Here is a 54795-nt window from a genome sequence, read left to right as displayed (position 1 = left end):
GATATTCAGCAGCTTCCATTTTCTATAAACTCTGTCTAGTGTACCCTCTCCACCTTCAATCTGGTAGCTTTTTTTGGTTTTCTTTCTTTTAACATTTTTCAAACTCTGCACTGGATCAATGAACTGATCATTTGGATAAGAAAATGCCACTATATCTGTAAATTATTCATTTTATTATTAATTGTTTTAGCAACTGCAAATTTAAACTGATTCAGGTTTGATGAGATGGTTAGTAAGTAGTGCAGCCACTCTGCAGATCCAGCATTATGGGTTCAAATGTTATTAATTCATGTCAATCAATTAATTCAAATCAATTACTTCATGTGGAGTTTGCACATTCCTTACATGTCTGCATGGGTTTTCCTCCATATATGCCAGTGGTAACCGTTGATTGGGTTAGCTGGCTTCATGTGTGTGTTTCCTGCATTAGAGTAACATTCTGTCCAGGACTACTTCCTGCCTTCCCTCGTCACCCTGAATTGGATTACGTAGGTTTGAGAATGTCACTTTATGCCAAACTGATTGTCAATAACAATCTTTAGCAAGGAAGTGTCAGTATTTTAAGAACTGACATTTGACCTCTTTAGCTCCAAAACTTAGCTGTTGAAAACCACACTCAGACTTCATCCTTTGGAAAGCAGTTATGTGGTATAATGGGTCCGCAGCTCAGAAAAAGGTGGCTGTTTTTAATGAATAAATAATTAATTGGACGGCTCATTCTTCGTGGGTGTGCGTGCTTGTGCAGCTTTGGGGAATTGGTGGAGAGGTTTGGGCGAGATGCACCTTCATGTGAGGGTGCGGTCTTTCTCAATTGCTTCATTGGCTTCCTACAGTGTGCGATTATGAGTTGCCCAGACAGAGGCCTATAGGACCTGATAGAACATAGGATGGAGGTTAAGGAAAGGAAGAAGAGAGGCAGGAGCTTCAGAGACGGTGGTTAGAGAGAGAAGCAAGTGAATGGGAATGGAGCCCCAGGGAGTAGTGCATGGCCAGTGCTCAGGTGGGTGCTTGGGGATCACTCCTGTTGATTGACTTGGGAATGATTATCATGCTGAGGAGTTTCCTGTTGCCGGGTGGAGCCAGCAATCGGTAGCGGTGGGAGGGCAGTGCGCTTTTGCCAGGTGGAGCCTAGAAGGGCATTGATGAGCACAGAGTGTAGCAGGCTCCGGTGGCTCCTTGTGGATCAGGCAGCGGGGACATGGGCCAGGAGTGAAGGGTGTCTGCACCTGTTGGTTGTTGTCTCTCTGTGCTGCAAGGTCCAAGTAGGATAAGCCAGAGAGGTGTTGACTTTTAAAAGGAAGTACTGGGGACTGAATTTTAAAGGAGTCTCCTGCGTTGTTTTAACCTCATTTTTAATGGATTATTTCTTTGACTGATGTTAACCTCCACTTTCACTTCTTTTATGGATTATTTATTTACAGTATTAAGAACTTTGCACTGCACTTTTTCAACACTTTTGTTTTGATTAGTTTTAATAAAAGGTCTATGGCACTGTTTTACCTACCCCTTGTTATCAACAGTGTTGGGTTCAAGAGGTTCCTGAACGCAACAGGGAGCATGGCGCCGACCCGCACCATCACAAGTTAGTCAGATAAGTACACAAGATGTTTATGATAGTCATTGTACAACTAGTGTCTAATGCATTATTTTTCTGAGATGCAAATTCCAGAAAAGAATTTACATTTTGACTCCAAAAACGGATTGTCTTAGTTATTGCCCTTACATTTTACTTCTTTTATTTTGGACAAGATGAAATGCTTCTACATGAGTTAGCAGGGTGGATGCTGATGCCAGCTCAGTCCATACAGTATTCAATATTGAATGTTTCTCATAGTATTTAGGACTGGAGTCATTATCTCTATTAGTCTTTAAATGACTGTGATAACATTAGCATGTCCTTTCAACCTCACCTGCTAAAATGCAAGCATATAAGGTATGTGCTAACAATTTCATGTTTTAAACATCTTATTTAATCAGAGAAAAACTACAATCATTTGCTTTGTGTAAAGATGTTATTCTTGCATTCCGATAACAAGCCTACCAGCTTGACAGCCCAACCCCTAAGTTAAAACCTGCAAATCAGGTCTATGAAATTTAGATCGTGAAGGGCTCAGAATAAAAAAAAAAAAAAAAAACAGTTCAGGATTCTTAATCTTAAAAAACAAGTCAGTGAAAATAATGGCTAAAGGCTGTTAGTTTTACTATTCAGGTTATAAAATGATTTCTTCAAAATGTCCCATATATTTGTCTCTTTCTTTTTTTCCAGGTGCTGCGTTGACAGCATGCACCAGAAGGCGTGAGCTTATTCAGTACGAGCAGGAGCCCGTGGGTGGCCGGTTGCTTATGCTACAGCAAGCTTGACCTGGCGGCGATCAACGTATATGTACTGTGCAGGGCATGTATGGGGTCCACTGAGAAAAGAAGAGTGTTCATGGCTCACCTTGCAGAGGAACGTCGTCGTCGCTTCTTACAAGAAAAGGCGATGGAAAAAGAAAAGGAGGATGCAACATTGACAAACTTCTGTCCCAAGACAGCCGTTTCCCCTAGGAAAGAAAACTCAGTCAGTGTCAGGTGCCCCTTCAATGTAATAGGAACCACAGCACAGAGAGAAGTGTGTACATTGCAACCGGTACACATGTCGTAAATGTAGGAAGGACGGTCCTTACATGTGTGAGAACTGCTAACATTTGAATTTGATGATTGCATATAGCGTGGAACAGTCCTCATTGTACTATTCTTTCCTCTGCATGTCCTGGAGTACAAAAGAAACACCACCATGCACCAAAACATGGAGACTGGGCAAGATCAGGAAAAAAACAAACAAATGCTGTCACTGACTACAACTGCATGAAGGTATGCAAATGAATATGAATAACGTTGCATCAGTGCCACAATGTTTTCTGAAATGTACTATACAGGTCATAAAATGAATTATTCCAAATGTATATACCCATCTGCGGTGGGTTGGCACCCTGCCCAGGATTGGTTCCTGCCTTGTGCCCTGTGTTGGCTGGGATTGGCTCCAGCAGACCCCCGTGACCCTGTGTTCGGATTCAGCGGGTTGGAAAATGGATGGATGGTTGGGTATATACCCATGTCTCTCTTTTTTTGTCAATGCGGCTTTGACATCATGGTCCAGAAGGTGCATACTAAGTCAGCGTGAGCAGGAACACTCAATTAAACTGAATAAAAAAAAAAAATTCAAGTGACAACAAGATACCAAGAAGGCAGATTCACCAGCGTTTGTGTGTCAGCTTTTATCCCTCCAGATCAGAGAATTTCCAGTTCCGTTGTCTCAAAACACCACTCATATCTACAGTTATTCCCAGTCACATACACCACTCACACCCACATCCACAGTTTTCCCAGTCTCAGTCTCAGTCGCATCTTGTTCACCCACGTCTTTATTTGAAAACTAACAGCATGAGATCAGAACCGTGAACGTGACTGAGAGAATAAAACTGAAAGAAAAAAAAAATGCTTTTACAAGCACCATAAATTTACACCGGCTGTTACAGATTCAAATCAAACGTATGTTTTTATTATATGATAACAATAAAAATAGCAGCTCACTACTCAAAATGGTAATTGGAGCACCCGGGAATCAAACCCACAACCTCTTGATTTTGAGTCAGCAGTTCTTACCGTTCCACAACCCAAGCAGTCATGTCAATGTTGTACCCTAAGCCAACTTCTTTTTCTTTGGTTATATTCTTGAATAAAAGCACACTTGTTTTGGTATACTTGTACCTTTTGTGAAAGTGTTTATTTGATATTTGGACTGCAGTCTTCACACATTATACACTTCTTAATCTTAATAAGTGGGTTAATGAAAATGAAGCACAAAAATGTTGCTTCAGCAATAATCTGCTTCTAATTAAGAAATTATGTTTAAATATAAATCTGTAGCCAGAGGTGAAGCCAGGAATTAATTTGAGGGAAGGTGAAAAGAAAGTACATGAATCATGTATAGTGAAACCTCGGTTCACGAACATCTCGGAACACGTACAAATCGGTTTATGACCAAAAAGTTCGCCAAACTTTTGCATCTGTTCACGAACACACACTCGGTATACGAACAAGCCAGTTTCCCTTTCGGTTTGTGCGCGCCAATGACTTCCGCACTTCTTCAGTCTCTCCTTGTGCACTCCCTGTGCAGTGAGCGAGCGAGAGAGCGAGCCAGAGAGAGAGACAGAGAGAGAGAGACACATACACACACAGGCGCGTGAGAGAAACACAAACACAGGCACGCGAGAGAGAGAGGGGTCTGGACGCATAAGGCAGAGAAGGCAGTTAAAGAATGCACGGGGCTTGTTTTTGTTTTCACTTCTGTTTACAGCGATCAGTTTATAGTGTGCATTGTTGCAATGTTACTTTTCTTGGTGGTTTATTAAATTCTGGATTTTTCAAATGTTCATTTTTTTCCCTGTGCTTAAAACTTGTTAAAAAAGTGTTTTTAGCAAGCGATTCATAGCGCTATAACGCAAACTCTTGCAGTGTTAGTTTTCTCTGTTGTTCAAGGTTTTCTCAGTGTTATTCAATGTTTTTACATTTAGTTTACTATTACGCTGTGCATTCTATGGTATAATTAACTATATTTGTGCTGAAAAACTTAAAAAAATATATATTTACATACAGTTTGTACGGTCTGGAACAGATTAATTGTATTTAAATACAATCCTATGGGGGAAATTACTTCGGTTCATGACCAAATCGGGTTACGACCAGAGTTTTGGAACGAATTATGGTCGTGAACCGAGGTTCCACTGTATGCTTTATTTCCCTCTGCTGTTTAATCAATCAGTTGCAAATGTCATAAAATATAATTTTGGATGAAGTGGGTTTAAAGCTGAAACAGGCTGAGCCTGTGCCCATGCCTGCAGGCATATAGGTCTGAACTTGAGGATCCCCAAGGCAAAGAGATGGGCTAGGCGTGGCTTGGGTTTGCTGCGGAATAAACTGACCATTCAGAGTTTGCCAGCATTGCTGTGTTACATTTGTCCAACTGAAGAAAAGCTAAAACTATTGGGGCTGTAGAAGAATTCTTCAATCTTTAAGTAAAGGCTGAAACAAAGTTCTCAACCACCATAGCAGTGCAAAATTCCATAATAGTTGTGTTAAATAAACATATATACTTGAAGGATGTTCAAATAGTTTCCACAATTTTATATTTTCGTTGGAAACGGCGAAGTTGAGAAGAGTAGTAATTGGGCATGAAAAAGTTGGCACGACGTTGGGAAAATTGGATCACAAATGAAGATGACTATGAAGAAAAGTGATGTAATTTGTTTTTGAGATTCTTTATAAATAGAGTTAAAAAAAAGTGCAGAAACTTTTTGAACATCCCTTGTTTATATATATATATATATATATATATATATATATATCTATACTAATAAAAGGCAAAGCCCTCACTGACTCACTCACTGACTGACTGACTCACTCATCACTAATTCTCCAACTTCCTGTGTAGGTGGAAGGCTGAAATTTGGCAGGCTCATTCCTTACAGGAGGAGGCGGAGTCACGTATCACGTCATCACGCCTCCTACGTAATCACGTGAACTGAAAACAAGGAAGAGATTTACAGCACGAGTCAAACGCGGGAACGACGGTAAATGATGTTAATTGTTGAGTGTCTTTTAATACTGTGTAAGCATACATATTAACACATGTGCAATTAAACGTGTGCATTTACGGGGTGATTTCTCAGGCTTAAAAGCTCGCCTTTTATTAAAAAGGTAAATGCAAACTGTTTTCATTCTGAAGGGCACAAACCACATTAGATTTCATGCTCAAGAGTAAGCTCAGCACACAGCTTGGTCATATTACAACCGGAGGGGCGAACTGACAACGTGGTATACAAAGAGATCCTTAACAAATAATTAATAATTCATTTTCCCTCAGTTTAAAAAGGTTTACTTTTCTTCTTAATAAAAATTTTAAAGCAGTACTTCACCGCTGCGAAGCGTGGGTATTTTGATATATATCAAAATATATCGCGTCATCACGCCTCCCACGTAAGCATGTGAACTGACCCGCTGCCGTTTGCAATGCCATATTCGCGAGATACAAGTTTAATGAGAAGACACGAGGTATAAACGACAGTTTGGATCACTTTGTAACAGAGTTAAAATTGCTGTAGCGAGAAACTTTTAACTGCCGTGTCTTAGCTAACATTAAATAAACCCGTGGACATCGCAACATCACACAAGAGAGCGGCTCACGTGAAGTGACTGAACGCAGCAGGAGTGATCACTTCGATGAATCAAACCTGTTCAAAAAACACATTACACAATTGATAAGGCACGAAAACAATATGAAACCGATTGTGGATTTGCGTACAGCCACTGAAACTTTGTGACGGCACGAGACTTCAGGTCACGTGTCTGCAAAAGAACCTCATTGAGGCAACTATTTTTACTGGCGGTGGCTCAGGGGAGAGAGTTTTTATTCCTCACATCCCCGTTATACCCTCTGATCTCCCATTTCAATTCAAATGCCTACAATTTCCACTAAGGCTCTGCTTCGCAATGACAATTAATAAGTCTCAGGGACACACCCTACAAAAGGTTGGCATTGATTTGAGGCAGGACTGCTTTTCACATGGCCAACTGTACGTTGCATGCTCAAGAGTAAGGTCAGCACACAGCTTTGTCATTACAACCGGAGGGGCGAACTGACAATGTGGTATACAGAGAGATCCTTAACAAATAATTAATGATTCATTTTCCCTCCGTTTAAAAAAGGTTTACTTTTCTTCTTAATAAATTGTATTGTATATGTAGATGTGTATATATATGTAGATATGTGTATATATGTAGGTATGTAAATATATATGTATATATATGTGTCTCTGTGTATATATATGTGTATGTATGTATGTATGTATGTGTGTATATATATGTATGTGTATATGTATATATGTATATGTGTATATATATATGTTGATAAGTGTATATATATATGTATATATATGTGGATATGTATATGTAGATATGTGTATATGTAGATATGTATATATATGTATATATGTATATATATATATGTTTATGTGTGTGTGTGTGTATATTTATATATATATATATATATATATAAAAAAAAGACAGCAATACTCATAACAATGACAACACAATTACATTGACAATCATGTTACCTTATTTTTAAAATGTTTCCTTTTCTTTTTCATAACCTCTTTAACACACTACTTCTCCGCTGCGAAGCGCGGGTATTTTGCTAGTATTATATATATATATATATATATATATATATATATATATATATATATATATTGTCACGAACAAGCACATGGGGAGCAGCTTAAGGACCCGACTCGCACCACGATAAGTTATGCCAGGGGACAACGGCAGCGAACTTCTCTCTTTTTATTTCCTCAGAAAGAACGAGGCACTGCCACCATAATACTGCCCGGATGACTCAAAGAGCCGCAGCACTTCCGGGTTCCTTTCTTCCCTCTGATCCCCAATTGATGATGTCAGCCTCCCATCCACCACCACGTTTTACCCAGGATCCCACTGTTTAATTTCCGATCCGATCCTATAAACTGTCCATCTACCTATCCTTCTGTGTCTTTTGAGTTTTTTTGGAAAACGATTGACCTGATTTTGTTGCAGTATATGGGGCGAAAAACCCCAAACCTTTATGCTTGTATACCTGGCTGTGGCAGATAGAGGGTTTTTCCGGAGGGTGGGAATGGACCGTTTGTCTGCCTGGGGGGTTGCAAACCAGGATCCCGAGTTGTTTCGTTGTGTGGTGGGTGCGGCATATGTGTCTGTGTGTGTGTGTCTGTGTGTGTGTTATAGATAAACCTGCTTACCTTTTCACCATTTTTTGCATTTGAACTGATTAAATTTGAAGAAACATTTCACTGCTCGTAATATTATATATATATATATATATATATATATATATATATATATATATATATATATATCCATCCATTTTCCAACCCGCTGAATCCGAATACAGGGTCACGGGGGTCTGCTGGAGCCAATCCCAGCCAACACAGGGCACAAGGCAGGGAACCGATCCCGGGCAGGGTGCCAACCCACCGCAGGACACACACAAACACACCAAGCACACACTAGGGCCAATTTAGAATCGCCAATCCACCTAACCTGCATGTCTTTGGACTGTGGGAGGAAACCGGAGCGCCCGGAGGAAACCCACGCAGACACGGGGAGAACATGCAAACTCCACGCAGGGAGGACCCGGGAATCGAACCCAGGTCCCCAGGAGTCCCAACTGCGAGGCAGCAGCGCTACCCACTGCGCCACCGTGCCGCCCTATATATATATATAAAACAGTCAAATATTTTAGACTATATATATTGTGAAAGCCAAACAGGCAGGACACAGGTTTAACGCCCAGCACACGGTTTATTTAAATTATGTGAATTTCCCCTTGGGATTAATAAAGTATCTATCTATCTATCTATTTACAGGGTAAAAAGCACAAATCACCAGCACCAAGACACAATACGACACAACAGTCCCTTCCTTGCTGCCAGTCCATCCTCCTCCACTCTGGTTCTGGCTTTATCCTCTTCCTCGTGACTCTGGCCTTTGAATGGTGAGGACTGACTCCCTTTATAGGGCACCCGGAAGGACTCCAGGTGTCCAACGAACTTCTTCCAATGGCAGAAGTGTGGCCAAATAAGGCCCTGGAAATGTCCATACGCCCCACTGGAAACCAAGAGGGCTGCCCTGGGGAGAAACTGTCCTGAAAATACTCTTTCCCCCAGTCTTTCCATGGTCAGAGCGTCTTGGCCAGGCAGGACTCCGGCCATCCGCCACAATATACAGTATATGAGAGACAGAGTGCCTTACAACAATGATAATAAATCATAAAATCAGAGGAGCAATTGCACCATTGGATATCGATGATAAGGTGTTGTGGCAGCCCCCAACAAGACTGGTCTTTTCTGTAGTTCTACTGTCTAGCCCATTCCATTTGAGAACAGAAATGTGAACACAGTTGGATAAAAAGCCTTTCCTTCTTTATGCACTGGGTCCAGGTGCTGTGTGTGGCACAGCTTTCAAGAGGCAGGGGTTGAAACTATTAAAAATGAATGCATTATTGGAGAATTCATTTATTATGAGTTCAAGATTCATATAATGGTGCAGTTGTTTGGAATGGAAATGTTAAAGTCTATTAAAAATCCCTGAAGCAGACAATGGACCATACATGGCATGTAACCCTGTGCCTCACAAAGACAGTCTTTTAAAATGTATGATTCAATTTCATTTGTAGTGTTCCTGAGATTGTTTCATAAGGATGCAAATAAGAGAACATTAGACTAGAATGTGCTGCCCTACACCCAAAATTATAAAGGAGGAAGATTCAGGTAGTAACTCTGATGAAAATCCAGTATACACAACTCCAGCTACCCCCATGTAGCACTTGACTACAGGAGTAGAAGGGTCCTACTTATGCAGTACTGAAGTGAAATGTGCTGTGGTTTGGTGTGTTAAGAGACTCTACTAAGAAAAGGAATACACCAATAACATAGCCTAACATACTCAAACCTACTTAAACCGATTCAGGGTTGAGGGGTCCAGAGTCTTTTCTAACAGCACATGCGAAACAGTTGATAAAAAAGATAATGCAAATAAAATAACACTTGGAGATTTCTAGTTGAAAGCTGAACATAGGTAAATGTTTGTCTAGGAAAAGGAAAATGAAAAAACAGACCTAAGATTAGGATTAAAATACACAATAAAGAAATCAAAACATGTTGGAAATAAATTTCAGTGACCAAAGGCAGATTTAATACTGGAAACAACCGTGAGCTTATGGAATTCCAAGCAGATAAATGAGGATGGCTGCATTTTGCTGCAAAACCTTAACTTTATCTCTGTTTTTGGAAGCATTGTTTTCATTTCATTCCAAAAAAATTGTATTAAACAGATAATGATTTTAGTTTTTTAAAGGATCCATATATGACCTTTGGAAGACTGAAAAACGAAACACAAAACAAGCAGTGGAGGAATGTATGATATGGTGAATTCCAGACAAGCTGCTACTTTAATAAATTTGATAAAGAAACGCTGATGGGAGAGAGTGCAGAGTTAATGGGGTGTAGGGCTGGGGCAGGATTCATTACACAAACTATAGAAAAGTGACAATCAGGAAGCAACAGAATTGAACACACTGAAATGTATTAAAACCATGACACCCTGAAGCATGTTGGCACAGGAAAGAAAAGCGAGAATGTGAACTCCTCACTAAGGAAATTAATCATGAAACCATCAGCTAACAGATAGCTAGAAAAACCCTGGAATTTAAGCAAGTACCAAGAATTGTGCAAACTAACAGGAACCTTCATGATAGAAATCGGAAATGTCTAAGTCATGGCGGTACAGAAGGTATGCAGAAAGCACAAACATATGAAGAAAAAAGAGACTTTAAGCAGGAGCAAAGAGATCAGCAGTGCATCGCATCACATCACACAACCGGTGTTTCAAGCACAGAGTTATTAAATGGGGCCATAGATAAGCAGGCCATTGTACCAACCTTATCACCATTTGTTCTATTTGCCTTTATGTCAGTTCCTTATCTATCTCATTTGTCTCTCGTAGGATGTGCCGCATTGTGAGAAAATGCAAAGTATAGCAACCATTCTGCAGTTTGTCAAGAAGCAAGTTCTTGTGGCTTTGACAAAGTCCCCTCACATTGCAAACTAAGAAGACCAAAGTCCTCTGAGTGTTTACACTGTTAGGGCTACATTTCCATAATTAGCCAATAAAAGAACAGAATTTTAAGTGTTCCTGGGAACCATGACTGTGCTCCACACAAGGTCCACTACGGGGGCAGGAGTGTACACTAAAAGGATACAGATCTTCACAGCTTCTCATGCGTATGAAACTTCATTTTAAAGCAGTTGGGTTAGAAGTTACAACTTTGTGGTTACAAACCCCATGTCTGTCATACCTGTCATAGTCATTATCATTATTACTGCCTGTTGAGTCAAGAACATTCACTGTTTGTGTGACTTTTTTAGCAAGTCAAGTCAAGTTGGGGAGCATGCACTGGTACAGTGCATTGCCGCACCCACAACACAATGAAATAACTCGGAATCCCGGTTTGCAGCCCCCCAGGCAGACACCCAGTCCAGTCCCACCCTCCGGAAAAACCCTCTATCTGCCGCAGCCAGGTGTCACGTGGGCGACCCCTTGGTCTGGTCCAGCCACTCGGGTCCCCAACAATGAGGATCTTACGAGCCGGATCACCCTCGGGGAAACACGCCACATGGCCGTAGTGCCATAACTGACGCTCCCTCACAATACAGGTATTGTGCCTCATTCGGGACTCCATGAGCAACTGCCCATTCGACACAAAGTCAAACAAATGGTACCCAAGGATTTTCCGGGGAGACACAGTACCAAAGGAGTCCAGTCTTCATCTCAGGTCACTGGATAGCGTCCATGTCTCGCAACCATATAGCAAGACAGGAAGCACCAGGACTCTAAAGACTTGGACCTTCGTCCTTTTGCATAGATATTGGGAGTGCCACACACCCCTTTCCAGCGACTTCATGACCACCCATGCTCTCCCAATCCGTCTACTGACTTCATAGAAGAGTCACCAGAGACATGAATGTCACTGCCAAGGTAAGTAAACCTCTCAACAAGGTCAACACTTTCTCCGCAGACAGACACACTGCTGATGGCTGTGCTCAAGAGGTCATTAAAGGCCTGGACCTTGTTTTTTATCCAGGACACACACAAGCCCAGACACTCAAAATCCGTGAACCTTTCTTCACCAACAGATGTCCCACAGCTGCTGGACCCCACGACCTTGCCCAACACCCTGTCCATACAAGCATTGAACAGAGTAGGAGCAAGAACACACCCCTGACGAACCCCAGAATCAGCTGGGAAAAACAGAGGTTCTGCCTCCACTCTGCACAGCACTCACAGTACCAGTGTACAGGACGGCCATGATATCCAGCAACCTCAAGGGGATCCCACAAATCCTCAGGATGTCCCACAGGGCAACTTGATCAACTGAGTCGGACGCTTTGTGAAAATTGACAAAGGCTGCAAAGAACTGCCAATACTGGCGTTTATGCTCCATGAGAACCCTCAGTGCCAGGATACGGTCGATGGTAGACTTCTTAGGCGTAAAACCAGACTGTTCCAGTTGCTGGTAGGTGAGCAAGTGATCACGGATCCTATTGATCCTATCCTTTTATAGCTAGCCACCTTAAATTAAGTTCTGCTCTTAAAGTGTTGTATAGGTGGTCCAGAGTTGTAAGGGATAAAAATGCCTGATATCAGTCACATCAGCCTTTGAGAAGAGAAAAAGTTTTCCTGGATGAGAGGAAGAGATAGTTAGAGCAATCGACGACCACAAGTGGACTGGGGAAAAACTGTTAAGGATGCCCCTACAGGTCTGAAGGGGATAATGAAAATTTAGGAATTTTGTTTTTTTTTTAATTAGTTGTTCTCCTGTTTCTTTTGTCCAAAGTAATAAAATAGTGTCTCCTGCTGCCTACATGGAGTTCAGCTCTCATTTATCCTAGGGAATGCTTCCTGTCATGAACTCCACTGAAATGTGTCCAGTGCTGCGTTCACCTTTCTGTTCTTTATTTGCCACCCCTCATTCCTTCAGCCTTTTCAGTATTGCTCTTAAGGCATTTTCTGTCATTTTTGTTTTCATCTTTGCTGACAGTTTTGTAGAATTTCGGTGTTATTTTCTAAAAGTATATATATTTTTCCACTCCATAACTCCTTCACTGTTGCACTTTCCAGTCCACTGCTTCATTTGTCACCATCCACCCCAGGCCACTATAATACCCATATCAGTATAGTTTGTGGTTTGGGTTGATAGTCAGACTTTTAGTAATAGTAGATTAGGCTATTTTTTTAAAACAAGGACTTAAAGGTGTAAAACTTAACACCTTTGTTAGTTTAAAGATAAATCCATGTATCAGCAGTCTGGATTCTTCAAGCAAGGCAGCCTTTTCACCAATGAACGGCAAATATATGATGCAATAAAAAAAAGAAAACGATCCACAGACATAAAACCACCATAGTGTCAGCTGATCGTCTTTAGCATTCACAGTTTCATCTTAGGTTCCCACACCACACAGTAAAAAACTTGAAAAGACCTTTTTTTGTCATGACAAAAAGGCTGCGGTGCTGCCAGGCATTCTAAGTAGCTGACACCAGTGACCAGTTAAGGTGGAATTTGACATGAAACAGGAAGAGCCCCTTGCCAGCTGAAAGCTACCCAGTCAAACTCCACCATTATGGGAATTTGAACAGCATGCCCAACTTAAGGGTTCAGCCTGGGTTATGACTCACAGCAGCCCCGGAGGTTAATAACTCAACCACATTTTTGTTTTAATATTTTCCTCCGATGAAACATGTGGAAACTATTTCAAGGAATCTACCACACTAAGTTGTACACCTTGAACAACATACAGGTATGTGAATTCCTGGCAAAGTAGAAAGGTGAGTGGCATGTCGATACAGCAACAAAATGCTTTTTTTTTTTTTTTTTTTTTTATTTAACCATTCAACACGTGTTGCTCCTCTGACATCTGGGGCACTGCTTCGCAATATTATAGCATAAAGGAGTTACTCTAGATGACTTTTCTTATTATGTATGCACAAATGTCTAATATGATTGGTGACAACAGCATATACAGGGGTGTGGGAGGACAAGATTGCTTTTCTTGCTGTTGTGTGAGGTGTGCTCAAGTCTAACAGTGGCATCATGGCAAGACTTTGCCCAATTTTTTTTTTGCAGATGTATCCTTTTGTATGACGTATGGGTCAGCGAGTGTGTTTACATGTGCTTTAATAACCCTGTTATTCACAGAAGTCTGGTTTCTAAAATGCCATGTAAACTGTTATCCCAGTTAGAGAAACTGGATTATTTTTCTTTGAGAAACCAGGTTAACACGCACAGATTTTGTTTTTTTGACCATGTAAACCCTTAAATGGGTTACAGTTAAGAATTTTTTGGTCTGTACATGTCTGTTGCACTCTGTTCACGGATTTGCTTTGCACGCACTTACAGCAGGCACAGGTAAGAAGTAGCCACAAGATAAATTTCCTTAGGCAGATTCTCTGGCAGCCACATTATTCTCTCTCCAGGTTGAAATAATCTGTCTCAATATTGCTGATATCCCTTTTGTTGGTGCAATGAATGTACAGTGGTCTGCTTAGTAGCACAATCTCGGGAGCACTGCTGCGAGTAACATGTTAAAAGTAGCATGCATAAAGTAGTCCAATGACCTTTTAAAGTAATGAATAACTTAATGCAATACTTATCGTATTGAAGTAAAAATACCTGCATTATTATTATTATCACAGCAGCACCAGGTGTAAGGCAAGAAGCACACGTACCAGTATGCGGGTTTTTTGCAAGGCTCAATCACAGAGCCAAACAGAAAAGATTGTGCAATGTGAAAAATGGTAACAGAAACATATAAATAAAGTGTCCTCTTAGTTTTAATCCAGCTATTTCCTATAGATACTGTATGTTGAAACAGTGTTTTATGGTGATACAGTGGCCAATATTTATACCGTGAACTATCAGTGGCTCAGGTCAAGGATGTAAAAAGACGACTTCAGAACACATAAAGGACTAAACATATTTGTAAAACACAAGAAAATGATCACTGGCTTCTTGCTTGTTTTGTAGCCATAGTGATGTTTAACTCTTTTTTTTGCACAGTTTCATGATGTTGGAGCACTTAGGAAAGAAGGAACTCCAGAAGCATACTAGTGCATGTAAATGGAGGTTTTTAAGAAGCGAAGTTTCTGCCTTAACTGAGTTACTCGCCTTATTCTGCTTTTGTGTGTGCATGTAAACATACCCACTGAGGCGTGGGCAGAACCATCGTGACTGGAAACTGAGCAGGCATTGTGACTATGGAGCAGGGTGTCAGTCCAGTTCACAAGTTTATCCATACAAATCATTTCTTTGACGAATTATGCAATTTGACTATTTTAATAATTGCACAAAATGAGATAAAAACAGAGCTCATCTGAAACATTATGAGAAAATTTAAGAAGCTGTTATGAAAATGTAAAGCAAATTCACTCCCTGATTGTGATCCAATTTACAACTTTTATATTGAAGTAGCTTGGGCTATTTATGGGGATAATACATTTCTAGAATCACCAAAGGAATGAGATGGGCTGGAATAACACCTTTTGCTTGTAAACTTGAATATCTGCTAACTGCTAGGAGACTACAGTGTAGACTTTTTAAATACCAAAACTTAGCACCATGTTCCAGCATATTTGCAAAGTGCTTATAAATGTTAGTGTTGTTACGATTAGTCCTGAGAAAGGCAAATAAGCAGCTGAATGATTGTTACAGTGGTCCTCCCAAATGGGGTCAATCAGCCTCTTCATTGGCCGAGCTCATCTTCCTACAAGGTAGGACAAGGAGAGTAACACAGCAACAAGGCCAGTATTAGCTTGAGTAATTGCAACCGAATTATCCCTGTGGGGGCACTCTGTGTATGGCTTAATGCAGCCAGCATAGGCCATAGCATGAGCAACGTAGTTCTGTTCCTTGACACCATGGAAGAGATGAGCCATTGGGCCTTTAGCGAATATAGCCACGTCTTCTCCACCGTGAGTCTCTGAATCCAGCTGGACAGCGGCCTGCTGCATATAATCCTTATCCACTAGAAAAGAAAAGGAAGCAGATGTCACAAGCAACATACTGGCCATGCATGATGTGTGACAAATCTTTATTTTATGTATAGTCAAATAAGAGCTTTAAATGCAATAAAACGCAAGTCAGTTGAAGTGGCAGGGGGTACAGAACATTAGCTGTACTATGTAGTGTACAGATCCAGGAGAATGTGGCGTTCCAACAGTTTTAGAGTTTGTGATGACTGGCTGTCACTTGTACATTTAATGCTAAAGATTTCTCATTAAACAGTGCCTGTTGCAATTTGTCAGGAATGAAAGGTACACAGAACATATTCCAGACAGAATACTTGTATGTAGGTTTAGATTGACAGGAAATATGCCAATAAAATGTGGTACAAAAAAATTCAAGGGTATTATTTTAACCATCTAATATCAAGTTTGTATTTATAAGGAGTAAAAAGATGCCCTTAAAGCGTGACTTTTATTGACATTATTCTTATTATTCTTGCTCAGTGAGGCAGAAGTGGGATTTAAACTTAGATTTAAAAGAATGATTTGAAGTGCTCTGAGAAAGTAAGCGAACCATTAGATTTGTGTTCTATCATTTAACATACACTCAGTGGTCACTTTATTAGGAGCATAGGCTCATTAATGCAAGCACACAGATAACATGCAGCAATACAGGGTTAGCTGCTCTTTGATCAAACGCTGGAATGGAAAAGATGTATGATGTGCTATAAGTTGACTTTCACCATGGCTGATGATTACTATGAGATGAGATGTTTCCAGCACATAAGAAACAAATGCGCTCCTGGTGGGTGGTGTGATACACAAAATACATTCAGTGATCTGTTGGTGAAAACAACTTGTTAATGAAGGAAGTCAGAAGGGAATGGAAGGACACTGCTCGGATAACAGCTCTTCATTACAGTGGTGTGTAGATCATGAAGATGGTGATGTGCAGGAACTGTATCGGCGGAAGATCATGCTCTATAAAAGATGAGGCCCAAGATCGCTAAAACTATATGATTTAAGATTTGAAAAATGTCACCCAGTCTAACAGATCTCCATTTCAGCCACCGGCATAAACAACACAACTTAATGGATTCATCCTTCCTTGTAACTGTAGTATAGGCTGGTAGTTGTAGTGTAATTGCATGGGGAAAGTTGTTTGGCACACATTAGGTCTTTTAATACCAGCTGAGTATCATTTCTAATGCCAAAAGGTACCTAATTATTGATGCTGATCATAAGCCTCCCTATATGGTCAGAGTCCATTCTTTTTCAAATGCAGTTATCTGGCAGGATAGTGTGTCCTGTAACAAAGTTTACCTGTTCCCAGGCAATGACTCCAGTTTACTCGAGCTGCCTGTGCTGTCTACAGATCCAAATCTGAGTTTCAAATTCAAAGTTACATGTACAGTAGAGATCTGCAGGAAATGCGGGATGCTGTGAAATCAAAACTGGCCAAAATCCTACGGAATGCTTTCAGCACCATTTTGAATCCATTCCTTGAAGAATTCCGACTGCACTGGAGGTAAAAAGGGAGTCTTATTCAGTGCTACATACATGTACCTAATAAAGCAAGTACTGAGTGTATATGAACATTTCACCATTATCTATAAGTTTAAATGCACTAATATATACTTTAAAAATTATAATTTTGCAAGGATACAATCAATTACAAAGCACATCCACTCCTGGTTTGAATATATGGTGTTGCCTACTTGAGCAATAATAAGTTCATGTCAGGTTTTATTTTCATTAGCCACTTACATTACCTGCATATTCCTACACATTAAACACCTTCAGTTTTGTGATTTTTTTGGTTTCCTTGTATGCGCACTTCAGTAGAATTTCGACCAGGGTTATGCCTCATCCAATCCAAAACCCTCCATTTTGTCTTTTAAAGCCATTCTGTTTTGTACTTGCGTAAATGTTTTACAGCCTTACCTGTTGCAGGATCCATATCCCATTCAACTTCATTTTTTTTTTTTTAGAGATGGCCTCACATTTTGCTCAAGTGAATTTTAGATTATTTGTTTATTTTCAATATAACCTAATCCATTTATAGGGTTGAAGGAGGATGAAGCCTTTGCCAGCAGCATTGGGCACAGGATATGAAGCAGAAAATTACACTACAATGGCCATGATGCTCACATCAACATAACTGAAGGCTTGTAAGAATCTATGGACAAGTAACTCCCATCTTTAACTTCAGTTGAATCTACCCAACTGCTGTGGAACCTGTGGTCTTTTTTCAGAGCAAAGGCTTGTTCCTTGCTCATTTCTCCTGTAGTACCCAAAGTTGTCATTCTAGAAGTTAGCTCGTGTACTTTGAGTTTGATAATGTTAAAAGATCTCTTTAGATCCTCTGATATTAACCTAGCCTTTTTGGAGACTTTTATGTATCATTTTTGGTTATATATCATCTGGGCGTACACCAAACACATCTGTTAATGGGTCAGGAGTGATTGTGACACCAAGGCTGTCTGATAGGCAAGCAAAGATTTTTGTCCAACATGTTGTTAATTTGGTGCATGCCCAGAACATCTGGGCCAGTGAGGCTAGAGCTAGATTGCAACATTCACAGGATGAATCTTGCCCTGGAAATACATTTTGGACAATTTTAAATGAGATAAATGCACTCGATAAAAGATTTTAAGTTGAATGATTGAATGCTGTGCACATAAGGAGCTTGACTGTATTCTGTGCATGGCTTCCTTCCACTCCTTTTCTGAAATATTAAGTGACAGATCCTTTCCCCAATGTATTCTGGGGTCTTTGAAAGGAAGAGACGTTAAAATATTTATATAAATTGTAGAGATGTTATCTGAGTCTTCAAGACTGATCAATTATTCTTCTGGAGTAGAAAAAGGTGGATGGTGAGTAAAATTGGGCAGGTTCTGTTTAGCAAAGATTCTAGCTTGAAAGTAGTGATGGAATTGTGTTGATGAGAAGTTATAGGATGCAAAGACATTATCTATGTACAAGTCTCTAAGTGTCTTAAACCCAGACATTTTCAAGACATTGAATAGTGAATATGTTTGTAGTGATGCAACAGATAAAGCTTTTCTGTCTTAAAGTGCTTCCCACATTGGTTCCATATTCTGAGAGAATGAAGGGTAATTGGATTTTTAGTGTAATGACGATAGTTTGTATTAACTAGGACACAGAGTAGGGAATATAAAGATGTACTGCAAGATTTTATTTCTATTACAGACAAGGCTTGTGCATATGCATCAGTCTGAGTCAATGTCCAGGTCTTTATAGCTTGTGTATTTGGTGCCCAGTAATAAAACTGAGAGTTGGGTAGTGCCATTCACCTTCTGCTTTAGGTCATTGTAGAGTCAGCCTTTGGATACATGGATGTTTCAAATTCCAAATAAGTGACGTTATGATTGAGTCTAATTTCTTAAAAATGATTTGTTAATGTATATGGGGATGTTTTGAAATAGGAATAGCATCTTGGGAAGGATGGTCGTCTTAATAATGTTGATTCTCCCTGCTAACGTAAGGTGAAGTTAGACTATCTAGTCATGTCTTGTTTAATTTTTTCCATGCAGACAGCAACATTTTGTTGAAAAAAGGCTTTATATTTACTTGTAATATTTACCCCTAGATATTTAAACTGATCTGCTAAGATAAATGGGAAGGTGTCCAGTCCAATATTGCGTGCTAGAGAATCCATTGGAAAAAGCACACTTTTATTCAAATTGATTTTAAGTTCAGATATCTTTTGAAAATCTGCTAATGTTTATTGCTTTATAACTGCTTTATGTGAATTTCCCCTTGGGATTAATAAAGTATCTATCTATCTAATGCTTTCAGGACTGCTGGCACAGTATTTTGTGGGTCAGATATACAGTATATAGTACCATATCATCTGCATATAGTGATATTTTCTGTTCAAGTCCTTCTCTGACAATCCCCTTTATCTCTGATGCATTTCGAAAGTATATTGCAAAGAGCAAAGGTTATAAGGGGCATCCTTGTCAAATACCTCTTACTAGTTTGGAGTTTTCTGAAATAATGTTGTTAATACGAACTGAGGCTTCTGGACTAATATTCAGTAAAGTAGTTTGATCCATGCACATATGTTTGGGCTGAACCCAAATTTGTGCAATGTGCAAATTTGTCACATTCAACCAAGTCAAATGCTTTTTCTGCATCTAAAGATAATCGGATCTCTTGGTTAGATATAATGGATGAATATATTACATTAAACAAATGTAGAAGGTTAGAAATTTAGTGTCTGCCTTTAATAAACCCTGTTAGGTCTTATGATAATGCAGAAGGAAGCACTTTCTCAGTCCTTCTGGCTAGAACTGTGGAGAGTATCTTAACATTGTTATTCAGACGAGAGATTGGTCTGTATGATGCACATTGTTATGGGTCCTTGTTTTTCTTAGGAAAGATGGTAATTAATGCTGGGAGAAAAGTTTGAGGTCAAATTTTTTTTTCTTTAGCTTTTATAAATGTTGCTAATAATATTGGAATTTTAATTTGAATAGCTAACTTATTTAAGAATATTTTTTTTATAAAATTCCACTGAGTAGCCATCAGGGCCGGCTGCTTTCCCACTTTGAAATGAGTTTATAGCATCTAGTAATTCTGAAAAAGTGTCAGAGGTTTATCCAGTTCCGGAGCACTAAGAGTATTTAGTTGTAGTATCTCTAATGAATCAAGAAACTCATTAGATTGTGTCTTATCTTCTTTAAACTGAGCAGAATATAAGGACTTACAGTTTATTACTCTCTAAATGTGTCAGTTATATATTTATGGTCAATAATTTTATCGCCGCCTGTGTTGTTAATTGCTGTTATTGCATTTTGGACTTCCTGCTTGTGGATTTGTTGAGCTAAGATCTTATTGGCCTTTTTCCCATGTTCATAATAATGATGCTGCGATTTAAAGACAAGCTGTTCCATTTCATTAGTAGTCAAGAAGTTAAATTGTGATTGCAAAACCTGTCTTTTCCTACAGAGTTCTTCATTTGGAGACTTGGCGTATTCTAGATCTATTCTGGTAATTTTTCTCATTAACTCAGATGACTTCTTTGTTTCGAGTTTGAAATATAAAATAATCTGTCCTCTTAAAAATGCCGTCAGAGTTTCCCAGAGTATACCTGCCGAGACCTCCGAGGATGCATTTGTCTCAAGAAAGTAATCAATTTGCTTTGTGAGGGATTGCCGGACGTATATCCCGGCCAACACCCCCAAGCCGCCAGATGGAGCCATCCCTGCAACCTGGAAGGGCCCCGAATTCCCGCAGGGCATCATGGAACTTGGAGTCTTTCGTCACAGCCTTGCTGGATACCATGGGGGCCACCGGAGGACGTTGCAGGGAGGCCCAGGGATTTATACTTTCCATATAGCCTGGAAGTAATTCACAATCACGGAAACGGAAGAAATGATATACTTCCGGGCTGAAGAAAACAGGAGTTTTGATCTGACCCGGAAGTGCTAGGAATCACATGGACTGGAGGGATCAGAAGCATTTCTGGGTCAAAGACTTTAAAAGGACTCTGGGAAATCCCAGCAGTGAGCCGAGTTGGGAGGAAGGATGACTGAGCTGCTGGGAGGTGTGGAGGATTATTGTGGATTAATTATTGATTGTTTATTGGAAGAAGAGTGGTGGTGGAGGTGCTTTGTGCACATTTATTATTATTAATAAAGTCATTTTGGACTTTTATCTGGTGTCTGACATGATGTTTGAGGGTTCAAGGGGACAACAGCGCCCCCTATCTGTCACAGCTTGGATATGAATTCTGTCCAGTTCCCATCAGCTAATGAAAGGGTGTTAAGACACCAGCTATGAGATGAGTGTGTAGGACTCAGTAATTTAAGCTCCATGATCAGAGGGGCATGATCAAAGATAACGATAGCATCATACTTAAAAGATTTGATAGTGGGCAAAAAATTATCTGAGTTTTTCCTGTTCCTATTCTTTTCTTGCATTCCTGCAGTTAAACTAAGTGTCTCTGCCACTATGATCTGGGGATCCCTCAAATGGTACATTGGAATTGATACCAGAGAGAACCAAAATCAAACTTTGGGAATAATCCAAGTCGAAAGTAATGGAGAATAGTAGTGCCCAATTTATTATATTCCTATGAAAGGGCTTTGCCTGGGTAGCCAGTTAGATCTCAACCAATAGTTTTGACTACTGTCCATTACACTGGGCCCCTCAGGTTTATTTTAGCTGCCATTTTTATTTTTCTCTCCTCCACTGTTGATTGGCTTTAACTTAACATTTTCATTTAACATTACAATTAGGAACCTTAAGTATACTTATACTATAAGCAAAGAAATAATGTCAATAGACATGCATGTGTAGGTACTGTAGATATGTGTGTATTACTGAATGTTATTCTGTAATTGTTCTTTTAAATACTATATATTACACTTGTAAATATTTACAGTGCTCTTTGGTTGTTAATATAGGTCGGTCAGTCAGTCAGTCAGTCATTGTCCAACCCGCTATATCCTAACACAGGGTCACGGGGGTCTGCTGGAGCCAATCCCAGCCAACACAGGGTGCAAGGCAGGAACAAACCCCGGGGAGGGCACCAGCTCACAATATAATATGTGCTATATAAAAAAAAAAACAAATTGAACATTTCCTTTCTAGATTTAAGGATATAGATGCACAATGGGATACTTACTATAATTGACTGTAGTGATATTTTCTCTTGTCCCATTAACGATTGAAAACCCTGGACCATTGCCATATAAGATGCCTGTATAAGGCAACCCGTCCATAGCAAGTTTTGGAGTCAGATCTGCAGGGAGAGATAGGAAAACAAGCTGAGCATTAGCTACAGCCTACTTTATAAATTTACAGAGTGGACACTGGGGTATACAGCCATGGTGAGGTTTAATTTCATCTGAGATTTGATAATCAGATAGATCTTTCATTGTTCTTTTGATTTCTGTGATTTAGTTAATAGTTTTGCAGCCATTCCCAGCCTGTGTATCAAACACTGAGGAGGAGGAGCTGGTGGTAGCACTGAGTGGCAGGATACACATTTACTATACTTCCTTTTATTTTCAGTGATAATCTAGTTATATCACACAGCTTTCTTTGAATTCCTGTCTGGTCTTAAATATACATATATGAATAGACTATACAGTAAATATGTTTATTCAAACATTTTTATTTATTTTATACTCCAGATGCTTCCTATCTTACGTAAGTCATAAGTTACACAAATTAGTTTTCTGCACCAATAAACCACAAAAGTAAAAAGAAAAAGAACATAATCACATTTCATGAAATATGTTAATTATGAAAAAAAAAAAAACAATCTGGAAGGTTGTGGCATTTGGGCATGGTGGTAAGTGCTGCTGCATTTCAAATTTAGTGACCACGATTGAAATACCACGTGTGAGCAAAGACTGTATGGACATTACATGTTCTCCCTGTATTTGTGCGAGTTTCCTTCCCAGAGCCCAAAGACACACGGGTTGGGTTACTTGGCCTACTGATAATGGGAGCTGTGATGGACTGAAGCAGCCACCTCAATGCTGCTAAACAGGTATGAGAATGTACTCTATGTAATTTTCATGGCAGCAAAATATCACCACAGAGGTAGGTATAAGTTGTCCTTTTGAGCTATGTTACTTTAATTAGTTATTTTCTATCATCTCCAAAGCTCTTTGTAAAGAAAAAAAGCTGTGCACAAATGTCTGGAAACCATAACAGTATAGTAGGAGAAATGAAGTTATAAACACAGAATAATGAATGACACTCAAACTAAGTGCTGACCAAAAAAACCTTATTCATGTCAGTTTGATATGTTTCATTTTTGGAGAAGTGTTTTCATGTACTTTACCTTATTATATGTATAAAGTAGAAACTCAGAATACATTCATTCTGTTTTAAATCTGCTTACTACATTACAATGTCACAGTTAGCAACAGTTCCTCTCTGCTGCTCTAAGCACAAAGCCAGAACCAAACTTGGGTGATGTGCCAGACGATCGCAGTGCACCCTCCTCATATCGAGACAATGAGAGTCACTAGTCAACTAAAGCTGCACATCTCTTGTGATGTTGGCAGGAAGCTGCAGAACCCAGAGATGAAGCCCTAGTGACACAAAGAGAATGTGCAAATCTCTCCCAGATGATACTTAGGCTGGGATTCAAATTCAGGATGCATGGTCAGTGAGGCAGAAGTGCTAACCACTGAGATATTTAAACAAGTAAAGATGTTAATATTCATCTACTGTTTCCATACTTAAATATAGACCATGTTTTGAAAACATTTCACTGTATTGTCTTTGTTTTAGAAAGCAAGTTTCAGGGCACATGCCCATTGTCTTACAATAAGTATTTGAAGAGTGCAGCTCGAACTGCAATAAAACCCATTCACTTTCATAACATCTTAATTCTCAGTCATATTCTGGGAGCTTCAGGACAGGACAGGCCAGGAGTATTATCTAGATTTTGTGTTCCAGCTCTGTGCCACAGCTCCAGGACATCATTCCATGAAGGTTAGGGTGCCTCACTGCTGAGCTCCTTGCCCAGTCATGCAGAATACTTGCAGCAACCATAGGGAGAAGCATCACTGTGATGATGCGGGTTAGCTCCATGCTCCTATTGTCCTTCCGGAAGCCCTGAACCCGACACCGTTGGTAATGTCACTAATGAGCTTGGCAGTGAGGCACAACAAATGGAGCAAGGGGATGGTGCAAAAGTCCTTTTATTAAAAATCAAAACCAACAACAATCAAAAACAAAATGTTCAAATAAATAGTGCAGTGTATCCAATCTTTAAATAAATAATTCAGCAAAAACAGAGGTGAAAAGTGGAGGTTAAAATCCATTAGAAAAAAAACAATCCCTTTAAAAACAACGAGGTTAAAACAATGACTGGAAGCTGTCCTTTGTACCACAAAGCCCAGTGCATTTTTTAACTGGTGACTCCCCTGCTTATCCCTTCCAGGCTATGCACCAGGGGAGCCACCCTACATGCAGCTGACCTTCTCTCCACTCGACTGGTCTGGAGGCTTCCCGATCCCTGCCTTCCGTTCTGCTCTCTCCAGACTGAGACTTGGCTTCCCCCAACGGCCAAGACGCTCATGTTTGGGAATCCAAGACTCCCGTGGCAAGCCATCCTTCTTCTGGTCACTCCCACTCCTCACAATGCTCAGCGGGAGCGACCACTACCAACTGCCCTAGGTGTCGGCCGAACACCCCACTAGGGCTCACTGTCCAGCTGCCTGCGAGCACTCGCTCCCTCTCACTCACACATCGGCTTTCTCCTCACTACTTCCTGCCGCCTTCTTCTTCTCCAACCTCCGTCTCTCTCTTTTCTTTTTTCCTCCCCTACTAGCCGCCTCGTGTTTCTATATATCACCAGGACATGGATCAACTCTGGCAATCAGCAGCTCCCGGGAACAATTACGGATGCGGATGACTCCTCACCTGTGCACTTCAGTGAGAACCGCCTGCATCACGAACTCCCCGGGAACCGCTCCGCCACACTTACCGTGCCCACTCTTTATGCCGTGAGTGCGGCGATTATTTATTTAAAAAGTGGCCTTTGACATGAGCTGCGGACCCGCTACACCACAATCACTGCTGTCTCTTGTGATATCAGTTTATTTTGTTCATAGTTTAGAAGGACATGGGAAGCTTTGTCAAAAAGCTCTATGCTCTAGATGCATTATCCATTCATTCTTTTGATCCTTGCACTCCCCTCCCTTGTTAATGACACACCAGCTCCATTCCTTTAATAAAGGCACAACCTGATTCCTCTCCAATCCACTACTCTGTAGAGATGCGGACTGTTGTCCAGTGTGTAGTGGGAGAGTCAAATGAGGCACAAAGGGCTCCCTGAAAACAACAGAAACACCACCTTTGAGTTGGACTTTCTAACTACTTAGCTTTTGATATTTTTCCATTTTTATATAAAAGTCACAAGCAGAAGAGTTGCCCCTGTGGCACAGCCTGATACCCAACTTAAAAAAATACGATTGTTAACTGAGATTCCGAATGCACCTTGCAGGAAGATATTTGAGCAAGGCCCTTAACCTGCAATTGCGGAGCGCTTTGAATAGCTATATAAATGCAAAGAGTTATTATTATTATTTGGACTCAAAACAGTCTCAGCATCCTACCCTCTGCAAGCACCTCCATTAAGGAACGAGAGAAGGAAAGCCAAAAGAAAGGCAGTCAACTCTTGAATCTGAGAATCAGTTTATTGGCTACATCCTTGGGTTGTCCAAGAAGGCTGACAAGTGGGGAAGTCTGTGATTGGAATTTCTTTAAACATTTTAGGCCCAACATTCATTTTTGACAGTTCAGAATTGTTTTGCTGACATTTAAACTGCAAAAGATGAGGTTAAAATATTTGTGGACATTCAGACCCACCCATTCTCCTCTCTCCTTAATAAACATTTCTTCACACAGCTTATTCTTGTGTGACATTACTGGATTCAGATAAAAATAACAGAAAAATATTTGCCGTTTTCTAGTGGATTACGAAACCTAATAACATATGTAATGCGGCAATAAAGTTCACTGTCACATGCTCATAAATAGTTGTACAAGGACAATTAGGAGGGTAGCCAAACTGCAAAGGACACTTCCATCGACATGTAGTTCATTTAGAGAGAGCAGAGTACAGTCAAGTGGACTTTCCCAATCAGTACTTTGAGAACAAAGGTTTTCATTTCATGCACTGCTCATCTTAAGCAAGATAAGCATTTATTGTAGCCTAAAGTGCTGAGTTTGCAGGGATGTAACACAGTCCATATCTGGCACAACTGACTGATCAATAACAGTATGAGGGCATAAGGATTTAGAAATGTGTATGCCCAACAGGGATTTGAAACATCCACCGGTTTTCATCATCTGTTTTTCCCACTAATTTCTGAATGGAATTAAAGCCTACTCTGATAAAATCATGTACAAGGCACGAACCAGCTCCAGGCTGCTGTGGAGCCGCCAGTTGTGCCTACTTGGGATGTGGAAGTAAACCACACTCTTAAAAATACTGGTTCTAAAATGGCACTTTACTGTGCTGTGTGGTTCCTCGCAGAGCCATTACTTGACAGCCATTTCAATCTGGGAAGGGTTATGTGCATATGAAATGGGTTCTTTGGGTTTTTAAAATGTTCTTAATACGTGGACCAGAAGTCTTTAATGGATAGTAGAATACCTAGCAGGATACTAACAAATAAAAAAAAACTCAACCACTTTGTTTTAAGAATGCAGAAACAGAGAGAAACTCCCATATGGACACAGTGTTTGGACCAGGTTTTGAACCTAAGCTTCTAGAGTTGTAGGGTTGAAGTGGTAAACAACACTACACCAGGCCACCTGGAATTTGAATCACCGAGTGCCAAGATATGAAGAAAGCAAAATCCACAGTTGTTGAAAATTATAGATGACGTATGGTGACAAAAGAAAGGTTCAGCTCACTGACCCCACTATGACACAAGCAGCCTCATTTTTAATAACTGCATTGGAATGGCTACAACCTTACCTGACTGTAACTTAGAGGTTTGTTTTTAAGTGTGTGGCACCCGGCTGGGTAGCCGGGACGCCCGGGGAGATAGGAGGAGGGCTCATGCCTCCTCCAGACCACAAGGGGGCGACCACCCTGGTTGTATTGGGGGCCACGGGTACAAGGCTTGGAAGCTCAACCCTGTAGGGGCCCATAGTCACCGCCAGGGGGCGTCCCCATGCCTAGAGGACCCTGGACCCCAGCACTTCCGCCACACCAGGAAGTGCTGGGGGGGAAGAAGAGAGGGAACACCCGGAGTGCTTCCGGGGAGACAGCCGGCACTTCCACCACACTGGGGCGTGTCGGTGGAAGATTGCCGATGCACACCTGGAGCACATCCGGGTATGGATAAAAGGGGCCACCTCCCTTCATTCGGGGCTGGAGTTGGGTGGAAGCAGGACGAGGTCAGAGAGAGCGAGAGAGAGAGAAGGAAGCGGTTCGAAGAAGAGGCAGTGTGGTTGGCCTGAACTTTGGGGAAGATTGGGGTTTGTGGAGCACTTCTGGACATTGTCAATAATAGTAATAGTGTAAATAAATGTATGGTGGTGCAAAAGAACATGTCTGCCTGTCTGTGTCTGGGGCTCGTTCCACAAGTGTTTGCAGTTGCCATTAATTTAATAATGTCCTCACCCTTGGTGGTTTCTAGCCTTATTAGGGCCCTAAGCAGCATTCCTATACAGATAACCAAAATTAGTATACAGGTTACGGCCCTAATATGGCTAGAAACCACCCAGACAATGGACATTATTAAAGAGGACTGCTGGCTTATGTTAGGTGACCACCACCTCTGACAGCTTTTAGTGGTCCTTTTCCTACTTCGTTTGTGAGTGGTGCCAAGTCTTTCAGAAATATCACACATACAAATTACACAGTGGCTCAGGGTGAGCTGATGTGTTAGGTCATGACCAGTCCATGGTGGAGTAAAGCATATCTAGTTATCTATCTACTGAATACAATAGGCTCACAAAATAACAATACTGTACAAAGAAACAGTACTGAATTCTTAATCAGTCCAACTGATAATGCTATCTTGACTGCACAATTCAAATATAGGTGAGTATGCTGTTCAGAAATCCATTGGACCTAAGCTGTATCAGACCACAAGTGTACATATAACTCAAGGTGATGGTTGGTCATTCCTATCCAGACATCAAAGTAAAAATCACAGCAAGGTGTCCAGCAGCCTACAAACTGCAAGCACAATGTCCAGTTTTACGTGCTGCAATCTGACAGGGCACCAGTTACAGGGCTTTAGGACACTGGTCACCCATTCTAATTTACAGTCAACAAACCAGTTTAGTGATGAGAATGGCTGTAGAATGCAAGGTTGTACAAAGGAATGGAAGAAAGAAAAAGGATTGTAAGTGTTACAGTCCATGGGTTGTCATAAAATGGTGTAATCACTGGTATGTGACAGGAAAAACAGTTGTGCATTTGTAAACTGATTTAGTCAAGACTAGTGTGGATATATGAAGGATGTGACATTTCTGCCAAAATGATCCCTTCATACCAGTGAAGCTCTTGTCCATGGCACTCAACAAGAAGCACGACTGTATTCAGGCTGGCAGTTTCTTTTGCTTGGGTGTGTCACCCATCCTGATCTCACTATGGACATCCAACTGTGCCCCTGGGTTAGAAACTCCAATTGCAGGCTTTGATTAATCATCACTCTATGTGGAGCATAACAACCTTACCCTTTGTCCTTCCTGTGGCAGGTCAGTTCAAAAGTGAAACAAGCAGATAGTGAGTGCATTTACATGTGCTTTAATAACCCGGTTATTCACAGAAACCTGCCATGTAAACCATTCTTCTGGTTAGAGAAATCAGGTTAATAGAGGTAGATGTCTCTGTGAGTAACCCGATTAATTGGCCATGCAGACCTTTAACTACCACTCCTCGAACCGCCACCTTATCATGGTGGAGGGGTTTGCGTGTCCCAATGATCCTAGGAGCTCTGTTGTCCGGGGCTTTATGCCCCTGGTAGGGCCACCCAAGGCAAACTGGTCCTAGGTGAGGGATGAGACAAAGTGCGGTTCAACACAACCTCCTATGATGAGCAAAAAATTTGGACGGCGTTTTCCCTCGCCCGGACACAGGTCACCGGGGCCCCCCTCTGGAGCCAGGCCTGGAGGTGGGGCTCGATGGCGAGCGCCTGGTGGCCGGGCTTGCACCCATGGGGCTCGGCCGGGCACAGCCCGAAGAGGCGACGTGGGTCCCCCTTCCCATGGGCTCACCACCTATGAGAGGGGCCAAGGAGGTCGGGTGCAGTGTGAGTTTGGTGGTGGCCGAAGGGGGGGACCTTGGCGGTCCGATCCTCGGCTACAGAAGCTGGCTCTTGGGACGTGGAATGTCACCTCTCTGAAGGGGAAGGAGCCTGAGCTAGTGCGCGAGGTCGAGAGGTTCCGGCTAGATATAGTCGGGCTCGCCTCGACTCACAGCTTGGACTCTGGAACCAATCTCCTTGAGAGGGGCTGGACTCTGTACCACTCTGGAGTTGCCCCTGGTGAGAGGCGCTGAGTGGGTGTGGGCATACTTATTGCCCCCCGACTTGGAGCGTGCACATTGGGGTTTACCCCGGTGGACGAGAGGGTAGCCTCCCTCCGCCTTCGGGTGGGGGGATGGGTCCTAACTGTTGTTTGTGCGCATGCGCCGAACAGCAGTTTGGAGTACCCACCCTTTTTGGAGTCCCTGGAGGGGGTGCTAGAGGGCATACCTTCTGGGGACTCCCTCATACTGCTGGGAGACTTCAATGCTCATGTGGGCAGTGACAGTGAGACCTGGAAGGGTGTGATTGGGAGGAATGGCCCCCCCCGATCTGAACCCGAGCGGTGTTTTGTTATTGGACTTCTGTGCTCGTCACGGATTGTCCATAACAAACACCATGTTCAAGCATAGGGGTGTTCATATGTGCACTTGGCACCAGGACACCCTAGGCCTCAGTTCGATGATTGACTTTGTGGTCGTGTCGTCGGACTTGCGGCCACATGTCTTGGACACTCGGGTGAAGAGAGGGGCGGAGCTGTCAACTGATCACCACCTGGTGGTGAGTTGGCTCCGATGGTGGGGGAGGATGCCGGTCAGGCCTGGTAGGCCCAAACGTGTTGTGAGGGTCTGCTGGGAACGTCTGGCAGAGCCCCCTGTCAGAAGTAGCTTCAACTCCCACCTCCGGCAGAATTTCAACCATGTCCCGAGGGACGTGGGGGACATTGAGTACGAATGGGCCATGTTCCGTGCCTCTATTGTTGAGGCGGCTGACCGGAGCTGTGGCCGTAAGGTGGTCGGTGCCTGTCGTGGCGGCAATCCCCGAACCCGTTGGTGGACACAGGCAGTGAGGGATGCTGTCAAGCTGAAGAAGGAGTCCTACCGGTCCCTTTTGTCCTGTGGGACTCTGGAAGCAGCTGATAGGTACCGGCAGGCCAAGCGGAATGCGGCTTCGGTGGTTGCTGAGGCAAAAACTCGGGCATGGGAGGAGTTTGGGGAGGCCATGGAGAACGACTTTCGGACGGCTTCGAGGAGATTCTGGTCTACCGTCCGGCGTCTCAGGAGGGGGAAGCAGTGCAGTGTCAACACTGTATATGGTGGGGATGGTGTGCTGCTGACCTCGACTTAGGATGTTGTGGGTTGGTGGGGGGTGTACTTCGAAGACCTCCTCAATCCCACTAACATGCCTTCCAATGAGGAAGCAGAGCCTGGGGACTCGGAGGTGGGCTCCCCCATCTCTGGGACTGAGGTCACCGAGGTGGTCAGAAAACTCCTCGGTGGCAGGGCCCCAGGGGTGGATGAGATACGCCCGGAGTTCTTCAAGGCTCTGGATGTTGTAGGACTGTCTTGGTTGACACGTCTCTGCAACATCGCATGGACATCAGGGACAGTGCCTCTGGATTGGCAGACTGGGGTGGTGGTCCCCCTCTTTAAGAAGGGGGACCGGAGGGTGTGTTCCAACTACAGAGGGATCACACTCCTCAGCCTCCCTGGAAAAGTTTATTCAGGGGTCCTGGAGAGGAGGGTCCGTCGGATAGTCGAACCTCGGATTCAGGAGGAACAGTGTGGTTTTCGTCCTGGTAGCGGAACAGTGGACCAGCTCTACACCCTTAGCAGAGTCCTGGAGGGTGCATGGGAGTTCGCCCAACCAGTCTACATGTGTTTTGTGGACTTGGAAAAGGCGTTCGACCGTGTCCCTCGGGGAATCCTGTGGGGAGTGCTCCGGGAGTATGGGGTACCGGACCCCCTGATAAGGGCTGTTCGGTCCCTGTACAACCGGTGTCAGAGCTTGGTCCGCATTGCCGGCATTAAGTCAAACCCGTTTCCAGTGAGAGTTGGACTCTGCCAGGGCTGCCCTTTGTCACCGATTCTGTTCATAACTTTTATGGACAGAATTTCTAGGCGCAGCCAGGGTGTTGAGGGGTTCCGGTTTGGTGGACTCAGGATTGGGTCACTGCTTTTTGCAGATGATGTTGTCCTGTTTGCTTCATCAGGCCGTGATCTTCAGCTCTCTCTGGATCGGTTCGCAGCTGAGTGTGAAGCGGCTGGGATGAGAATCAGCACCTCCAAATCCGAGACCATGGTCCTCAGCCGGAAAAGGGTGGAGTGCCCTCTCAGGGTTGGTAGCGAGATCCTGCCCCAAGTGGAGGAGTTCAAGTATCTCTTGTTCACGAGTGAGGGAAGAATGGAGCGTGAGATCGACAGGCAGATCGGTGCGGCGTCCGCAGTGATGCGGGCTCTGCATCGGTCTGTCGTGGTGAAAAAGGAGCTGAGCCATAAGCAAAGCTCTCAATTTACCAGTCGATCTATGTTCCTACCCTCACCTATGGTCATGAGCTATGGGTAGTGACTGAAAGAACGAGATCGCGAATACAAGCGGCTGAAATGAGTTTCCTCCACAGGGTGTCTGGGCTCTCACTTAAAGATAGGGTGAGAAGCTCAGTCATCCGGAAGGGGCTCAGAGTAGAGCCGCTGCTCCTCCGCATCGAGAGGAATCAGATGAGGTGGCTCGGGCATCTGATCAGGATGCCTCCTGGACGCCTCCCTGGTGAGGTGTTCCGGGCACGTCCAACCGGGAGGAGGCCCCGAGGAAGACCCAGGACACGCTGGAGGGACTATGTCTCCCGGCTGGCCTGGGAACGCCTCGGGATTCTCCCGGAAGAGCTAGAAGAAGTGGCCGGGGAGAGGGAAATCTGGGCATCTCTGCTCAAGCTGCTGCCCCCGCGACGCGACCTCGGATAAGCGGAAGAGAATAGATGGATGGATGGACCTTTAACTAGGATGTAGTCAAGGGTCTTGTAGTCTGCACTTGCCCATTGCAGTCTGTTAGCCTGCCTGTGTGTTAGATTCGCACACACATCCAGTAGCCATGGGTAGAAAATGCTGGAAGCGTCCACAAGATACATTTCCTGAAGGCAAATACTTGGTTGATCATATTTTTACTTCTTCTGGCTGAATTAATCTTTCTCAGTATTTCTGAAATCGCTAAATTTATGCTGATGAGCTAATGCAGCTCTAAGCTCAGCAGCACAATCTCAGGAGCTGTTTTGGGGTAACACTTTAAAAGTAACATGAGTTACATACTCCAATTTCTTTTTAAAGTAACGAGTAACTTAAAGAAATTATTATTTTATCGAAGTAAAATACAGAACCTCTGTTATTATTATTCCAGCAGCATTGGGTGCAAGGCATGTAGCACATGTAATGGCATTCTGGTCCTTTGCAGGGCTCAGTTGCACAACCAAGCAAAAAAAAGCGTGTTGCATGCAATCCAGTAACAGAAACACATCAATAAGTGTCAGTTTAGTTTTCATTCAGCTACATAAGTTGAAACTGTGTGATCAGGTTTTGCGGTGGCCAGTATGTACACCACGAATCATTGGAGGCTCAGGTCAAGGATGTAAAAAGGGGATGAATGTTATTTTATTTCACAGCACATGAAGGACTAAATGTATTCATAAAACACAACAAAATTATCCCAAGCTTCATGCTTGTTCTCAGATTTATGAGGGCAGATGATGATGTTTTAACTTTTTTTTTGTGCAGTTTAATGAGGAGAACTCCGAAAGTGGACTGGTGCATGTAAACGGAGGTTTGTAAGAAACCAAGTTCTACCCCAACGCTTATCCCCAGTTTTGTGTGCGCACTTTGGTATTTGAAGCCAAAAGCCAGGCAGGGTTTCAGATATCTTAGATCAAAACAATTCTGACACAACCAAAATGCAAGGACACAATCTGTGCTTTAAAGGGGAGGAAAAAGAAATCTAAAGCGCTAAACTAACAAATGACCAGAAAACAAGCACAAGGCGTGCAAACAAGACATCCCATTGCTAAGTTACAGATTTATTTCCAGCTTTACGTGCAGTTTCCATGTTTCAGATTCACAAAGTACACCTTGTAGTCGCCATCTTCAAATAGCACACGCCAGAGACTGCATTTCTATTGTTTTCCCAACTTGCACTGACACGTTTTAAATGAGTTATTTAATCAGCATGGTGAAAGGGTTATATAACACCTTTCATGTTTGAATCATTTTATTGCATCTAAAAAGTGCTTTGTGATTGGTAACAATTCAATATATGTTCATTATTTTACACCTTCATTATTTATCTCCTTATTTATGTTGTATCAGCTTTTTTAACTTTTATAGGTTTTGTCACCTTTCTTGTCTATTGTGCCCCTTGTATAGAATGCTGAACCCTTACACTATTTGTTATCTAAAACCCCACCAACATCTTGGTTAAAAATTACATTTTCTTGAGTAATCTTGTCTGCCTGGCTCTGCCTGTGCTCTGGGACTAACCAATTCATTTTAATTTGGCCATGAACACAGCACAGTATTTAATGAGAGCCACACAGCCTGTCATACGTATACAGGCCAAACCACAGACTGGTAATCCAAAGCTTCTGCGCGTGCCATGACCACAATGTGAGTGACTTTTAGATTAGGCTGGATGCTCTTAGCCTGGACTCCGATGTAACATTTAACTTTTCAGTCAGGTGTAGTGGTTATAAGGGATGGATGGGAAAGAATAATTACCAAAAATGGAGGTTCCTCGATACGTGTTTCCTCCGAAGGTGAAGACATGAGAATGATCAGCAGTCACTACTGTGAGGGTCTCGGTCTCATTGATCATCTGCAAAGTCCGCTGAATTGCCTGGTCAAACATCACCCCCTCAGTCAAGGCCTGCTTTGCCTTGGTGTCATGATGGCCGTGATCAATTCTGCCACTTGCAAAAAAAAAAAAAACAGAAAAAAGAGAAGAGTTTCATTCTGGTACCCATTACAGATAAAAAATTGAAAAATGGCCCCATCAGCCAGACTAGGAGCCAATTAAATTGCCATCACACGTGTCATGGAGGCACACAAGCACAGCATAAATGACACATCAGTGCACATGTGAGTAAATATCATTCTACTGAGGCTTGGTCTCAAATGTCCAGAAACTTATCTTCAACAAAGAGGAAAAATCCCTTGGGGTTTTTTTTGAGGATTTCGATGGCTTTCTCAGTCATCTCCGCAATTGAGGGGTCTAAGGTTTTGTTTCGGTTCAATTCGTACTTCATGTCTTTTGGTTCAAAAAGTCCTGGATTGGAGAAGCACATTTAGTATGCCTATCCCCAATTCATTAGTCTTTCCAACAGTCTTAGATAAGCAGTATTACCCATGAGGTAGTCAGTGGTCCGCAAATCAACAGCATCCAGCTCCACCTTATTCCACACATATTTAGCTACCTTTGACTGATAAAAAAAGAAAAGAGTTGATGAGACTGAGAACAGCAATTTATGAGTTCAGCAAAGATGATAGAGTAGAAGCAAGATCAGAGCAAATAGCGCATTTAAGGCAACTTGTTTGTCTGATAGCCCCCAAGAGGCTCCCCCTAGTACCAAAATAAAATGTGATCTTGGGGAAGTACTTTTATTAAAAAAAAATAAATAACCATGGTGTGTAAATGTAAAAAAGGGCAAACCAAGTCAAAGAAAACATAAAACATGAAGGACACTAAATGAAAAGGGTGAAGGGATGGCTCACTTGTGGAGCAAATGGTTTGTGTTGTGATGCATGATGCCAGATGTCCAATGGCTTCTATAATGGAAGGCATCACATTTCAGTTCTGGTCACTGCTTACTAGACCTCTGAGTGAAAAGGAACTTCATGAACATCCCCAGCACCAGTAAGGCTTGTTAATTAAAGGTAAGGATTGTAAGGAATAGAACTGGCTGTGCCCTGGCAAGTCTGCAATGGAATACCATAATATGACTGAAAATGTCAGTAGCTAGCTGTAGTCAAAGACAATCAAGTGTAACAAACGTAATGCATATATAACAAATTGTGGATTTTTTTCCTTCATTCTTTTGCTGTGCACTTGATGCTGCTGGGAGTTACTGTACTACTAGGGTACAATCCAATTGCCCATGACCCATAACTCGATTAGGCAGATATGAGGATGTAGGTATGGCTGTTAGGTTGAACTTGGCTATAGTGTACCATAGCATACAAGTGTTAGACACTCTACAGTGGCCTTTGTGAGAAGAATTGCTTTGTAGTTTGAGTCCAGGTATGGTACAGTCTCTTCCTTCTTTACTTGCATGTCATAAACTGGTGAGTGGAAATTGACAACAGAGGCTACTAGCTATGAAATTAGTAAGTTACTTAAGTCTAGGCACTTCCAAGAAAAACCACAAATCCTCTTTTAAAGGGTGCCAGTAAAATCCCCCACCAGTTAGTTGTCACCATTCCAACAGACCTTCAGGTCTGCTTAAGGGATTAAGCCAGTAACATAGAGGATGGCAAAAATATTTTGACATGCTGGGCACTGACCTGAGCAGTGAAATTGCTAGTAATATAAGTTGTAATGTTTCATTGCCAGGCCCAGAATCTCTTACACTAAAGAGCAGACCACCACTACCAAATGGGGTACATCAAGCCTGACACAGCTCCCAAATGACCCACACCAATGTGGAGCTTAAATGTTTGATTGAGCAGAAAGCCCACTGAGTGTTCATTGCTCTTTTTGCCTGCCTGATACCAATAGCATTTTTATTCTCCAGGAGTGCTGTTGTGAAACAGCACCCAGCAGTGGCCAGTTTGAGTAGGCACCAGCTATGACAACATTGTGATCACTGGGCCATGGTGCTCATGTCCTATGTGCTGCACAGGCTCCCTCTAGTGTTCGTTCTGTGGCGGTGTCAGCTCATGCATGATATTCTCTATATTGGTGCTTAGAATTTAAGTTAAAAAAAACATTAAGGCTCTCACTTCTCTACAAATAGAAATGAAGTAAACATAAACAAACCTTGTGTTTTTCCTGCCACATACTGATGAGATTTTTATTGTCTTTTCTCATTCCTTTTGATGAAGTACTGCTTGGGTATTCGGGGTCTGGAGTGCCTTGAGGAGTCATGTAGATCCGACCTCCACCGAGGATCACCTAAAGCAAATCAGCATTAGCACATCAGCTTTCTTTGTTCATTGGGAGTCTGACTTCATCATGCCCGCATGCAGATTATCCTGTTATCAGAAACGTGCTTCAACATATGACATCAATCCCAAGTCCCATCGTTCCCCCAACTTCTCCACTGAATTGCCTGCAAGGCTAGTGAAGGCCCAGCTGCAACCTATGGCTCACATCGATGTCTGTATTCTCAATCAGCTGTAGCGCAATGTCCTTGCACCCTCCATCAATGGCATCCTTGGAAAGGTCAGCATCACTGTACCAGTCTCTGTTCACTGAGTGGGCATAGGAAGCAGCAGGAGAAGCATGTTGTACTCGAGTGGTGGTCACAATTCCTACAGACTTGCCTGAAACAGGAAGCAGAGTGTCAGTATATGCACCCGTATTCCTCATTTGGGTTTTCATGCCAATTGTTGTGCCAAGTGCCACCTACTGCCAAGAACGGCGGGCCAAGCACTTCTGAGTAGGTACCTTGCTCTTTGGCTCTGTGCAGGACAGATGTAACTTCATTGCCAAAAGTGGTACTGCATTTGGACGGCTCGGCAGCACTGCTCACCCCAACAGTTTTAGCATTAGCTTTGACCCCGCAGTGATATGCAGTTCCAGTTCCTGCACTGTCAGGGATTCGCCTGTCTACGTTGTAGGTCTGGAAGGCACAACAGGTACTCAGTAAATTGAAACCTTTTTTTATATACAACATTTTTCATTTGAAAGGATTCGTGTAAATGTTTATATAACCTAACATTCTGATATCCGGTGGAGTCCATCCCTATAGTACTGAGCAGAAAGCAGGAAACAACAATGAACTGGGCACCAGCGGTTCACCTAACACATATGCTTGGGGATAAGTGAGGAAAACCATATGGGGAGAAAATGCAGATTACACATAAATAAGGACAGGCAACTGCATTCAAACGTAGGAATCCGGATCTGTAAGGCAGCAGTGCATTGCTAACACTACTCTGTGTGCGTGTGCGCGTGCGTGTGTGTGTGTGTGTCCAGTCCCACTGAACAATCTGATTGGTCAGTTTGGCTCTGGTTTCTCAGTGGTAGGGATGATGATACAAACAAAGTTCAATTCCAGCTTGTGACATTTCTTTTTTTTTTAATTTCTACAAAAAAAAAAAAGAGTTAAAAATGAGCATTTTATGACAAAGTGAATAGCTCCTAGAGTTTCTAAATATTAACAACATGCAACCCAAGATGCCTTCAAAGACAAAGAAGTATTCACAAGAACAGAAGTGATGTTTTCACAGCAGAAAATGGGTGCCCATCTACCATACATTGTAGTTAAAAAGTGGACTGAAGGTAAGCAAGGCACATCGAAATGACAGAGTCTGAGAAGCAGGCTTTAAGGGGACAGAATGGAGACAGGATGCGCTGGGTAAGAGAGGTTGAGACCCACAAGTATACCAAGAACAAGCGAAGGAGGAAAACTGAGTACACACAGGGCGAGAGAGTCTGAGGCATGTGAAGATACTGAGACAAGACTCACTCAACTGAGACGTTAGAACAGGTGGGCTTACATCTCCCCCAGCCAGTGTTTGCACATGGCCAGCTATAAGTGGCTCTGTCAAGAGAAGAGAAGATGTGACGCTGATGAGGACAGTAAAAGTCATGCAAGAAACAAAGTGTGTAGAGAGGTCCTATAGTTTGAAATAGAGCCGATTTAGTGAAGGGGCTATTTTGTAGTATATTTTGGTGCCATTTATGTTACAGTTATATGTTGATCAGTGTGATACAGAAGTAGTCATACATAGTGTAGTTGAGAATATTGTCTGATTAAAAAAATATAAACAATTACTTAGTTTTTTTTATTTAAACTTTCTTGAATTTGTTATTTAGTAAATTATTTTTTTTTACCAAGTATTCATGTTAATCATTGAAACTTCATTATCTTTACAACAACTATCAATTTAATAATTGTTTTTCTAACATATATTAATTATATCATTTTTAAATTAATTCTTGTACCAGCCTTTGAAAGGTAAGCATTGCTAGTTATAGTTAAAACCACAAAAATACGATTCAGTTTGTCCCTAGAGTATACATATATAAGGCCTGACCTTAGAAAGAGCGAGATATGGAAAAGTGTCCGTGGTTAGTGTGGCGGCCTCTCCTGATATGTTCAGCAGCTCCCCCTTCAGGATGCGCATGGCAGTCACTGTGGAAACTCCCATCCCTGCAAGAAACAAATGGCACTTAGTCCAGTCCCCTGGAACCCCTGGCATATTTTTCTCATGCTGCAGTTCTTGTCATTTGTTTCATGTACAGCATTCATAACCTGCTTGAATCCTTGCACCCTTGAACTACTGTCACTGCTATTGTGGGGCTGGAAAAGGAGCTGGTCTCGGCCGGATGAAAGCAGAAAGTAAACCCTCCTAACAGGTCACCTTATGTAAAGAAGCCCACCGTGTGAGTGGCACCCCAGTTGCTGTCTCGCTAACCTAACAGGCATACAATTGTCCCAACAGGTAAAGGCAGAATTTAGAAGGGGCTTCTTTTCTTTAATAATTTGATTTTGAAAAAAGCACAGTTATATTTGAATGAGTAGCCCTGCGTGTTGTAAGAGTTCCAACAAAAGCACATTTCCTGTAAGATGTTTTGTGATAGCACATTTCATTTTAACATTTATTTTCTGGGCCTCTATGGTATTCCTTTACTCAGCCATTTTTATACCTACCATGGAGCAAAGATGATGATGCCTTCTTGGTTGCCAATTTTTCAAATGTGTGTGGTTAACTCACCGATATTATGTATTAATTAACATGGGCAGTTAGAAGAAGCATTCCAGCTCCACTCCAAGCCTCTCCTTATTGCTTTTATATCAACCATAGTCTCAAGAAGTGTCATGAGACCAGCTTTGGTTTATGCATTTGAAATAATGTAACAGTAAACTGAAGAGAAGATGTACAATGAATAGTTTGTGGATATTCCAGTCTTGAAAACTAGTGGTGTTATACAAAATACTGACATTTTGTACCTTGTACTTTTTGAAATCTAAGTTCTTTATGTTGTTTTCATTATGAATGCAAAGTCAGCTAAATGGACACCAAAGAGTCCCTGACACATCTGGAGCATGTGAGGGTGGAATATCAGTGAGTGACTTAAAAGATTATGATTGATTATTGAACAAAATCTTTCCACAGAACTAGTTAACCTAACTCAGGGTCATTGGGGCTGGGCCAGCACAATTTATCTCAGCAGCACAGGACTTGGGGCAGAAAACAATCCTGGGCATGATGTCAGTGAGTCGTGGCTCCTCTCACATATGCAGCCACACTGGGGCCAGTTTAGAGTCTCCAGGTCACCAAACACTCATGTGTGGGAGGAAACCCTTGTAGATAATAAGGAGAATCAATTAACTTCACCCAGACAACAACTGGGCATAGGATTAGAACCAAGGACACTTGATCTGTGAGGTGGTAGTGGCAACCACTGTGCTGCTCCACTGATTATCGTCATTTAGCCAGAAATGTAAATCTTCATACTGCTGAGAGCGAGGAAGAATTGTTTAACTTTACCATACTATTGTTTATTAACATTTAATCAATAAACACAATTTTTGTGAATATAGGTGCTTTATTTTATTAATTTATTTTAAAAGTAACAATAACTTCAATCATAAAATATCAAAATGTACATATGTAAATAATTTACATCCAGATATACATGATATCAGTCCTTAATAATGTATAATTTAAGAGATACTTAAAGAATATCATTTTACATAATAGTGATAGTTAAAGGTAGATAGCTAGATATGAAAGGCACTGTGTTCAGAATCATAACAAAACAGATATGACGGGTGCTATGTATAATATTATAGACAGATAAGTAAGAAAGGTAATATATACAGTAGATAGACAAATAGAAAGATTCTTCTAGGATAGTGAAAGTCTATCCAATCTTACCTATATATGATAATCAGGAGATTAATATGAAAGATTTAGAAATATACAGATATATACTGTATATACATATATATGTGTACTGTATATACTATATGTAATAGATACTGATGAGTTAGAGATAAATTTTAAGAAAATCTGTTTTAGGATTGTGTACAGTATTCTTTGTGTGTGTGTAGCTCTGTCCTTTCCCAAATGCCACCAAGCAGGCCCCCCTCTTACCCCAGCACTTGTCATGTGATTCTTAAGTCAGTGTGCTTAGTACTTTACTGCCAGGGTGCCATAAAGAGAAAACTACACAAATAACTCAAGAGCTCATGATTCCAATCTCAGTTCCCCCATATTAAGGTTGTTATGAAGAGTGTAAATTTCAAATTTGCATTGCATTGAGTGTTTCTTGACAGATGAGAGCTGCTACATTAATGTTTTACATCATAAATAGAATTTTGCTCGTTAGACTTTTGGTAAAATTAAATATGATGCCCTGAAGGCTTACCATCTCCCAGGAACAAGATGAGGTTCTTGGCTTGGTGGTTGATGGGCTCCATTTTGAGAGCAGAGTCCAGATCTCTTTTTGCTTTCTGGTTCCAGTACTCTTGTGTTTTCTCCTCTAAAGCTGAGAGAGAGAGAGAGCTTCACGGTTATAATCTGAAATGATGTTTTCTTGCAGTTACTTGTTTCAACATAGTTTTCCCTACTATAGAGCAGAAGTTATGGATATACTCTGCAGACACAACTGCTGGAGAAGGTCAGAAGCTGGCAGTTTTCAAAGTACTACCATTATATCATTTTAAAACCTCCATCATTTCCATATGTTTGACCTTACTATAGGGAACTGTGTATGCATAACACAAATTGGCACAGACTCAAGGGTAAAAGGCTAAAGAGTCTTTATTTGTGGGAAACTCTTCCTTATCAAGTGTATCCTACCACAGCCACAAGTGTATGTAATAAGCAACTCTTTTCTTTCCTCTTTCTCTATCACTGCCTCCCCCACTCCTCCTATCAAGCATCGTCCATCTTGCACCTGACTCTGGCTCTTAGATGTGAGGCAGGCAGCTCCTTTTAGCACCCAGGAATGTTTCCAGTGACATGAAGCTGTGATCCCAAAGTACTTCCTGGTGAAGTTGGAGCCCTAAGGAGTACGGACTCCCAAATCCAACAGCTTCCCCTGGCGGCCCACATAGGACCGAACAGGGTTGTCCCCAGGGATTAAAATACCCGGCATGCCTTGTGTTCATCCATGCAGGGATTCCAGCCTGGGTTCGCTTCCATCTACTGTCCCAGGAGATGCAGTGCCCTAAAGAAGCGGTCTAATTCTGTCCTTCCATTGCGAGGGGTAATATCTACTCTATAAATATAAAATTCTAAGCTTAAAAGTGCAACGATTTTCTGCAATGATTTTATGTGATGTTTTTATGTCACGCTTTAAATTAGGCTTATTTTAAAACCTACATATATATGTTTGGTATCATTCTTTTCAGAGTTTATCGAACTTTAATGTGATGTTGTTAGATTTTCAGATTCTTATTCCATTTTCAAATTATAAACTAAAAAATACCAAGAACTCATGTCCTGTGAGATAAGAATTTGTGCCAACAGATTTAACCATGCCCAGGGCCGGAAATAAAAGACAAAGAGTAGATGACAAAGACAGCTGCTATACAGGCTTTTAAATGTTCGAAGCACCGCGTGAGATGCAGATCACACAGCACAGCAGCAGCAGCAAGCCAGCAGCCGATCGAGCAAAGAGGAGGTAATAAAAAAAAAAAAAAAAAACTGTATTTGTTTCCCATTGTATCACCGTTTAAGAGGGGGTGAGGGGGTTTCGGAGGAGCAACTGCATCACCTTGGGGTGCATTAAACCCCCCTCTTCACAACACGAGTGGCAGAGACGCGAAGTGGCTGGCGCGTATCGCATGTCATGGGGTTTGGCGAGCAAAGCGAGCGGGGGTAAGCCCCCTAGTATATATATATATATATATATATATTTGCATAACCACCTAAATAATCAGATTGCGATTTAGAACTGGGAATGTAATATTGTACTCCGTTCTTCACCCTGTCAAGTAAGCAAACCAGCTGCTGTGGTGCAATGTTGGAGGTTCGATCTCCATAAGGGGATGCAAAAGTGCATACATCTGATGAACCCCAATAAAGGCAAAACACGTGTCGTGTGCTCTTTGTATTATCTGGCTGATACTGTATCACATATATATGAGCTGCTTCTCACAACTGAGAGGGCGTGGAGGATGTTTGTCGTCCAACCACAAGCGTTACCTGGTAGGTAATCAACTAAAAAAATCAGATTGCGATTCAGAAGTAGAATATATATATGTACACAGTAGCCATACCACATGCAAATCAGAACATCCTCCTGAAGCTAAGCATGTTTGGGCCCTTCCAGCTTGGGTTGCTATTGGAAGAGGTGTTGGTGAAGCCAGTAGGTGGGGGGCGCTTACCCTGTGGTCTTAAGGCAGTGACAGAAATTCTGTGCTGTAAAGATGGCACCATCCTTCGGATGAGATGTAGAACTGAGGTCCTGAGCCTCTGTGGTCATAAAGTTCCCTGGGCATCTTTTGTAAAGTGTTAGAGTGTATCCAGATGTCCAGGCTAAAACTGCCCATCCTAGTCATTCTGGCCCCCCAATCATCCCCTGTCTCTAATGGTCTCTCTCTCTCTCACCGCTTCACCACCTAACAGCTAATGTGTGGCGAGTGTACTGGTGCAGAATGGCTGGCATTGCAGGTAAATGCTGCACATTAGTGGTGGTTGAGTGGCTCCCCACTCATTGTGTAAAGCGTTTTGAACACCTTGAAAGGCAATATACAAATGTAACAAATGTATATACACACACACACATTATATATATATATATATATATATATATATATATATATATATATATGAAACAAAGTTCTGGTAATTATTTTTAGACAATTATTCAATTACTGATTTCACATGTGCATTTAATTTGAAGATGTCAGCACTGTGTAAGAAATTATACTTATGGATGAGACCAAGTGTGACTGATTGTTATGTTTTGATGTGAGGAAGACAGAAACAAAGGCCTGAGAATTAGACTCATTCATCAAGGAGTTTCATTGGACTTGAACCTCAGATGCACCCCGCATTGCAGCTAATTTAGCACAAACCAGTTTGGCACCGCTTGAAAGCACAGAGCCCAAGGTCTTGTAAACGATGCACATCTCTTCAATGTCCTCACTTAAAAACCCACAGGTTTGCTGTCTTAAATTTCAAAATGCATGCACTCTAAATACTGTAGGGGAAATTTGACTTTTTTTTTTTTTTTTTTTTTTTTTTTTACAAAAGCTGAATAAATGTTACAACAAACAATAGTACCTCCCCTCAAATACAAACATAAATTACGAAAAAGAAGACAGCATCTGACTTGGCAGTCCCAATCACAGTGAGGCATCATGCAGGTGTATTGCTGTTGGTTTAAAGGAGCCCCAGTAACATTTCATGACACACTTCTACTGAATGATTCATTGGAGGGAAGAACTCCATGTTAGCATGTCAGAGAGAGAGGATGCGCACTTATTCATGACCACTGTAGTGTCATTGTATGTGTTCTCAGGCTTTTCTTGAGGATTTTTAATATTATTGTTCAGGACTTGAGGGTGCTCTGTGTCTTGTTTTGTTTTGATTTGATTTGCCTTTAGTCTCAGAAGGCGGGCTTTGAAACTGTGCCTCATGGCTTAAATTAAAGTAGAAGTGACCACAGAGAATATTAACTGTAAGAATGATTGAATGATAGCTGGGGAGTGGACTGCCTTGTGCTGTTTATAATATGGCTCCTCAACATTAGAGTTATGTCCTGACTTCATTAAATAAACAATACAGGGAGGTGCTTGGCATAGCATGGCATCACAGTGGTCAGCTAGGCAGTCCTGTAGACACCTGGCTCTGATGTCCATATTTTCTTCCTTGTCCTGCTTTGTATAAGTGAGTGTGTATCGGTCACAAACATCCTATTTACAGGCTGTCACTCCATAAAATAAAGTAATTCAATTATTTTGAAAATGGGAAGCTATTTAAAGGCTATTGCTCCGTGCAATAAAGTAATTAAATTATTTTGAAAATTGAAAGCTGGATGGAAATTAAGAAAAAATGTTATCTTTACAACAACAATGTCATTTGTTAGGGTAGAGTATAGGAAAACAAACAGTATTTATGTTTCTATTCGCAAATGCTGCAGGCCAAGAATATTTCGTATTAGTACGTGTAAAACAATGCATTAGGCATTGAGACTTCATAAAAAGGGGGCAGACATCCTGTATTAGAAGCACACATGGATCGAGAGAACTTAGGGGAATGTTAGCAAAAAAGGCGACCTCATTGGGAGTAACGTGGGATTTACTCGTCTGGGAAAGTCCTTGTGGAGCATTCAGAAGAGAGCCGGGCTGCTGACACCTTGGGGCTAAGGAGTGTTAAAAGGAAAAGGAAAAAAGTGGAAGAAGCAGCAGCAGCTGAATCTGTCCAGTCTTGATGGCCATTCTGACAGGACTATGGTAGATTCCCAAACATCTGCTAAAAACTCTATGCTCTGCATGTTTTTTCTCACAGGCACAAAGCTACATCAGGAAGCGTTGGAACTTCCAACACGGAGGAACCTTACAGCTTCATTGTTTAAAAAAAATGGGGACCACTTATAGTGCAGTGAAATTGATATTTTTTGGATTGTTACATGTTAATTTTATTCAGCCAGAATGTTTAGGTTTAAACCAGGGGTCCCCAACTCCAGTCCTGGAGGGCCCCAGTGGCTGCAGGTTTTCATTCTAACCCTTTTCTTAATTAGTGACCTGTTTTTGCTGCTATGTAAATCTATGTACAAATTTAGAGAGTATATGTGTGTTTGGGAAAACAGACTACAAAAATGAATAAATAAAATGCATCGAACAAATTAGGCATATGCAGATGCTCAAAAATGCTCACCATTTTAAAGAACTCTGCACACATTAACTGTGATGTGGGCTGCACTTCACAGTTGTTACGGAGCTGAAAAGCACTTACCTTAGAAACTGCCAACTCCCCCATGAGCTGTGAAGTTATTAATACTGTCTAGTTTATGGGTTTTTTGTAAATCAAAATATTAATCAATTTTTCAAACCCAGGTATTCCAGTATAGGGGTGTGGAAAGCCGGATTAATGCCAGGAGCAACAGTCAAAATGGAGAAATTCCTTCTGAATGAAACACTTTGGGGCCACTTTAGGAGCACCACTAGGCCTAACATTCACAATCTGGATATGGGGGAAAACTCACAAAACACGTGGAGGACATACAAGTCCAACACTTGAAATACTCAGGCCTGAAATCAAACTGAACTTCATGTACTGAGGAGGCAGCAGTACAAACTAATATACTTCCATGATACGCAGACACTCCTCTTCTTCTTTCGGCTGCTCCCGTTAGGGGTTGCCACAGTGGATCATCTTCTTCCATATCTTTCTGTCCTCTGCATCTTGTTCTATTACACCCATCACCTGCATGTCCTTTCTCACCACATTCATAAACTTTCTCTTAGGCCTTCCTCTTTTCCTCTTCCCTGGCAGCTCTATCCTTAGCATCCTTCTCCCAATATAATCAGCATCTCTCCTCTGCACATGTCCAAACCAACGCAATCTCGCCTCTCTGACTTTGTCTCCCAACCGTCCAACTTGAGTTGACCTTCTAATGTGCTCATTTCTAATCCTATTCATCCTCGTCACACCCAGTGTAAATCTTAGCATCTTTAACTCTGCTACCTCCAGCTCTGTCTCCTGCTTTCTGGTCAGTGTCACTGTCTCCAACCCATGTAACATAGCTGGTCTGACTACCGTCCTGTAGACCTTCCCTTTCACTCTTGCTGATATCCGTCTAACACAAATTACTCTTGACACTCTTCTCCACCCATTTCACTCTGCCTGCACTCTCTTTTTCACCTCTCTTACACAATCCCCATTACTCTGTACTGTTGATCCCAAGTATTTAAACTCATCCACCTTTGCCAACTCTACTCCCTGCATCCTCACCATTCCACTGACCTCCCTTTCATTTACACACATGTATTCTGTCTTGCTCCTACTGACCTTCATTCCTCTCCAAGGTCTCCTCAACCTGCTCCCTACTATCGCTACAGATCACAATATCATCAGCAAACATCATAGTCCACGGGGACTCCTGTCTAATCTCGTCTGTCAACCTGTCCATCACCATTGCAAATAAGAATGGGCTTAGAGCCGATCTCTGATTAATAATAACTATTGCTTTAGACTAATTAAAATTTTTACCTGGCTAAATTTTATATTCAATCTGTGCTTTTCCTTTCCAGAAGGTACCACAGAGGTGTTTGACATTGAACTGAACTGAAGAGTAACCTGTGGTCTGCCTGCCCTTTTCCAAAGAAGGTTAAATGAAGTTAGTGCAGTTTCAATATTCTAACCTCCTGTTCAGGGGTCCAAGTCTAAAACAAAAAACCTAAGCTAATGTGTGCGTCTTTAAATCAATATAACAGATCACACAATGGCGCTAGTTGTCAGTGTTCCTGTGTGCCTATGCGACATTCCTTTATTTTTTTTTTTCTCTTCTCCGAGTTGTCCAACGTCAGGCAGGATATGAAACAAATCCGTTCTATCAACACTTGCCATTTGGCTTCTGGGCAGTCTTTCTGCTACTTTCTGCCCAACATAATTATTCATTAAAAAAGAAAAACTCTGCAGTGAAAGCCAGGCTGCCAGTAAAGCTTATAAACTTCCAGCAGTGTACCCCATGGGGCTGCATGCAATATTTTGCTTCTAAAATCCAAGTATAAATAAGGTATAGTGGACTGACTTGAGCATAAGATACGCAGCTACTGCATATTTGAACACGGTAATTTGTTTAAAATAAAATGTCAGATAAGGTCCAGTCTGAATAAAATGGTTTGTCAGGGCAACAACAAAAGGGTCCACCAGCAAAACTGCCTTTTGTGCATCAGATTATTCACACATTGCCACTTCCTCAAGAACTCAGTGCAACACGTGTCACCTTTTCCAAACACAATGCTCCTCACTGTTCCGAATGACACAATATGCAGTTCATTTACACCATTATGCCATTTTCTGTAAGCACTCAAGCCCCGTTATTTACTGACTTGCTCTCATATAACATGATATGCTACTGCACCTTAAATTAGAACATCAGTATAATGAACCACCACATAATGAATCGCTTTATGTATAAATGATCTATTGTGAATATTTTGCAGTGCTACTTGTGATTTTACATACTGTGAAAGGCACTATATGAATTAATTTCCATACCACAAGTCACTACAAACATCACCTGAGGTTAGACTGCCCACCCATCTCTAAACCAGGAGCCCCAATTGGCTGGCACTGAAAAGCACCAAATTCCAGTCTTGTTATTTTATACATGCACATTCATTTGACTGATTTTTTAAAGTTGAAAATATGTGAGAATAAGTCAAATAAAATAAGAGCCTTGAAATCAAAAGGTCAGAAGAGCTCACCTGGCTTTACAGGAATCCCACGGGAGATGGGCTGAACAATGCAGACCACCAGGAGCGTCACGAGTCGAGCCATGAGTAGAAGAGCTCTGTGCCTGAGCTTTCACGGAGTGCCTGAGCCCAGACTGGCTGACTTTTAAGTCAGAGGAGGGAGGGAAAGGTAGGATCTGATCAAGAAGGGTGGTGGCCTGGGGTGGGGCCATGGCTGTACAGAAGAGTTGGGGGCAAAGTTCATTGAGGCAACCAGTCCGATACCTGGCTCAGTGGAATGCTGAAAGGTATACTGAAACACAAAGCTGGTATGAAGGTTCTGCAGAGTTTCTGCTTGAAAAAAGGGCTAATTCCATTCAACTGACACCTGCACATACTAGCCTGGGGTCCAAGCATTTTTAGGGTGTAGTCCAGCCCAGGCCAACCTTCACACCTACCCCAAAAAGAACAATGAATTGTGTGTAACTGTCAGTTAAATGCATGAAAAACCAAGTCTTGGCTTTGAGTATTAATGTGAAAATGGACAGATGTGTGCAATTCCACTAGGAGAGGAAATAGACGATGTAAACCTGCATGATGGGGAGTGCACAAAGTGGCTACGTCCATACAACATAAAAGGCAAAGGCCTGAACATTTGACAAGACAAGAATATTTCACTTTTAGGAATGTGCAGTTTGTGCATGGGCTGCATTCTTATAAAAGACTAGGGGGCTTCACCCCCTGCTTGCTTTGCTCACCATTCTCCCACCCCTCCGCCTGTGCTACACGCCAACCACTTCGCGTCTCTGCCACTCGCATTGTGAAAAGGGGGTCCGAACGCACCTCAAGTAGATGCGATTGCTCCTCTGACACCCCCTCTTAAACGATGATACAATGGGAGACACATAGTTTTTTTTTTTTACCTCCTCTTTGCTTGATCAGCTGCTGGCTTGCTGCTGTTGCCGCCGTATCGCATTGAATTTTGATTCCATGTTTGGAATTACATCGTGACAACGCAACGTATAACGGTCCGTGAGTGAACATCGGTTCTTTCTCTCTACAAGAAATGTCTCTGACATAACCACACAGGACTTTTCCAAATCTCCTTGCATAAGCTCTTGTCTCATGGGGCTTTCGGCCCTGGGTGTGGTTACATCACTTGGCACGAAGACTTGAGGGACGTGAAAGTGTCTCTGAGACAATCACATCTCGTCTCCTTCCAGATTTTTTTTTTTATAATAGAGAGATGACAGACCAGGTGGAATCTTGTCCCCAACAAATGCATTTGCATACTGCACAGGACAGTAGGTAGAAGATAAGAAAAAGTAAATCTTAGTTGATTGGAGCAAGACGAGCTGAGTCAGTGCGGCTCTAGACAAGTGCGGGTGTCATTAGGTGTCATCTCCTGCCAGAATCCCCAATTCTTACTGTAGAGCTGGGTGTAACTATTACGCCGGCCTTCTTCTTCACCCAATATAGGAGAAGGGGCCGTACGCCAAGAACAATTTGACAGAATCAGATAAAATGAAGTCAGTGCTTTGTGGTGGGCACAGTAGTGAGCAAGTGGTAGGACACAATTCCCCAAAACGTTTGTTTCTTAAGCAATTTGAGAGTGTTATTTCTTTTTTTTTTTTTTTACCTACCAGCTCTTCTAAAAGGGTCTAACAATTCTTTATGATTTTTGTTAATAAAAAATAAAGTTGCACAAATGAATCATTTTTTTTTTTTTTTTTTAATTTAAAGTTTTGCATTACGTCTCACTATGTGGCATCACTTGCTGCTCCAGAACATCCACGCTTTGATAAAGTAACCTAACAATTTTATTTTTTCAACACCAAAGACAAAGTGCAGATGGCAAGTTAACAACATAGTATCTGTCACAAGGTGTGAGAATAAATAAGATTTGAAAAACCCATCATAGTAAATGTTGGTGTTTAGATTGTTAAAACAAACAGCCACCCACAACGTGAAAATGTTGAACAAGCGAACAATGTCACACTACTCAATGTAAGAGTAAGCATGTTCAGCAAGGCCTGAGTGACACTCGTCACTGTTTTGTTGTCTTGTCATCTGATGAAGAACACATCTGTGACTGTGCCAGGACATGGTGCTGAACGGAACACCGTCTTACCCCCACTGTTTCTGCCCCTGACCTCATCTCTACCTGACCTCATCTCTAGATTTTAATTTTTTTTTCTGTTTTGCCACAATTAACATTTGGATGTGGAAAGAAATGGTATACACTCAAACAGACACCGAATGAAAGGGAAAGGGTTTGCTTTACACAAAGGCCCATTCAGTGTGTGATCAAATGGACATGAACTAAAATAACACGCTTTGCAGTTCAACTTGACATGAAGCTCACCTGTTACATTTGATTCATCCTTTTTAATGAATGCATGTTACATGTTAGATTGTGTTTTATTTTGGCACAGATAGTTTTCCATAATAGACACGCACGCGTACACACACACACACACAAACACATGCTAGGTCATGTTGTGCATATCATAAACCATAATAGGAAGGAAAACCTGGTCTGCCATGTTTTTAAATTCAGCAAAACAGAATTACACATTTAGGCAGGTATGTGATGGTTTGTTAGAAATTTCATTCTGGAGATGTGCTAGAGGTTAGCGTAAGACTTTGATACATATACTGTACTTGATCTGATATCAGAAACACGTGTGTCGGACACTTACAGTTGCACTTGTAGAGTAATCCTGCATATTGACAGTGCAAATGTGAGAAAATGTATTGTGACGAATGAGTCCCTGTCTTGCAACCCAAAACACGCGGCGGAGTCTCAGAACTTTAGTAAAACCAGCTTTATTCAGCTTGAAACATTTATTGCAGTGGGAGCTATACACAGACACAGCAGTCAGGCGTAGTCAGGGCCAGGTCAGAGGCTGAGTTGTACTGTTCCCTGCCTTTATAATGTCCCTAGCATCACCCATCGGTGACAGGCACATATAGCGTGATCTTGATTGGCTTGTAGTTGTTTCTGTAGCTCTCAGCTGCTGCACTGCGAATCTGCGGTTGCCTCGGCGACGGACAAGCAGCCCTCCATAGACGTGGCAATTGTGCTTCGCTGTGTCATCCCTTTGGTGGGTCCCAAAAGAGTTCAAAAACCTCACATTCATTTTTGAAATGATTCTTGCTGTGCCCTTCACTCACTCTAATTTTTAGGTATGCACCATTGTATTGCAGTCTGATTGATTAAATGTTTATCTGTAAATACTGGAATCTTGAAAGTTTGAACTAAAGCGCCTCTAAAACTTGGAATTAAAATGCTAAATGTGAGTTAAAATGATGGAACCTCTTCCAAAAGCAAACTCGCTAGCAGTAGTCATGTTGTCATATCACTGTCATGTGTACAGAGTGCAGTGACATTCTTACTTGCACGTAAAAACCAACACATTACCGCCCTTTAGCGCCATGATAAACAACAATGTATGGAAATAAAGAACTTCCTTTTATTTAACGGAGAACAAATTTCCGCTTACCTGGTGTACTTCTGCCCCCAGTTTCCATTCCACTTGTTCAATTGTTTCCAGGTCCTGAAGCTGCGTGGATACTCCACTGTTGTAACTGAACTTAAGAGACTTTTGTATTTACTATCCTGACCACATCCAAACCACATGTACAAAAATCCAATATTCAATAATTTACTAATTAATAATTAAATAATTTAATTTAATAATAATGTGTCTGGAAAATGTGGAAAAACACCACTAAAGAAAATGAATTACTACTTGGGAAACACATAGTTAATCTTCAGAGCAAAAGTGCACGTTCTGGGCACACATATGTTTTTGCCATAAAGATGGAGTACCTGTTAACAAACAAGAATCTGGCAACTGGCATGTGACTTCTTTCACATACTGAACGTGGCAGCCATCAAACGCAGAGTGCTGACTTTCTAAGGTGCCTGCAGGGCACATCCACTTTTGGGCTCCCTATGCCAGTTTACGGCCATCACCTAACCCAGTGCAGATACATAAGGGGTGAAAATGAGAGCATGAGACTCGTGCACAGGCAGATGTGACTTTTCCTCCTGGCAGAAATGATTTGTGTTGGCAATACAGCCATTCGGCATGCTGGGAAACAATGTTTTAGTGCCTCGGCTGCGACTACGGAGGCAAGTTATGACAGAACTACTTCTATGGTGAGACCTTTTTGTATTCCAGGCTTTTAAGCATAAAGAGGCTGAAATTCAGGATGTCTAGTCACTGGATAATATCTGCAAATGAAGTATTTCCTTCATGTCAGCAGGAAGAAGTGGAATAAAAAGCTAAAAAAAACAACAACAAAAAAAACAACTCAGTATGCAAAATTGATAACCAATGGCACTGATTTTAAAGAAGCACATGTCTAGCTACCATAATATGTTCACCTGACTGCACTAACAGTCTTACATGGGGAACATGTCTTTAAAGTTATTTGGGTTTTTGTTCATTTTAATGACATCCCACAAAAATCACATCAATTAACTGAAAAGCTTATATGACATTTATACAAAAAAAAAAAAAAAAAAGAATCGGACTTACTATCAGTTGCAGAGATCTTCTTTGAAAGCAGCTGAAGTAACGCTGGACTAGAATAAAGGTTTCCAGCCTTGGCTCTTAGGAACAGCTTGCGTCACAAACACTCAAATATATCTGTACTCGGCTGTTTGTAGTGTTGCATTCTAAACCCTATGCATGTCATTTTATGATATATTGGTATTGATTTCATAACATGCCTGGCTAGGTAGTGTGTCCAGGTGGTTCAGATGCTGGACCTCAAAGTACAAAGTTGACCTTTCAATCACAAGCCTACAAGGCTCCAATTTAATATCGATGAAGAAGCAGCAGTTTATTGACATCGCTTTCACTGTTCAAAAGGTTCTTTATATAATATTTGCTGTGACTTTCAATTAAACTGAACTGATTGAAGGTGGCAAAAATGTTAAATCATAAAAGCGTAACCCAGTAGTTGAGCTCCAGTGCCTATAAAAGGTATTCACCCCTTGGAAGTTTTCACTTTTTTTTGTTACACAACATTGAATCACAGTGGATTTAATTGGACTTTTTTGACACTAATCAACAGAAAAAGACTCTTTAATGTCAATTTGAGAACACAGCTCTGCAAAGCAAACCAAATCAGTGGGTTTCAAACTTTTAGACTTTAGGAGAGGCAGAAGACTGAGAAAATCTTTGCACATGGGGGCGGAGGAAAATATAATAAAGTTCTTTACTTAAGCATCAGTGCTCCCTGTTAAAGTGGAGATTCTTCTGTCCAGATTTACTAACATTAGATTTGGAGGCTGTTGGGGAGCCCCCTAAAGTTACGAGTGTCCAGACAGAACATGACATGAATCTTTCATTCAAAATGTTATCTGACTAAAAAAACATGACCTGTGAATCTACTGATTTTTGTGGGCCGTTAAAAATATTCTACGAATAGGTACTAGTCTGTGGACCTGCAGTTGGGATACTCTTGTCAAAATTAATTATACACTGCCACACACATGCAATTGGGAGACATATGAAAGGCCTTAAGAATAGTACTACCATGCTAGACCAGGGGGTGGTGAGCTGCACCAACTCTCTTACTCAGTCTTCTGCAGGTCATCCACAGGGAATCTCGCCAGGTCCTGGCACCAGTGATGCCACTTCCGGTCATGGGCTTTAAAGCTGCCATCTTTTCCTATTATATGCAGTTCTAATTTAGGCTTAAAGCTGTGATCATCTCAATCAATTTAAACCCATTTGCAGCCAAGGCACAATATACGGGTGGCTGCCCCAAACCTTTTTATGTCTTTCGTCTGCTTTTGTGACACCACATAAAATGCAAAATAATTGATTACATAAGTATTATTCCCCAGAATATGATGCCCCCAAATCATCACTGGTGTAGCCAATTGGTTTTAGAAGTCACCCAGTTTGGTCAATTGAGACCAGTCTGTAGTTAGAGGATCTGAATTGATTGTAGTATAAATGTACCTTATCGGTGAGGTTCGGCTTGTGGTGAGTCAGTATGGTGGCCTAACTTTCACAATGAAGACAAATTAACACTCCAAGCAACTCTGTAAAAAGGTGATTGAAAAGCACAAGTCAGGTAATGAAGACAAGAAACTATCCAAGTCAGTGAATCTCTCAGAGTCCAGTTAAATCAATTTTTTAAAAATCAAAGAGTATGACATAAGTGTAAATCTGTCTACAGTGTGGGAGGTCATCAAGATACCTATGAGAACTCTGAAGGAGTTACAAGCTACAGAGATGAGATTAGAAAAACTGTGCCTACAACAGCTGTCCTCCAGGTGTTTCACCAGCTGCAGCTTTATGGGAAATTGGCAAAGACAAAGCTGCTGGAAGATGGTTTGAGGGTCTGAAGAGACAAAAAATTAAGGCAAACACTGCCCAGTATCTAACACACACCATCCTCACTCTGAATCGTGGTGGTGGCCAAGTCATGCTGTGGAAATGCTTGTCTGCAGCAGGCTCTGGAAGGCTTGTGAGGGTAGAAAGTAAAATGAATGAAGCAAAATGCAGGGAAAAGTTCTGCTTTCCAGCAAGACAACAACCCCCAAGAACAAAGCCAAAGCTAAACAGAAATGGTATAAAAACATCAATGTGTGTCTCTTGAAGTGGCTGAGTCGGAGTGCAGATCTCAATCCAACGGAGCATTTGTGTCTCAATCTGACAAAGGCAGATTACTCACAATCTCCTTGTAACCTGGCAGAGCTTGAGCAGTTTTCCAAAGCAGAAAGGGGAAAAAGTGCAGCATCCAGATGTGCAAAGCTGATAGAGAGACTTTCGGTTG

General features: G+C 41.6%; 1 protein-coding gene across 1 annotated transcript; it reads right to left on the bottom strand.

Annotated features, from left to right (window-relative positions):
* Window positions 1–14924: 14924 nt before the first annotated feature.
* On the bottom strand, window positions 14925–48429 carry LOC114645522 (intestinal-type alkaline phosphatase 1-like). Its single transcript, XM_028793367.2, has 11 exons — window positions 48022–48429; window positions 41004–41123; window positions 38663–38778; window positions 37068–37242; window positions 36771–36943; window positions 36438–36572; window positions 34806–34881; window positions 34589–34727; window positions 34181–34371; window positions 22313–22429; window positions 14925–15674 (listed from the first exon to the last, which is right to left on the bottom strand). Exons 1-11 carry the CDS (start codon window positions 48092–48094, stop codon window positions 15406–15408), a joined length of 1584 nt encoding a protein of 527 aa, XP_028649200.2. The 5' UTR covers window positions 48095–48429; the 3' UTR covers window positions 14925–15405.
* Window positions 48430–54795: the final 6366 nt, after the last annotated feature.

This window comes from Erpetoichthys calabaricus, chromosome 2 (genome assembly GCF_900747795.2).
Source record: "Erpetoichthys calabaricus chromosome 2, fErpCal1.3, whole genome shotgun sequence".
Lineage (NCBI taxonomy): Eukaryota > Metazoa > Chordata > Cladistia > Polypteriformes > Polypteridae > Erpetoichthys > Erpetoichthys calabaricus.
The sequence above is the reverse complement of the archived record's forward strand: the minus strand, read 5'-3'. Positions and strand labels throughout refer to the sequence as shown.

Excerpts from the sequence above, each read along its gene's own strand:
- LOC114645522 (XM_028793367.2), bottom strand. The coding sequence starts at position 48,094 with ATGGCTCGACTCGTGACGCTCCTGGTGGTCTGCATTGTTCAGCCCATC. Across the intron at positions 34,728-34,805 it reads GACCACTGACTACCTCATGG|GACTTTTTGAACCAAAAGAC; the intron begins GTAATACTGCTT and ends TCTCCAATCCAG. Across the intron at positions 22,430-34,180 it reads TCGAGGAACCTCCATTTTTG|ATCTGACTCCAAAACTTGCT; the intron begins GTAATTATTCTT and ends CTCTCCCTGCAG.